Below are 70,492 nucleotides of genomic sequence, written 5' to 3' on the forward strand. Positions count from 1 at the left end.
TCCAACCATTCTGCCGGCCTTTCTGGTTGTGTCTTGGTATGTGTGTGTAGTGTGTGTGTGTGTGTGTGTGTGTGCGCGCGCGCGTGCGAGCGTGTGTGTACAGATGTGCAGAGAGGCCAAAGGAAACCACTGGGGGTCCTCTGCTATTCTTTGTTGTTTTCTTGAGAGGGAATCTCTCACAGAACCTGAAACTTCCATTTTTCCACTAACCTGGCTGAACAGCGAGCCCCAGTGATTTTCCTGTCGCCCCATCCAGTGCTCACACACAGGCTGGCATCTAGGTTGCATGGATACTCTCAACTTTATGTGTGTATGTGTGTGTGTGGAGAGAGAGAGAGAGAGAGAGAGAGAGAGAGAGAGAGAGAGAGAGAGAGATACATATACATCTTTATTTGAGAGAGAGACACAATATAAGCATACCTGGATCTGTTGCCACTGCAAACAAATTCCAGACACTGTGTGCATCCGGCTTTATGTGGGTACTAGGGAATCGAACCCAGGCCAGTAAGCTATGCAAACAGGCACCTTTAACCACTAAATTATCTGCCTGCCCACTCCCAGCTTCGTATGTGGGTCCTGGGCTAGAACTTGGATTCTCTCAGACCCTCTCAGGCCCTCATGGTTGTGTGTCAAATGCTCTAGCCTGCTGAGCCATCTCCCAGCTTCCCCTTCTGTTTCTTGAATCTGCCAAGGCGCTTCCTGCTCCAGGTCTTTGCAAGAACTCCCTTCAGAGACTGCAGTACTGCCTCCTGCCATCCTTCAGGCGAAGCACTAATGTCAAAGTGTCTCCTCAAAGCACATCAAAAACTGTGTTTTAGCCGGGCATGGTGGCACACAACACCTTTAATCCCAGCACTTGGGAGGCAGAGGTAGGAGGATCGCTGTGAGTTCAAGGCCACCCTGAGACTACATAGTGAATTCCAGGTCAGCCTGGGCTAAAGTGAAACCCTGCCTCGAAAAACCAAAAGAAAAAGAAAAAAAACAAGCACTATGATCTTCTTTATTGATCTATTTTGTTTACTGTCTGTCTCCCCACTGAGATGCAAGCTTATAGAAGACAGAGGCCAAACCCAGGCAAAACCTAATGTAGTTTTCAAGTCTCGGTTCAAGTATTGTTCTTTTATCCTCAGGCTTGACAAGTATCTATAGCTGAAGACTGAGTGGATAAACAAATGAATACAAAAAGAGTGAGACAAAATGCTCTTAAAACAGAAGCACAGGGGCTGGAGAGATGGCTTAGCGGTTAAGGCGCTTGCCTGTGATGCCAAGAAGGACCTCGGTTTGATTCCCCGGTACCCACGTAGACCAGATGCACAAGGTGCACGTACATCTGGAGTTCGTTTGCAGTGGCTGGAGGCTCTGGCATACCCATTCTCTTCCTCTCTCTCACTCACTCCGTCTTTATCTGTCTTTCTCAAATAAAGATAAAATTAGAAAATAGAAACATAAATCAGACTATGAATGTAAGAAAATATAAGATTTCTGAAAACACAAAATCTATGGTGTTAACAATATAATACCATATATAAACCTCATAGTTATTTGCTCTCACATAAAGAAGTAGAGCATCAATTGCTTCAGATTTTACAATGGATTGCTAACCCTAAAACTTGTTCAATATTAAGTGTGGTAGTATTTTTTTGTTTAAATATTTTTTATTTTATTTTATTTTTTATAGAAAGACAGAGAGAGGAAGAAAGAGACAGAGAGAGAGAGAGAATGGGCACTCCACAGTCTTTTAGCCACTGTGGACAAACTCCAGACACGTGTGTCTCTGTGCGCATGTGCGACACTGCATGCTTGCGTCACTTTTGTGTCTGGCTATACGTGGTAACTGGAGATTCAAAGTGTTCTTAGTCTTCTCAGGCAAGCACCCTAACCTCTAAGCCCTCTCTCCAGCCCATGGTAGTGTTTTATAATCTGAAAATTGGGCAGCATCGACCCATCTACCAGCACCCTCTATCCCAGAGCTCATGATGCAAACAAATGCTTATAAAGTTCTTTCAACCTCAACACATGCCACTAAATCTTGTCTCCAAAAAAATAAAAAAATAAAAGGTAGCCCATTAGCAGGATGACGTGGCACATGCCTAGAACCCCAGCACTATGAAGGTGGAGTCAGGAGAATCAGTTCAAGGTCAGCCTCAGCTACATACCAAGTTCAAGACTGGCCTGGGCTGCATGAGATCCTGACCTCTCTAAAAAAAGAATGGCATATGAAGCAAAATGTGATGGCTTATGCCTGTGACACAAACTCTAAAGAAACAGATGGAGTTATAAGCCACCCTGGCCTATAGAAACTGCCCAATCAAATAAAAAAAGAGAGATGCTTGGTTATCATTCACCATAAGGGATCAAGTTCTGTCGAAGCATATCTCTTACAACGTGTACCTTGTCATATATATTAAATGATAAATATATTTTGAATAACTGGCACATATAACTTGTTTGGATTATCTAATATGAACCTTAATAGGTCAGTTACCGAAATGTCATTAATGAAGGCAACATTTTAATAGTTCTTATTTTAAGAGTTGTTATCATTCAGGGTAAAAGCCTTGTTCCTTCCCCTCCCCTCCACTTCAAACACAGAATGCTACTCTGACAAGGACTTTTGTTATTAGAAAGGACAATGTCCAGAGATACTTAAAATATTTACATTATTTGGTGGCTAGAATTCTTAATCTATCTTCTAACAAGTTTTTATTCCAAGCAACCTGCCAAATGACCTTCATAGTAATAATTTATATTTAAGTAGCACTTTCATTTTTTTCCTTTTACTCAATTGTCTAAATCTTAGGAATAAAATAGAGTGAAGCTTGGCTAGGAATTTCATGGTGAATGTCAAAGATTACTCTAGGGTTAGGGAGTTTGTTTGTTTGTTTTTTCTCCACAAATTGAAAACAATTCTCTGAGATATCAAGAAAAAAATTAAGAAAAGTTAGAAAAAACTCAGAAGCTAAGAACTAGGGCTAGAGAGATGGCTAAGTGGTTGAGGCATTTGTCCTCAGACCCTAATGACCTAAGTTTGATTCCCCAGTACCCATGTAAAGCCAGATGCACAAAGTGGTGTGTACATCTGTAGTTTGTTTGCAGTGGCTAGAGGCCCTGGTGCACCCGTTCTCTCTGTCTCTCTCTGCTCTCTATCTCTTTCTACTTGCAAATAAATAAATAAATAAATAAATTTTTTTTTAAGTAAGAACTAAAGGCCAAGAGTGTGAGTATTGTCTCAAATGAGTAAAGCACAATCATTTAATCATTCATGCCTGAGCTGAGACCAGAGATCATAGGAAACTGTCAAGAGCTCTTGCTAGTTTGTTATTGTAGGGCATCTCCTAAGAGCTACAGCTATAGGAAAGGCCTGGTTCCCATTGGGTGCTATAAATAAAGATTGAGTCATTATATCATGTCTTGAAAGGGTTTTATAGAAATACCAGGCATAGCTTCAAGTATAGCAATTTATACAAGTAGCTCTCTAAATATATGTCTTGGAAGCGTTGCTAAGCCACGTAACAAGGGGCATTACCACTTCTGCTAAGGCATATTTGTGTGACAGATTAGACCCTGTTTAGGCACCTATTTACAGGTCAAAGCCTGCAGGCTTTGCAAGGAGAAAGCAGGGAGCTCACCCCGCCTGGCCTCCACCTCTCAGGCAGCTGTGTAATCCCACTGAACCTGCCCGGCAGCTCGGGTAGTAACTGCTGCCACTTGTAGATAAGACCCTCTTGGAAAGCCTGATAGCCCTTGTCAATAAGGAAACTGCAGAGTGCCACTGGAATTTTCCAAGCCATTAAAAAAATAAATAATAATAAATCTTCGATTTGATAATGTGCCCAGATCTGATAGGAGAGCTGCTGAATACTGTTTTTACTAAGATAGATGGGGCAACTCTTCCTCGAGATAAGTCCTGTGCAAATCCCAACCCTGATGCAGAACCGAAGCTCCGCTGTCCACTTAACCTGTTGTCTCCCCGAAGTAAAATAAGACACAATAGTCCCAGCAGCGAGATGAAGAGAGCAACAACGATCTCCCCAGCTCTCGCCGAAGCCCATGGAAAATGCTATCAAAACATGGCTAGTGTTTCACAATTTCCCTGTCAGAGAGGCACTGCAGATACCAGTTTTGAATCAGCATGACTTTTCTTGCCTTTAGAAGGCAGAATTGGCTTAGCACAGGGAGCAAGTGAATGCCCAGCCCACAAGCCAGGATAAGGTGAGGCTTCCAGCCAGAGGACAGCGAGCTGCTTGGTCAGATCCCCCACCAGATTTCACAGGTCCATACTAACCAGTTGTCCCTCAGGGGGCCCGGCAGGGGGAGGGCGCCCCCCCCCCCAAGGGCTGAAGAGTTTCAATTTCTTGCTTTTCAAAAACCCTGTTGCCTGAAGTATAAAAACTAGTTTAAAAACAGGGAGGGGGCTGCTTGAAATCTAATACCCAGAAGGAGCAGGAAGGTGTCTGAGAGTCGGGAAGAGAAGACTGTGTGGGTGGACAGAGGTGAGAGGGCTGGAATGCAAAGCCCAGGGGAGTCTGGAACAGACATGGGGTGGGTCCACTTAGCTGGGCTGCTGGAACAGGGTCCTATCTGTGTGCAATCAGTCACGGTCTATTTTGATCCAGCCTTCACATGCCCGTCCTTTCCTGGAAACACCTCTTCAGTGTCAGGGGAGAGATCCTTCCAGGGTTATGACAGCGTTGCGTTGATAAACAGCTCTGTGGTGGAAAGAAGTGGCCTGAGTGGACTCACGAGAAAAATCACTGAGCATTCTACAGAGAGGCCTCAGAGAGGAACTGAGCTGTAGTAAATTTCTTGGAGGAAGAGGATCGCCATGGAGCTTAATCAACTGGGCCTGGCATGGCGCACGCCTTTAATCCCAGCACTCCGGAGGCAGAGGTAGGAGGATCTCTGAGAATTCGAGGCCACCCTGAGAGGACATAGTGAATTCCAGGACAGCCTGGGCTAGAGTGAAAACCTACCTCAAAAAAAAAAAAAAAAAAAAAAAAAAACAAGAAGAAGAAAGGGGCCTGGGGATATGCCTCAGGGGTTAAAGGAGCTTGCTTAGGAAGTCTGCCAACCTGGGTTCAATTCCCCAGCAGCCATGTAAAGCCAGATGTACAAAGTGACACATGCATCTGGAAACCCTGGCAGACTGATTCTCATTCATAGTCTCTCTATTTTTTGCTCTCTTGCAAATAATTTTTTTAAAGAGTTATTTGCTTTTATTTATTTATTAGAGACACAGAGAGAGGGAGAGACAGAGAGAGAGAGAGAGAGAGAGAGAGAGGGAGGGAGATAGAAAGAATGAGAATGGGTACGCCAGGGCTTTCAGCCACTGCAAATGAACTCCAGACGCATACTCCTCCTTGTGCATCTGGCTAACGTGGGTCCTGGGAAATTGAGCCTTGAACCAGGGTCCTTAGGCTTCACAGGCAAGCGCTTAACCGCTAAGCCATCTCTCCAGCCCCCAAATACATTTTTTTGTGTTTTTTTTTTAAAATTATTTATTTATTTATGAGACAGAAAGAGACAGAGAGAAAGGGCACGCCAGGGCCTCTAGCCACTGCATATGAACTCCAGACACATGTGCCCCCTGTGCATCTGGCTTACGTGGGTCCTGGGGATTCGAACTCAGGTCCTTAGGCTTCACAGGCAAATGCCATAACCGCTAAGCCATTTCCCCAGCCGCCTTGTGTGTGTTTTTGAGGTAGGGTCTCACTCGAGCTCAGGCTGACCTTAACCACTAAACCATCTCTCCAGCCCTCTTCCCTCTTTTCTGAGGTAGGGTCTGGCTCTGGCCCAGGCTGACTTTGAGTTCACTATGTAGTCTCAGGCTGGTCTCAAACCCATAGTGATCCTCCTACCTCTCCCGAGGGCTGGGATTAAAGGCATGTGCCACCACCCCAGGCAGGTTTTTAATGATTGTATAACTTTTCCATTGGTCCACAGGATAAGGCATAATTTACTTTATTTATTTAAGAGAGAGAGAAAAAGACCCAGAGAGAGAATGGACATGTCAGGGCCTTCAGCACCTTGTGTATCTAGCTTACATGGGTCCTGGGGAATCGAACCTGGGTCCTTTGGCTTTGCAGGCAAGAGCCTTAACTGCTAAGCCATCTCCCCAGCCCCTTGTACCCCTTTTTAAATCTTTGTCAATCAGATATCTGTGAAGAGATATCTTGTTTGGTTCTTTAATTTGAATCCCTTGACACCTCATGAGTTTAGTCATTTTGAGCATATTTTCTGTTTTGTGGCCATCTTGGATTGGTTCTTATATGAATTATTTATTTACATTATCATCCTTTCTGCAGGGTGGGAAGAATGTTGGGGATCAAACCCAGGACCTCACACATGTTAACCTTATTCTACTGTACTACATTCTACAGCTCCTATGCAACAACCTTCTTCCCATTTTCATTCAGATTCCCTTTTTCTTGCCTGGTTTTACAGTAAAACTCGTAACTCACTGTTTTTCACATGTGCTGGTTATTTTTCCTAATCTGCCACTTATCTGTTGAACTTGCTGGTGATATTTTTTCCACACTGTGATACATTTTATAGTTGAGTCGTTATTATCATAGCTCTGGATTTCCTGCTTAACAGTGCCTCCATCTAGGGCTAAAATCCTTTTTACTTTTTTAATTTAAATTTTTTCGAGGTAGGGTTTTGTTCTAGACCAAGCTGGCCTGAAATTCACTATGAAGTCTCAGGGTGGCCTCGAACTCTCAGCGATTCTCCTACCTCTGCCTCCCGAGTGCTGGGATTAAAGGTGTAAAGCCATCATACCCAGCTTTTTTTTTTTTTTTTTTTTTTTGGTTAATTGGCAAAATTAAAATTGTATACGTTTTTCTTGTATAACATGATGTTTTGACATACGTATGCATTGTAGAATGGGTCAGTTGAGCTAACATAAGCATTTCCTCATGGACTTACTTTTGTGGTAAGCACACGTGGAATTTACTCTCAGTGGTTTTCGGGGATACAGTGCATTGTCTCTATGGTCCGTGTTCACAATACAACACACTCTCTTTCTGTCTCGCTCACTCGCTCCCTCCCTCTCTCCTCTTGAGACAGGGCCTCATGGATCTCAGGCCAATTTTACATGGAGAGTATATGCAGCTAAGGGTAACTTTGACCTTCTGCTCTTCTGTCCTCATCTCCCAAGTGCTGGAATTATGTAGCCTTTCACCACCACACCCGTTCATCACGTGCTGTGGAGCAAACCCAGGGCTAGGGCAAGCTACCCAAGCACTCTACCAACTGAACTATGACCCCAGTCCCACACAGGAGACTTCTTGAACTTATTTTTCTATCCAAAAATTTTTGTAGGGCTAAATTTACATTCATTTATCTTTTACGCTTGTATCTCAAATCCGATTTGTTTACTTTTCTCATTGTTGTGATCAAATACCTGACAAGGAGCAACTGAAGGGAGGAGATTTATTTTGGCTCCTGGCATGTGAGGGGCAATCCACCTGCCAGGGGGGATGGGCGGGGGGGTGACTAGGAGGCAAAGAAAGGGGCGAGCCAGGCCTCCGCAGGCTTTCCTGCTCCAGCTGTCCTTTTCATTTGCTCTGGGCGCTCATCCCAACCGAGGGTGGGTCCTCCTTCCTCACCGACACACCTCCAGGTGAATCGAAATTCATTCAACTTGACAATGAAGATTAGCTATCTCATCTAGTAGAAGAGGATTGTTTTACTTTTTAAAAAAATTTTCTTTATTTATTTGAGAGCAACAGAGAGAGAGAGAGAGAGAGAGAGAGAGAGAGAGAGAGAGAGAATGGGCATGCCAGGGCCTCCAGCAACTGCAAATGAATTCCAGACGTGTGCGCCCCCTTGTGCATCTGGCTGACGTGGGTCCTGGGGAATGGAGCCTCGAACCGGGGTCCTTAGGCTTCACAGGCAAGCGCTTAACCGCTAAGCCATCTCTCCAGTCCTTACATTTTTTTAAAGAAATATATTTTTTAATTTATTTGAGAGAGAGAGAATGGGTACGCCAAGGCCTCCAGCCACTGAAAAAGAGCTCCAGACACATGTGCCACATTGTGCATCTGGCTTATGTGGGTCCTGGGAAATTGAACCTCCGTTCTTTGGTTTCGCAGGCAATTGCCTTAACCACTAAGCCATCTCCCCAGCCCTGTCTTACTTTTTAAACCCCATATAGGGTGAGCTTCTTAGTGATATATGAAGAATAAGTCATGTTTAAGTGCTGAGTTAAAGTTCAACACTTTGCATAGACTGTTACCACATATCCTAGGATCAGGTATCTTCAAACTCTGAGGTCCCATGACTGGAGAGATGGCTCAGTGGGTAAGAGCACTTACAGTACTAGCATGAGGTCCTGAGTTCAATTCCCAGCACCCATGTAAAAATCTGGCATGCTCACACATGCCTGAGGGACTCATTCCTGAGAGACTCTCTCTCGGGGAGACAAGGTGGGCAAGTGACAGAGAAGGACGAAGGACATGCATCACCTTTCTTTAGTCCCTGACACATGTGTACTGGGCACACACATCTGCACACACACCACACACACACACCAAAGCGAAAGCAGGTAATAAAAACAGCCTGGCGGGGCTGGTGATGTGGGTCAGTTTATGAGATGCTTCCCGCAGAGCCAAGCTCTGAATTCAATCCCCAGCACCTCATAAAAGCAGCCATGGCAGGGCAGGTCTGTAAACCCAGTACTTGGCAGGTAGAAGCTTAGAGGATCTGAAGTTCAAGTGTTCTTGGCTGTCTTTGACCACGTAGCAAGTTCCAGGCAAGTCTGGGATATGTGACACACTGTCTCAACAAAATAAAACGAGAGAGAGAGGGGAAAAAAAAAAAAAAAAAAGGAAAGAAAGAAAAATAATTGCAAAATCCCAGAGCAGTCAGAACAGCCACTGCCTGTCAACCTCTGGTACCGGGGTATTGTACAGACAGAGTGGACAACAGCCCTGCCTGGAGGCTATTTCTGGACTCCATTCTGTTTCGCTGGTTTGTCTGATCCTGCGCTGGGAGCATCTTGTTCTGATTTCACAGGCCTTTGGAGTATTTTAGTATCTGAGCAAGCAACATTAAAAGGCGTTTTTGTATTGTTAAAAAAAAAAAAATAGCCTCTTAGGGACTAGAGAGATGGCTCAGTGGTTAAGGCGCTTTCCTGTAAAGCGTAACAACCATGGCTTATTCCCCAGCACCCAAGTAAAGCCAGATGCACAAAGTGGTGCATGAGTCTGGAGTTTGTTTGTAGCAGCTTGAGGCCCTGGTGCGCCTGTTCTATCTGCTTCTCTTCTCCTTACCTTTCTCTTTTTGCTAATTAAAAAAAATATATTTTAAGAGCTGAGCGTGGTGACGCACATGCCTTTAATCCCAGCACTCCGGATGCAGAGGTAGGAGGATCGCCATGAGTTCAAGGCCACCCTGAGACTCCATAGTGAATTCCAGGTAAGCCTGGGCTAGAGTGAGACCCCACCTCGAAAAACAAAACAAAACAAACAAATAAATAAATAAATAATAAAAATAATAATAAAAATAAATAAATAATAAAATAAATAAATAAATAGCCTTGTCGGCTATTCTCTTTATTTTGTTTAGCTTCATTCAAGGTAGGTAGGGTCTCCCAGATACTTAAGGCTTCAGGTCACTGAGCAATCAAGCTGGAAGCTGTCAGCTTGTTGAGGGAGAAAAGTCATCGACAGTCTTTTTTATTTTTATTTTTTTACTTATTTGAAAGCTTCTTTTTTTAAATATTTTTTTTACTTATTTGAAAGCTTCTTTTTTTTTTTTTTTTTACTTATTTGAAAGCTTCTTTTTTTTTTTTTCTAAATTATTTATTTATTTGAGAGAGACAGACACACAGAGAGAAAGACAGATAGAGGGAGAGAGAGAGAATGGGTGCGCCAGGGCTTCCAGCCTCTGCAAACGAACTCCAGACGCGTGCACCCCCTTGTGCATCTGGCTAACGTGGGACCTGGGGAACCGAGCCTCGAACCGGGGTCCTTAGGCTTCACAGGCAAGCACTTAACTGCTAAGCCATCTCTCCAGCCCGTTTTTTTTTTTTTTTTTTTTTTTTAATCATCGACAGTCTTAATCAGCAGTGGACCCTGCAAGCTTTATGGCTGACCAGACAGGCTAAATGTACCAACGGCTGAAGTGTCTGTTATAGAGGTATGTCTGTTATAGTAGAAAGCAAAAGCTCTCTGTGATTGGACTTGAGACCCTCTCCATAGGAGAGAACTCCTGTCTGGTACTGAAAACTCTATGGCTTGGGAGGCCATAAATCCTAAAAGCTACTATTGATGTCTGGCTAAATGGATATAATATACCTACCAAACTATCCTTTAAATACTTATGTTTATGCCCATGTATTAATGCTACTCTCACTTTTAGTTAGAGGAGCATCTCTTTTCAGATAGTGATGACCACTGGGGAGACTCAGAGCTCCTCAGTGCTGAGAAGTGGCAGTGGGGTGGGTCATTAAGTGAGACATCCTACCCACCAAGGCTCAGGGATCATTGCAGAAGAGGTGTTGGAAAGAGGGTAGAGCTAAAGGAAAAGGAAGAGTGCTTACAATGCTGTCTTCCAGACACAAAGTGGCCTTGATATTCACGACCTCCCAGAGGCTGAAGCCACCTACATAAGACCCGCATAATAAGAGGAAAAAAAAGGGCTGGCAAGATGGCTTAGAGGTTAAGCGCTTGCCTGTGAAGCCTAAGGACCCCGGTTCGAGTCTCGGTTCCCCAGGACCCACGTTAGCCAGATGCACAAGGGGGCTCATGTGTCTGGAGTTTGTTTGCAGGGGCTGGAAGCCCTGGCGCGCACATTCTCTCTCTCTCTTTGTCTGTCACTCCCAAATAAATAAATAAAAATAAAAACAAAAAGAATTAAATAAGAGAAAAAAATGACGGCATCAAAATGGAAGCGAGACTGGTTGGAAAGAAGAAGGGACTCGGTGGAGCGGCACTTGGGGGGTGGGAAGCGATTCTGATCATGTCATAGTGTTTATATTTATGGAAGTTGGCAACGAAAAAGTTACAAAAGCTAGGTGTGGTGGCGCACGCGTTTAATCCCAGCACTCAGGAGGCTGAGGTAGGAGGATCTCTGTGAGTATGAGGACAGCCTGAGACTACATAGTGAATTCCAGGTCAGCCTGGACTAGATGGAGACCCTACCTCAAAAAACAAACAAACAAAAAAGTTAAAAAAAGAAAAGGGCTAGGCAATGGTGGCAGGTAGAGTTGGGAGGATCAACTGTGAGTTTAACGCCAGCTTGGCACAAATGAGTGAGTTCCAGGTCAGCCTGAGCTAGAGTGAGACACTACCTCAAAACAAACAAACAAAAAGATAGGCAGGATTTCACTCTAGCCCAGAAGCTGACCTGAAACTCACTCTGTAGCCCCAGACTGGCCTCAAACTCATGGCTATCTTCCTACCTCAGCCTCCCAAGTGCTGGGACTAAAGGTTTGAGCCACCATGCCTGGTTATATGATTTACACGGGTGGCTGGATAATTGAACCCTGGGCCAGCAACCTTTGCAAGCAAGTGCTTTGTGCCATTGACCATCCCCCCAACCTCTCTTTGGCTATTGAATATTTGCACTTTAAGTTCTGTTTATCCATCTCTAAAACTTTTTTGTTGTTGCTCTTTTGTCTTTTTTTTTTTTTTTTTGCGGTAGGCTCTCACTGTAGCCCAAGCTGACCTGGAATTCACTATGTAGTTTTAGGGCAGCCTCGAACTCATGGAGATCCTCCTGCCTCTGTCTCCTGAGTGCTGGGATTAAAGGCATGCGCCACTATAGCTAGCTCTCTAAAACATTTTATTTGTGTGTGTGTGTAGCATATGTGTGCAGATGTGTGAATGCAGAGGCCAAAGGAGGACACGGGTGTCCTTCTCTTACTGCTTATCTGTGTATTACTTGTGATGGGGTCAAGTGCACCTGGGAGCTGTTGTCTGTCAGTAAACCGCAGCAAGTCTCTAGTCTCCTGCCTCCTCTCCATGATAAATGTGTGTGGCCACGCACAGCTCCCATGCATGCATTCATGACATTCAAACTTTGCAGGTTCCCTGCTCAAGAGGCCCTCATGTTTAAGTGTCAAGAACTCTTTTTCTTATTTTCTTTTTAATTTTTAAATATTTGCATTTACTTATTTGCAAGCAGAGAGAGTAAGAGAATGGGTGCATCAGGGCCTCTATCCACTGCAAATGAACTCCAGACACATCCGCCACCTTTTGCATCTGAATCACGTGGGTCCTGGGGAATCGAACCTGAATCCTTTGGCTTTGCAGGCAAATGCCTCAACTGCTAAGCCATCTCTCCAGTCCCTAAGTTGCAAGAACTCTTAACAGCTTGAGCTATCTCCCCATCCCTAAAACATTATTTTTGTGTAAATAAGTTTTGAAGCTATATCACTCTTGAAAGATGTCACAAAAACTACTTCTTTTTGGTGGAGTGGGGGTGGTTTAGAGATGGGGTCTCACTGTAGCCCAGGCTGACCTGAAACTCACTATCGAGTCTCAGGGTGGCCTGGAACTCACGGCAATCCTCCTCCTTCTGCCTCCTGAGTGCTGGGATTAAAGGTGTGTGCCACCATGCCTGGCTACTGCCTTTTTTAATATTAATACTCTTGTTATTCCTTTGCAATAAAAACTTTAATTAGGCACACAGCTCTTCCAAATAAAGCCTTTATTCCCCAGCCTGTTTTTCAGGTACCATTGGCCCTGTGACTAAGTTCCAGCCAGTGAGCTCTTAGTAGAAGTCAGATACTTGCCTTCCAGCTCCTGCCTTTAGGGATGTTATAGACCACTGCCCAGGTGGACGCATGCTGTGTGAGGTTGAACATGACGTGTCCCCCATAGCGTCATTTTTTTACTAAGTACAAACTTTGTATGGACACATCATGTGTTGGTACCATCATTTCCCTCCTCCCTGTCCCAGTTCTGCTCGGGCCCCCCTTGGTGGGATTGCCGGTGTTCCCCATGGGGATGTGGCTTATGAGTTGTGAGAGCAGCAGTCAGCCATTGTGGGTGCGGGGGGCAATGCCTCTGGATGTGCCCTTCCAACCTGTGGCTCTTACAATCTTTCTGCCCCCCTTCCGCAAAGTTCCCAGAGCTGTGGAGGGTGTGTTTTAAGTCTACTTCAGGGCTGAGCTCTCAGGGGCTCCGGGATGTCTGTTGTGGTAGGTGTTGAGTGTCCTCAGCATCTGCCTGCCGCTGCTTGTCAGGCTCACCATGGAAGCAGCATGTCTCCCCACTTCCCACGTGGTTTCACCTTGGCCTTGACTGGGATGCAAGGGGTGGTTTAGCTCCTCGGTTCTCGCTACCCTCTGAAAAAGGAAAACAGATTATCCAACAGAGAATGATGTCAGCGTAGGTTCAGTGGGATAAGTGCTGTTAATTTAGAGAGATTCTGATGGATGTAACCCTTCTCTTGGCCAAAGACTAGCAGGAGCTTGTCCTTGGGAACATGACCTTGGTCTCCAAAGGATTCTGACCTGGCTCCCAGTTCCAGCTATGGGTTCCCTCCCACTGAGTGAATCTCTTAGCCCATCAGAAAGCCAATGGTTATCCACCAACCCTGGGTGTGCCATTTTGCACTGCTGTGCATGTCATTGAATAGCAGTGTCCCCTGCTCCTTACAGTGCTGTTGGCCACTTTCCCCAAGCAGCTCATGTAGCACTTCCCATCACAAATGGGCTAGCCATCTGGGAACTGGCTCCATGCCGGATTCCAGCCGGAACTCTCGGTGTCCTGTGTTGGCTGCATATGGTGTCTTCAGGGATAGCATTGTGTGTGTGTGTGTGTGTGTGTGTGTGTGTGTGTGGTGAACCCTCATACTCAGCCCCCAGCTTGTGGCACCTTAGGAGGTGGAGCCAAGCTGGGGAGGTGTATGGCTGGGGGTGGATCTTGAGGTTTATTAATTCAGCCCTACTGGGTGCTCACTGGTTGGCTCATTCTTGTGGCAACCTCCCTCCCAGCTGATGGGACAAGATATGACGTCCAGCCTCTGCTTTGTCAGGCTTTCTTCATCATGATAAGACTTTCCCTGGGGACTGCAAGCCAAAGTAAACCTTTTCCTTCCATCCAGTTGGTTTGGTGTTTGGTCCCCACGATGAGAAAGTACCTGTTACACGCGCTCCCAGCTCTTGGCTGAATCCTGCTCCAGGCACCGTCCTCAGCTGCAGAGAGCCAGGTCAACCTAGAGTAGCCATCGCATCACAGCTGGAACAGTGACATGCTCTATAAACAAAAGCTAACATTCAAATCCTCCGTCTGTAGCCCTTTATCTTCACATAATGGTGGTTAGAGTCGCATGCCAGGACTAGAAAGCTTCTTAGAGATACTACTGCAATCCCTTCTGCATTCTTGAACAGAATCATGTGTGTCAGGACACAGTGAAGTCATACAGTGACTTAGAGAAGTTTCTTTTTCTTCCATATCCCAGTCTCAGTGTGAATGGCCCATTTCTACAGGACAGTGACCCATAGTCACTCGGGGACCTAGGCTCCTCTCAGAGCAGTTCTGAACCCCTTCTAAGGCTGGTCATCCAAGCGAGGCTACCATATCCCAGTTCCAGCCAGCAAGAAAGGAGGTGATAGAGGCTGTGGAGGTGGTTCAGTGGGTAAGAACGCTTAGCTATGAGGACTTGAGTCGCTCCCTGTGTATGTGGGACCAAAGTGCTGAGGGCATGGGGACAAGAACACTGGGCTCTTTGGTTAAACAGTGTAGCCAACAAGCAGAGCGCTCCAGGTTCAGTAGGAGACCATCCCACCAGGAAGTAAGGCAGAAGAGCAACAGAAGAGGATACCAAACATCCTTCTTGCTTCTGTATGTGTGTGCGCATGTTCTGACAGGTGCATATGCCACACACCCCACATACACATCAAGACAAGAAAAAAAGAAAGAAAAAATAAGAGAAAGAAGGAAGGAAAGGGAAAGACAGTGTACAGGATGTGTGTGTCCAGGCTCTGGCTTCCAAAAGCTGAAATGAAGAACGGGAAAAGGGAGAAAAGAGAGAATGGCATTGCTTTTCTAGCAGATGGAGAGATGCTGGACTAAAAGTTGGCGTTAGCAATTTCCTCTATTTTGAACCATTTCCTCTTGGAGGGAGGCGCCGTATGAAGTTCCACATTAAAACAGAGGCTCTTTAAGGCTCAGAAGGTAAGCATCTCCATCTCAAGGGCCCTCCCCAAGGTCATAGATGGAGTAAGAACTGTTTCAGAGAAGCAAAGCTGTCTACAAGTCACGCTTGGGCTGGGCTTTGCTCAATCTTGGCTACCTGCGAGTTACCCACACTCCTGGAAGTAACCCCTCGCTCATTTTAAGTGAACTCAATGAACTCATTGGCTCACTAAGTTGGATTTGGGTGGAATCATTACTTTGGTCTGTGGTCTGTATCCCAGGGTGATTAGACATCTGTTCATGTCTCCAAGCAAAAGTTTAGTGCAACAGTAGGGAATCCTCCACAGGTAAAATAAAAATCAAAATAAACATCTGTGTTAGTTATCTGCTGCTGTGACAAAACTAAAGGTATTTTGGCTCCTGGCATCAGAAGTTCAGTCTGTTGTTGCTTGACCCTGGGCCAAGCAGAGTATTGCGGAGGCAAGTTCGGGTTGGATCCAAGCTGCCACACTCACTGTGGCTGGCAAGCAAAACAGAAGAGAAAGAATTCAGCCAGGCGTGGTGGCGCATGCCTTTAATCCCAGCCCTCGGGAGGCAGAGGTAGGAGGATCACCGTGAGTTCGAGGCCACCCTGAGACTCCATAGTGAATTCCAGGTCAGCCTGGGCTAGAGTGAGATCCTACCTCAAAAAAACAAAAAAAAAAAAAAAAAAGAATTCAGGACCCCAGTAGCCCCTTCAAGGGCACACTCCAGTAACCTAACATCCTTCCACAAAGCCACACCCCCTAATGGGACCACCACCTTCTCCAATAGTGCCACACGCTGATGACGGAGACTTCTAAGACAGGCCTTTGAGAGACACGTAAGGTCCACACCACAAGCACACCAGAGGAAAGACTGCTGTTTGGCTTTCCCTCTGGACCTCCTTGCTTTACAAGTATTTACGAGGAACTCTGGAAACTGCAGAGGGTATCTCGAGACTCTGGACAATGATGCTAAGGAGTGGAGCATGTTCCTGTGTTGAAGAAGTTCAAAGGGATGTTGGGACTGAGGGTCTCTGGTGAGTGGAATTTTTGATTTAGCCATAATTAATCAGAAAAGTTTTTTTTTTCTAATCCAAGTGCAGTGGCATACCCCGATAACCCCAGCACTTGATGAGCTGAGGCAGAAGAACTGCAGGTTCAAGTACAGCCTGAGCCACATAGGAACTTTGCCACCACGGTGAGCTATATAGTGAGACCCTGTCTTAACCAAACAAAAATTTATCTGTTTTGTATTTTTTAAATTATTTATTTATTTGTCAGAGAAAGAGGGAGAGAGAGAGAGAGAGAGAGAGAAAGAGAGCGAGCGCCAGGGCCTCCAGCCACTGCAAATGAACTCCAGACGCGGGCGCCCCCTTGTGCATCTGGCTAACGTGGATGCTGGGGAATCGAACCTGCATCCTTTGGCTTTGCAGGCAAAAGCCTTAACTGCTAAGCCATCCCTTCAGCCCTGTTTCCTACTTTTTTAGTAAATGTAGTACTGGTGTGTGATGGCCCACATGTTACCTGTGGTGTGGGGCGCCAAGCATCAAGGTTCCTGCTCCGTCCCTCTTCTGCCCTCACCCTAATTCTACTGATGACTCCTCAAAGCCTTTCAAACTTTAGTAGTTGACTCAGGAGAAAGGTATCCTCTCTCAGGCAGTTTCGGTTAGGGACAGAAGCCCAAAGAGGGAACCCAAAGATGGCATCCCGCCTTGGTAGGAATGGAACTCGCGTCTGATCCAGATTCATCCACAACAGCTGCAGAGTGGCCCCTGCGGCCCGCAGCCCGGCGCACTACCTAGATGGGCTGGCCTTCCAGATCTGCCCTTTAAATCTACAAACTAACTGGGTCTTCCCGAGGTAAAATATCAAATACCTGAATCCGATGTAAGAATCCAGTTTCAATCAACTAGAAAGACGTCCCTACGCTCTGCCTCTCCTTGCTCTGCCCTGTGATCTCTGCTTGGATGCTCGAAATCCTGGCTCCCCACAGCCCGGCTGGGCGGGAGGAGTGGGACAGAGCGCAGTATCTCGGCATGGGTAATTTTCTGCTTGTTTCTGTTTTGTGCTTTGGGGTGACTTCTCACATGCATGATTTTCCTCCGATCTCTGAACCTACCACCCTAGATCTAGTACGTGGGTGTCTTCTCTGCACCCTAGGCCAGTTACTAATGTAACTTCTCTAAAATCAGGACAACCACGGGTACAACTGTCTTTATGACCCATTTCTCACTGGTACGCTCTCCTATTCTCAAACCATCACCACTTACTTTTAACTTTCTTCTTTGGGGAAGCTCAAGATAGAAGCCTTGCACACGAGTGCATGTTTCTCCTAATTCTCTCCACGCAGACTCTTAGGTGGTACCTTCCTTATGCTTGTGGCTCCACACCAGTCTTTCCCCGACAAGACCCCAATTTCTCTTAAATGAACAAGTGTGTTTCTTATCTTCCATGGGCTTGCGACTCTGTTCTACACTTTTTCCTAGATGCCAGTTGCCCTTAAATAAACCCCACACTTTGCGATCTCTCCCTAAATAAACTCAATAATTCATAGTTCATCCTTCTTGGGTCCATTTTTATCAATTCTTTGTGAACAGTAGGATAGGAAGCTGGGTAAGGTGGCTCACACGCCTTTTGTCCCAGCACTCGGGAGGCAAAGGGAGGCAGATCGCCTTGGGTTTGAGGCCACGCTGAGAATACACAGTGAATTTCAGGTCAGCCCTGGACTAGAGTGAGACCCCAACCTTGAAAAAAATAGACTAGGACCCCAAATTGTGGTTCATAAACATGGGAAACCCCTCCTGAGCCCCCGAATCCTGCATCACTGTTATTTCTATTATGAAGACGAATTCTAGACTATGTCAATAGACTCCTCTTTTCAGAGCACTTACAGGCGGCTTCCTTGGAACCCATCTTGAGAAATATTAATGAAGTAGTGTGTTAGGAGGTTGGGTAGTGTTTATACTTAGTCAATAACCAATCCTGAAAAGTGATTTTGTTAAAAAAAATAGCATACTGAAAAATATAATCTTCAATGAGGGCGTGGAGGACGATTTGGTAAGATGGGCCCTGGAGGAAGTGGGATGAAGCCTAACCCTAAAATATTTGGCACTGGCTGGTAAATCCCAGTACCAGAAATGGGTTACAATCCACATTGAGCTGTTGGTTGGACAGAACTATGAGGGCCCTAAAACAAACAGACTTCCATCAAAGCACTTGATTGCTCACCTGAGGGGAAAGGTAAGCCCCTATGGCTGAAGAGAACACGTGCTGCCAATGCAGAATATTGGGAGATCTGGCTGAATCTGGAAGGAAGACTTCTCCTAGAAAATTAGCCCGCGTAGTGCTGAAAACCACAACATGAGATGCTGGGCGAAAACAGCCAACGATGCTGTGAGCAAGAGGGGCCCCTGCTTTATGCAACCAGCCAGCCTGACAAGATGCACACACCTGTGCAGCCATGGCATCCACCCTAGGTAGGAAAGCAATGGCTGGCTGATTAGTTAAGAGATCTGCTCAGTGGGAAGGAACCGTTATCTGAAATGGGAAACCAAGTCAGAATCCTATGGAGACCAAGGTTATGGGCTCCAGTGAGAAGCTCCCACTAGTCTTTGCCAAAAGTGAGGCAACACCCATCAAAATGCCTCTAAATTAACAAACAATGTTTATACCCTTAACCTATCTTGATCTCCCTCTCCACTGGAGAATCTGTTTTTCTTTTTAAGAAAGCAGCGAGAACTGAAGACAACCAAAATCTGTCAACAGGGCAGGCAGGCTGACTCCCTGTCAACAGGTGAACCACCCCTCACCCAGCAGCCAGGGACCAGGTGAAACCACAGAGAGGAGCTGGCGAGATGAGCAGGAGCGCTGCTTCCCCCGTGAGGCTGACAACCAGCACCAGGGCGATGGAGACAGACACTGAGGAGACTCAAGACTCACCACAGCAGCAATCAAGAAGCTGCTAAGAGCTCAACGCTAAAGTAGTCTTAAAGCACATCCACCAGGGTTCAGGGAATTTTGTGAAAGAGGGATGGAAAGAATGCAAGAGATACAGGGTGGGAGGGAATAGCCAGAGGCATTGCCCCTCCACCCCAGTGGCTAGCCGCTGCTCTCACCACATAACCCACAACTCCATGGTGAATACCAGCGATCCCACCATGGGGGGCCCTCAGTGGAGCGGCGGCAGGGAGGAGGGCAATGATGCTACCAACACTTGATGTATCCATACATAGTTTCCACTTAATAATAATAAAAAAATCCAGCTGGGCGTGGTGGCGCACACCTTTAATCCCAGCACTAGGGAAACAGAAGTAGGAGGATTGCTGTGAGTTTGAGGCCACCCTGAGACTCCATAGTGAATTCCAGGTCAGCCTGGGCTAGAGTGAGACCCTACCTCAAAAAACAAAACAAAAAAATCCCTATTAGAGCTGCGTGTGTAATCCCAGCACACAAGAGGCCAAGGCAGGGGGATCACCATGGATTTCAGACTGGCATAGGCGACAGCGTGAGTTACAGACTAGCCTGGGCTACAGCGTGAGACCCTATTTGAAAAAAAGAAAGAGCTATCTTTTTTAAATTTTTTTTTGTTTATTTTTATTTATTTATTTGAGAGCAACAGACACAGAGAGAAAGAGGTACAGAGAGAGAAGAGAGTGGGCGCGCCAGGGCTTCTAGCCACTGCAAACGAACTCCAGATGCATGCGCCCCCTTGTGCATCTGGCTAACGTGGGTCCTGGGGAGTCGAGCCTCGAACCAGGGTCCTTAGGCTTCATAGGCAAGCGCTTAGCTGCTAAGCCATCTCTCCAGCCCCGAAAGATCTATCTTAAATTCGTGTACGTGTACTGTGTGGGCACGTGCATCCTACATTGTGCACACAGCAGTCAGGAGACAGAGTGTTAATCCTCTTTTTTTACTTGTTTTTGAGACAGGATCTCTCTCCTCTTTCTCGCTATTATAAAGGCTAAAATAGCTGGCCTACTAGCTTTGGGATTCTCCCGACACCTCCCCAAACTGCTAGTGCATCATAATCACAAATCCTTGTGCCCCTTTTGCATCCGGCTCTACCAGGTTGCTGGAAATACAAGCTGTACTCAACAGGCTGGCCGAGCAAGTGCTGAACCATCTTCCCAGCAGTCTGGTTGTATATTTTGGGTCAGGGTCTCATGTAGCCCAGGCTGGCCTTGAACTCACTATGGGATGGAAGATTATCTTGAGCTTTTGATTCTCCTGCCTCCATCTCCCCTCAAAATCCCTACTGTTTCCTGATTTTTCCCTAATAATAGAGGAAGAGGGGAGAAGCTTTCAGTTCACCGAAGGTTGTTATTAGTTGGATTAACTGAGGTCTAGCACTCAAAACCCAGACTTGGTCGGCTGTGCTCAGGGCCAGACTAGGGAAACCAGGTCACTGGGGAATGCTCTTTCCCAGGCTCTTCTCCCCTGGGCTGACTGGCTCCATCTTTCCTTGTGAACAGTCCAGCAGAAAAAAAGACCTGAAGCTCATTTGCGGCCAGATATTCCAACTGTGTTGCTTTGTGCTGCTCCCCCTTGATGATCAAGGCTCCACTGGACTCCCCAGCAGCCCTAAGCTGCTTAGGAAGAGAAGATGCAGCCAGCTTCAAGGTAGCAGTGTGGATGTGATTACCCGACAGGACAGGAGAGCCAGGGTAACATTACTCCTGCACGCCTCGGCTTTTTAACCCTCTGGTAGTGTTTGATTAGGAACTCGGTATGGAATTTCCCCAACTGCACAAGCCACAATTAGCAGCCATTTTCTTTCTTTTATGGAGAGGAGAAGTGCCCTGATACTCCCCTTCTCCCGGAGCCAGCTCTGGGTCCTCTTGCAGAGAGGCAAGCCCGTGACAAGGGGACTGCTTGGCTCTGGAGACTGTCCAGAGGTGGGTGTTTGCTCAATAGCCTCTGGCTCCACCTAAGGCTTATCTCACTAATTACAGCACTGTTGCCAATAATGCAGGAGCGGTGATGGGAGGGGGAAGAGTCTTTTTTTTTTTTTCCTAGCCCACTTTCATCTCTAAATCTGCCTTTGGTTCACCAGTGGCCAGCAATTCCTACTGCTGAAGGGAAAATAACCAGGTTCTCAACTTGAGCACCTGACAAGTGCCTTTTTGGACAGTCTAAAAAGAAATGTGGCTTTTGAGAGCCACTAAAAAAAGGACAGTATTAGAAATGCCACCTTGTTGTTATGAAGAGTTGGCTTCTGGCAAGAAGCTTAACAGAACTTGAAGGTGTTGTTATGTAAGCGCAGGCCGAGAAGTTAGGAGCAGCAGACTGGCCTGCCAGCTCATGGGGGGCGAGACAGGAGGATGGGGAGTTCAAGATCATCTACCCTCAGCTATATAACAACTCTGAGGCCAGCCTCAGCTATAAGAGCCTGTCTCAAAAACAACAAAAACAGGGCTGGAGAGATGGCTTAGCGGTTAAGCTCTTGTCTGTGAAGCCTGAAGATCCTGGTTCGAGGCTCAATTCCCCAGAACCCACGTTAGCCAGATGCACAAGGGGGCGCATGCATCTGGAGTTCGTTTGCAGTGGCTGGAGGTCCTGGCATGCCCATTCTCTCTCTCTCTATCTGCCTCTTTCTCTCTCTGTCTGTCGCTCTCAAATAAATAAATAAAAATGAACAAAAAAATAAAAAATAAAGTTAAAATACAACAAAAACAACAGCAGCAAAACCAACCAAAAAAACAAGATGATGGGATCAGAAATTTAAGATTGATTTTTATTTTCATATATTTTATGTTGAAAACTTACAAAAGCAATCTTATAATCAAACACTGCAAATACCTCCTTGCAATGATATAAATTCACTATAGTGTTATTGATAGTAGCAAAAAACTTTGGAAACAATTTAATGCCTAATATCTAAATATTTAATTAAATAATAATACAGTAAAATTGAACAAGCATAAAAACTGGGTCTTTGAAGAATTCTTATGGCATCAATCAAGCTAATAAATATTAAGTCAAATAAGAAATATCTATATTGTCTAGAATATGCACATAGCACACATAGAAAAATAACAAATTTCTAACAATTTCCATCTTATTCATTGTTTCTAACTTTTACAGTGAGAATGTGACATTTTTGTAATCAGAAACTTTTAAGTAAATATTACTATTGTAAAAATTTTATATCTAACATTTAATATAATGAGAATTGAAGCAATGTGACTCAAACATAATAAATTTGTATTTTTGGTATAAATATTACTCTGATCCTGAATATATTTGTAGCCAAAAAAAAATTGGTCTTTGGTGTGTGGACTTCTGTGATATATGGATTTGGATGGATTATGTTCCTAACATGACATGCCTGGGAGGCAGTTGGTATTTGCCATCAATGTTTTCCAAATGTCTAGAATTCCTGTTGGAAAAATTATCTGTAAACTTTGCCCTCTGTCTATTACACTCCTGAGCTAAAAAAAAAAAAGTCAGGGAGTGAGGAGATAGCTCAGTGGTTAAGGAGCTTGCTTACGAAGTCGGCTGGCCCAGTTTCAATTCCCCAGTACTCATAAGTCAGATGCACAGAGAAATGGATGCATCTGGAGTTTGTTTGCAATGGCAAGAGGCCCTGATACAACCATAATCTCTTTCCCTCTGAAATAAATATTTTTAAAAAATGTAGTACAGGGTGTGTGATCTAAAATAAACCTTCAGAGCAAAAGATTAAATAAGAAGCCTGTGCCCAGCAACACGGCCAGGGTGACACAGGATCACCTTCCTAGGGTTACAGTGGAAAGAAAAGTGGAAAGAGAATTGAAAAGCCAGGTAGCTCCCAACCAGCTGGAGACATGGGGGCGGGGGGAGAGAGCTCAGCAACTCCCACAGCAGCTGAGGAGACAGAGCACTGGTCAATTTGTCTAGAAAAGGCCATTTGCTATCTGGATTTCAGGTCAGCATTCGTGCTGGAGGCTACCACCTGCCAGTACTGTATTAGGGCGGCAAGACTAGGGGATCCTTGGCCTGTAGTAGTGAATTCCAGCGCTTTCTTTCAGAAGCGAACCAATCACCTCCAGGGTTCCAGACAGTCTGGGAGTGCGGGGTGAGCCGCCTCTCCTGGGCAGCAGCTGGTACAGAACGTCTGAAAACTCCAAAGCACACGACAAATATCAGGGTGATTATCTTTCCTCCCCAGCTATGGAGCAGTGAAGAAAAATTAACCTTCTCATTTGTTAACCTCAATCACAGGCCTTAACTGATCTGTAGCTACGGAGGGTGCAGATAATTGCACCAATTAGTTTGGTACAGAGGGAAGGAGCGGGCAGGGAGCATTTGGAGCTCAAGTAATTAAGCCTATATTGAAGAAGGGGGGATGGGGAGGAGAGGAGGGGAGAAAAGCAGAGCCTAGAAAGAGGTAGGGGAAAGAATCTGGCATACTGCTTTCAGATGTTATGGCAGAAATTCTACTGCCAAGGCTCTTGGGTCACTGTTTCTAAAAGCAGGGCTGGAGAAGACCTCAGGATGGAACATGGTGAAAACAGAAACGTTCCCACTGACTGCTCAAGAGAGCTGCAGGCCATAGGGATGGATCTATCCAAAGCAAGAACCAGCAAAAACAGCAAGAGTCTTAAAGTCCCCCTAGCACGAGCCTCTGCAGTTATTTCTGAGTTGGCCTGCTCATACTTTGCTGGCAGACAAGTTGCCTCTTTAGTTGGAAGTGCTTGTTTTGTTATTTCATTGCAGTCTCCCTCTGGACTTCTAAATTTAAAACGTGAGTGCAAACTCCCTGTCATGTCAGGGGTGGTTGCTAGGATTTGGGTCCCATTTAGAAGTGAAGACAGATAATTACACCTGGAAAACAGCTACTATACTCTTACTTCAATGATATGCATCGAATCCTGTTTCTTTTCCATTTTCAGGAAACGGTAAACACGGAGAAAGAAAGAAAAGTACCAGACCCAGGGTGGGTACCAAAATATTACAGACATACAGGAAGTGACCTTTTAAGTCTAGTTTGTGAGCCTGTCATTTCGTGGGCTTGTCTGTGAGCCTAGAAAAGCCAGGCAAAGATCACAATGGAGACATTTCTAGCTGTGGTAAGGCTGTCCCCATCTAGTCCCCGGATGTTTGTCCCTAGGTGCTATGATTTTAAATTCAAGCCATAATTAGAAATGCCAGAGAAAAGTCAGTGAAAGTTAAGAGGAATGTTTGTGGCTGTCTCACTCTGTACAAGGCCTTTGGTTTGATTCCCAACACTGCAGAAACGAACAGAAACCATGTGAAATACTGCAAGTATGTGTATTCATCAGCACACAAATGCTGAGCATGAGCCAAAGGCCTTATGCATGCCATGTAAGCACTCGGTATGTTCCCTGACCCTTGACAAGTATTTCTGGAGGGAGGATATATATTCTTAGCCTCACTAATATATCTACATATATTTTTAATTTTTTTAATAATTAACAACTTCCATGATTGTAAACAATATCCCATAGTAACTCCCTCCCTTCCCCCCACTTTCCCCTTTGAACCTCCATTCTCCATCATATCCCCTCCCCTCTCACTCAGTCTTTTATTTTGATGTCATCTTCTTTTCCTCCTATTATGATGGTCCTGTGTAGGTAGTGTCAGGTGCTATGAAGCCATGGATATCCAGGCCATTTTGTGACTGGAGGAGCACCTTATAAGGAGTCCTACCCTTCCTTTGGCTCTTACATTTTTTCTGCCACCTCTTCCTCAATGGACCCTAAGCTTTGGAAGGTGTGATAGAGATATTACAGTGCTGAGCACTCCTGTCACTTCATGCCTTCTGAGTCATCCCAAGGACAACTGCCATCTGAAAAGAGAAAAGTTCTCTAACAAAAAAGTGAGAGTAGAAAGTAGGGGCGGGGGGAATTACCATGGTATATATTTTTTTATAATGGAAAATGCTAATAAAAATTAAAAAAAATAAAGGTGAGAGTAGCATTAATATATGGTATGAACATTAACAGGAGTGCTTACTGGGCAGTTTGATGAGCATAGTATACACATTTAGCCAGACAGCAGCAGACGTTACACCCCTTGGGCTCATGACTAACCCTGTTGTAGGTTTTCACTATCAGGGATGTGTTCCCTCCCATGGAATGGACCTCCAGTCATATTAGAGGTGTTGGTCTATTTGGCCTGGTTGGCCAAATGTAAGGCTTGCAGTGTCCACTGTGGAGTATCTTCACTGGTGATTTCTCTCCCATTGAGCTGCATGCAGTGTGGCTTTTTGCAGCTTTCTGTCAGCCGGTCTGCATGGAGGAGGTTTTCAGCTCAGCTCCAGCAGGATTTCTGAATGATCTTGTAGTCCAAGTATGTGGAGTCTTTAGCAATAGGGTCTTACCATCTATCCCTGGTGGGAAACCAAGCTTACTGCTACATTTTAAAGCTTTCAATTAAAGATCCTTCAAATAAGTCATAGGCTAAGTCCTTGAAATCTTCCTAAGACATTGACATACTGGCTTTACATTGATAAGATCCATCTGAAGGAGGTACTAAACTGATACTGCTGTTCTGGTCAGTGATGTGTTTGGGGCTTAATTGTCCAAATATCTGTGTTCTGAGCAGCTGCTGGGGTGAGACATTCTTTGGAGTAAACCCATTATGGGTTAGCTCTGGCTTTCAACTCTAATATAGTGAGTGCATTGGCTCTCTGTACCTCAGTCTTCTCTCCTGAGTTAAATGGGTTCATATATCATGTCAAGTTTTATCTCCTGGGCCCTAGTAAGTATTCAGTAAAGTTTGGATGCTTAGTACCAAGCATGGAGAAAAGCAATGAGGAGGGGGGGGGAGAGAGAGAGAGGGAGGGAGAGATGGAGGGAGGGAGGGGGGGGGAAAGAGAGAAAGAGAGAGAGGGAGGGGCAGGAATGAAACCAAGGGCATAAAGGAGGGAACAAGCACTTGAACTGCAGAAGGGTCAGGCCAAGCAAACACCATAAGCAAAGACACAGAGCTGTGCAACTAAGCCTGTCTGAGGATTGTGATTCACTAGAGCTGGACTAGGAGGTGCGTGAGAACGAGAGGCAGAAACCACGGGGTGTTCTGAACAAACCTATGTGGTGCTGAGGCAGACGGTGACCTTCTAGGTTGATGGTGATGCTGTACGTGGAAATGAAATATGGGAGATGGTGCAGCTTTGGCACAGGATGTTTGGTTTAGAATATATGGTAGGTGAAGGGCCTGTGAGAGACAATGGGGATGTACAATGAGACACACAAATCTGAGAGCACCCTGGCAAGCCATAGCATAAGGAGCCAGTAGAGTTACAGTGGCAGCCACGAACTTGTCTGGGATTGCCAAGTGTCAGGGGAGAACAGTGTGGGTTATGCTGACATTAAGGAAATCTGGAGAAGGGGCTGAGAATAGGTTCAGGTTACGACGGGGCCCAGGAAGACAGCAGAGTAAAAGAAGTTTGCTGCCCTGGATTCTCCAAAACTATGATTACTAACTTAGAGGGTACTAGGGAAATAGCTCAGCGTGAAAAGTGCTTCTCTGCAAAGCCTGCTGGTCTGGGTTCGATTCCCCACCTAAAGCCAAAAACAAGAAATAGTGCGTGCATGTGGAGATCCCCACTAACTACAACAGAGAAGTACATGGAAAAGATGACAATTAATGCAGTTCTTAAAGATGACCAGGGTTTTATTAGTATCTAGATGCTTCAATAAGATTTTGGAGTTAGTGTCCTGAGTTAAATTCCTTATTTTCACTACTAGCCATGCAGCTTTGGACAAGTTACTCAAAACTCTCTTCAGTATAAAAATGAGAATACTAACACTACCTTCCAGAGATGCTTGAGGAAGAGAGATAATATTTATACCAAGTCCCTGGAATACAGGAGGCACTCTCTAAATGATTCTTAATCACTACTACAACAAAATGCCACAAGACAAAAGAGAGTGCTTGTCACAAATACTCATGTGAACATTATACAGTAACAGCAATACTGAATACGTCATTTTATTTCCATGATCATCTATTTACACTGTACAAACACAGATGAAAAGCACCCACACGTTCACAGTATAATATATTTACTTTAAAAATATATTCCTTTATAAAAGGTTCATAGAACATTGGCTTGTCAATATGTGACAAAACTCCCAAAGCCTGTCACCAATTCTGTGATAGCAAGAATGATTCTAAGTACTGTCGATTTCACAATCACAGGTCACCAGGTGAGCTATAAATACATACAGGTTTTAAATAAAAAAAAAGGGTCTTCTGGTGGAAAGTTCGTGGGCATGAATACTCATTCGCTCATTAGCACACTTCCACGGAGACGCTCCGCCACGGCAGTCACACGGAGTCAGTCCGCGGCGGCGCAGGCTTGCTGTCCTGGTCTCTACTTCTTCCTCTTGGCTGGCTCTCCTGGGTCTACTTTGCGCTTTTTGGATGTATGCTCATCTTTTTCATCATCTTAGGAAAGGAGGAGTTTCAATCAGACATTTTTAAAAAGCCATCATGGAAAAAACACGAGGATTACATTCGCTTTATGCCAAAACACTCTCATCAACAGTGTCTTTCAAATTTCCAAATTAAAGCAAAGATGAATTTTTAGAGCCCTCATATTAAGCTGTATAGAAAAACAAGCATTTTGTTCAATTTGAGCAATACAAAATTTGCAAGCTGATTCTAGCAACATGTTGAGTGATTTCACTTTCATAATAGTCTGCTATAGTCATTTCTGTAATTGTCCTCAAACAGCTGCTCCCACACTACAGCATACAATTTTATGTACTTAAATAATCTACACTGCACAATAAATTACATGTACTTAATACAATTTATTCTGCGTAATACAGCATATTGTTTTCTTGTATATAACCATATCTACCTATCTATAGTGCTGAAGAGCAATCAGCCACACTTCCCCATTCTCTTCCGAGTCCAGCTTTACTCTCCCAATTTCACTCTCAAGCTCTGCAGTTCCTCATATTTTTAGGTTAAAAGCAACTCAAAAGTAAGAGGTCTGTTGACCCTCTATTACATGATATATTTGTCCTCATTCTTTCCTAGAAGAGTCAGAACATTATAATGGCAACAGAAAACAATTGTTCCCCTACTTCATATTGTGGAAAATTTGGTTGAAGGAATGCCACAGAAAAATCCTTTATCCTTTACAGACATTTCCAAAATGTTGTGTCTGCAGCTATAAAAAATTTCTAGTTAATAGAAATGTCAAGCCTGGAAAGTAGACTTATTGAATATCTTTTTTAAAGTCCAATTATGTGGTTCTAACCCTAAGCCAATGTCTGATACTAAGAATTCCACACAGGTGTGGTGGTGCAGGCCGGTTGCAATAGGAGGGCTGCTGTGAGTTCCGGGCGAATGAGCTCTATATAGTGAGTGTGAACAAGCCAGGGCTACATGGCAAAACCCTCTCAAAAGAACAAAACACCAACACAACACATTTATACAGAAAGAATAAATAACATGTAGAAGAGGCTGTGATTTTTATAACGCAAATTTGTTTTGAGTACACTGAATTACATTGCCTTCCCTCTGTGGTGGTGGGAACTATGAGTGTTGACAAGCAGTCTATTATTAAACAGTATCTCCAGCCTTGACTTTACTCCTCTTCCCAGCCCTTTTCCCTCCCCCCATGTAACCCAGACTGGCCTGAACTTACAAACCTCCTGCCTCAACCTCCCAGGTGCTAAGATTACAGACATGAGCCACCAAGCATGGCTCTGCTTTATTTTCTTTTTTTTTTAAAATTATTTATTTGTTTAGACAGACACAGAGAGAAAGACAGACAGAGGGAGAGAGAGAGAATGAGCGCGCCAGGGCTTCCAGCCTCTGCAAAAGAACTCCAGACGCGTGCACCCCCTTGTGCATCTGGCTAACGTGGGACCTGGGGAACCGAGCCTCGAACCGGGGTCCTTAGGCTTCACAGGCAAGCGCTTAACCGCTAAGCCATCTCTCCAGCCCTGCTTTATTTTCTTGATCAGTAACGTACCTAAGGTCCAATAGGTATCATATAGTGGCATATACAGTATTTTTATGTTGAAAGGTGCTTCTAGGGTTCAGTGGAAGCGGGGGGGGGGGACGACAAAAGAAAGTAATGGGAGGGGACTGTGATAAAAACAAGTTAAGTACATGTAAACTAGAAGAGAGACTAGTTGGAAAGAAGGGGTTCAGCAGAAAGGGGATGAAGAAGGGAGTATGAACAAAATACATTATGTACATGTATTAAAAAATTGCAGAAACTCATGAGATCAAATCATATTCTTTGAAGGAAATATGATTACACTGTTAAGACTTTCTGCTATCAGAAAACGTCATGTGTTGGTGTGGACAGTAATTATTATCGAGTGAATCATTTTCATCCATGTGCATAGGAACTTGACCAACACAAGAATGGAAAGTGCTTTCTGTCTCCCCAAAATCTCTGGAACACACGTGAAGACTACTGCCACTGGTTACAACCCACTCTCTGGTAACACTAAAACCACCAACTGAGGTTGAAGGACAACTTCCAGTCAGTGATTTGAGGAGAAAAGCTACTGCCACCTAGTGTCATGATAAGCTACTGCCTTAAAAACTCGCCCAAGCATATATCCAAAGGACTCATCTCATTTCCTTAGAAGTACGTGCTCAATCATGTTTATTGCTGCTCAATTTATCATAGCTGGGAAATGGAACCAGCCTAAATGTCCCTCAACCGATGAGCGGATAATGAAGATGTGGCACATTTATACAATGGAGTTCTACTCAGCGGTAAAGAAAAATGAAGTTATGAAATTTGCAGAAAAATGGATGGACCTGGAAAGTATTATATACTAAGTGAGGTAACCCAGGCCCAGAAAGCCAAGCGCCACATGTTCTCTCTCATATGTGGATCCTAGCTACAGATGACTGGGCTTCTGCGTGAGAATGAAAATACTTAGTAGCAGAGGCCAGTAAGTTCAAAAGGAGACATAAAGGGAAGAGAAAGGAAGGGAGGAGGATACTTAATAGGTTGATATTGTACATATGTAATTACAATGATTGTAATGGGACATAATATGATGGAGAATGGAATCTCAAATGGGAAAGTGTGGGGGTGGGGAGGGAGGGAATTACCATGGGATATATTTTATAATCATGGAAAATGTTAATAAAAATTAAAAAAAAAAAAAAAAACTCGCCCAGGAAAAAACCCTGAAAATGGTCATCAGCTTTGAGGGACTTTCACTGTGTACAGAGTGTGTGGGAACAATGGTTCTAGTATGGAAGTCCAATCACCAAGGAAAACAAGCTTATCACCTGTGCTTTCCAAATGGAAAGTAAACTAAAATAAAAACCATTAGTTGCATTATCTAGGCTTGTTAATAAAGCTACAAGGACTATCTTAAGTTTTACTCGTCCACAAGCTGGTTACTGAACAAGAAGCACTGGTTAGCAGAGTTGCAAGAGAAAAGAATGCTTCCATCTTTTCCGATTCCTCCACCTCTGAGGAAGGTAACTGGCAAAAAAGGACAAAAGAAAATGGGAAGGCAAAAGAAAAACAAGGCTGACTTGGTAATTAATTTAATGAGAATTTTGAATACATGATTCTTTTTTTAAAAATTTTTTTTTGTTCATTTTTTATTAATTTATTTGAGAGTGACAGAGAGAAAGAGACAGAGAGAGAGAGATTGAGAAAGGGCGTGCCAGGGCTTCCAGCCACTGCAAACGAACTCCAGACGCATGCGCCCCCTTGTGCATCTGGCTAACATGGGTCCTGGGGAACCGAGCCTCGAACCGGGGTCCTTAGGCTTCACAGGCAAGCGCTTAACAGCTAAGCCATCTCTCCAGCCCATGATTCTTTTTATTTAATATTGTTAAGTCTATATATTGGCTTATGTCATGGAGGTTAAATTTTTTTTTACTATAGCAAGCTCAAATTGTGTCAGGTACTTTTTGATCATCTGCCACAGTGCTGCTTGCAACAATATATGGTTCTTTATGAAGTAAAACAACGGAAGTTAAAATGTCAGGAAAATTAGTATTTCTCTGTGATGGCAAAATTCATTTCTCAAAGCCAGTCCGCAGACGCTTAGCCTGTCTAGTGCTGGAAAGCACTACATGAGCTACTGGGGGGAAGTGGTCAACAATGGTCTGAGCAACCACAGGTCTAAGCTACTCAGAAGCAAATACAGTGACATGATGTACACGCCAGTGCAATAGTGGCACATGGCCTTGGTGGTAACCAACAGCTTTCTGACTGGCTAAGAGTTCCCTCAGTGTAAAGGAACCCATACCTGGAATTGGGAACCAGATCAGAATCCTATGGAGACAAAAATTATGTTCTCCAGTGTCAAGCTCTCATTAGTCTTTGGCTAAAAGAGGGGTTATATAAATCAAATTCTCCTTAAATTAATAATGCTTGTCCCTGAACTATGCTGCCTTCACTCTCCGTTGGAGAATCTGTTCTTCTTTTTCAGAAGGTTCTGAGACCTGAGGAGATAAACCACCCCTCACACTTCAGCCAAGCCACAGCTGAAACCGCAGAGGAATTGGGGAGAGAAGCAAGAGTGCTGTTTCCATGCTGAACCTGATAATCAGTGTCAGGGTGAAGGAGTCAGACCCTGAGGACACTCAATCTCTACCAAGCAGAGATCCAGAGGTTCCTAAGAGCTTGTCACTGACGTAGACTTCAAACTCACCCACCGCGGCTCAGAGGATTTTACAGAAGAGGGGGTGGAAAGACTGCAAGAGCCACAGGTTGAGACTTCATGCCCACAGGCATTCCTTCCCCCCAAATAACTGACTGTTGTTCCCACAACACATAACCCACAACTCCATGGGGAATACCTGCAACCCCACTGAGGGTCTCCAGCAGAATGGGGGAAGGACAAGGGAAAAGAGGGTACCAACACATGATGTATCCATACAAAATGTTAATAATAATAAAAAAAAAATTCTCAGCTGGGTGTGGTGCCACACGCCTTTAATCCCAGCACACGGGAAGCAGAAGTAGGAGGATCGCCATAAGTTCGAGGGCAGCCTGAGACTACATAGTGAGTTCCAGGTCAGCCTGAGCTAGAGTGAAACTCTACTTCCAAAAACCAAAAAATAAAAAAAATAAAAAATCATTTCTCAAATAGCAGCCATTTTTATTAAAAAAAGAAGTAACATCCAGCAGCCAATACTAGAGTCAAAATGAGCTGAGCATCAAAAGGCACCATAGTGGGCTGAAGAGATGGCTTAGTGGTTAAGCGCTTGCCTGCAAAGCCCAAGGACCCCAGTTAAAGGCTCAAATCCCCAGAACCCATATTAGCCAAATGTACAAGGGGGCACACACGTCTGGAGTTTGTTTGCAGTGGGTGGAGGTCCTGGCGTGACCATTTTTTCTCTCTATCTGCCTATTTCTCTCTCTGTCTGTAACTCTCAAATAAATAAACGAACAAACATAAAAATTTTTTTAAAAAGGCACCATAGTGCTGAGAAGAAGTGACAGAGGAACAATCAGCATTGAAATATCTCTATCACACCTTCCAAGGCTCAGGGTCCATTGCAGAAGAGGTGGAGGAAAGAATTTAAGAACCAAAGGAAGTTTAGGGTTACTTACAACACATTACTCCAGACACAAAATGGCCTAGATATCCATGACCTCACAGTGCCTGACACTACCTATACAAGACCATCATAATAAGAGGAAAAGATGACATCAAAATAAAAGACCGATTGAGGGGGGAAGAGGTATGATGGAGAGTGGACTTGCAAAGAGGAAAGTTGGTGGGAATTATCATGGCTTATTGTCTATAATTATGGAAGTTGTCAATAAAAGTTCAAGCCTGGGCTAGAATAAGCCCCTATCTCAAAAAAATTAAACAAAAAAGTCCCTAACAATTTTAGAATGATTATTTTTCCCTCTGGAGTTGGGGTCTCACTCTGAACCCAGGCTGACCTGGAATTCACTATGTAGTCTCAGGCTGGCCTCCAACTCACAGCCACCCTCCTACCTCTGCCTCCTGAGTGCGCCATCACACCTGGATCTTTTTTTACATTTTTACTTATTTGATAGTGAAGAGGGGGAGAGAGGAAGACAGAGAGAAGAGGTGTGCCAGGACCTCCAGCCACCGCAAATAAACTCCAGACACATGCTCCATCTTCAGCATCTGACTTATGTACTGGATATTGGGGAACTGAACTGAGGTCCTTTGGTTTTGCAGGCAAGCACCTTAACTGCTAAGCCATCACTCCAGGTCTCAGAATGATCTCTTAATAATATGACTTAGCTTTACATCAGATAAGTTGGGGCTGGACAGATGGCTTAGTGGTTAAGGTATTTGCCTGCAAAGCCAAAGAACCCTGGTTTGATTCTCCAGATCCCATGTAAGCCAGATGCTCAAGGAGGGGCATGTGTCTGGAGTTCCATTTGCAGTGGCTGGAGGCTCTGCCACACTGGTTCTCTCTCAGTCTCTTTCACTCTCTCAAATAAAATAGTATTTTTAAATCAGATAAATCTCGTGCCTCTTCTGCTATTGCTACATTTATTTTCTGAGAGGATAAACTATTTATGGTACCATCGGTTATGTGCCAAACTTGCAGTATCTTGTAAATGCAAAGGTTGGAAAGACAGGTGCATGCGACCCCTTTTCTTCTCCCTCCCTCTCTCTGGTGCATGTACCCTCTTTTGTTTTTTTCAAGATAGGGTCTCACTCTAGCCCAGGCTGGTCTGGAACTCACAGTGATTCTCTCCTCTGTCTCCCCATGTGCCAGGACACCTGGAGTGTTTTTTTTTTTGGGGGGGGGGGCAGTGTTATTTTCCAGGTAGGCTCTCACTCTAACTGGAACTGACTCTGTAGTCTCAGGCTGGCCTTGAACTCACGAGAATCCTCCAACCTCTGTCTCCCAACTGCTGGGATTTAAAGGCAGGGGCCAACACGCTATGCTTAACTACATTTTTTAATTACCACTTATTTGTCAGCAGAGAGAGGAGAGAGGAAGAGAAAAGGAGGGGAACAGATAGAGAATGGGCGTGCCAGGGCTTCCAGCTGCTGCAAACGAACTCCAGATGCATGTGTCACTTTGTACATCTGGCTTTACATGAGTACTGGGGAATTGAACTCTGGTCATTAGGCTTTGCAGGCAAGTGCCTTAACTGCTGAGCCATCACTCCAGCCCTTAACTAGATTTTTAATGTGTTCATCAATTATCTTTTTTTTGAAAGGGTATTTCACTGTTAGCCTTAACTCATGGCGGACCTGGAGCTCCTCTGTAGCCCCCACCTTGCCCTTTACTCAAAAGGACCCTCTTACCTCAGCCTCTGCAGTGCTGGGATTAAGGGTGTGAGTCATCACACCAGACTTTAAACAACAGCACATGATACCTTAGCCCTGCTTACCAGATTCCACTGTCTCCTCCCCTTCGGGCAGAAGCCTGGCTTTCTTAGCATTCTGGGGGGCATCGTCACCATTGTCCTCATATATGTTCGACCATTTTATTGCCATATCCAACTCCGGGGGCGGGGCTTTCTTCTCACTGGCGTAGCTCTCAGGAGGTGGCACATAGTTGGACTTCCAGATTTTGAATTCCTTTGGAGGCTGTGAAGTAAGCACAGGAAGAGACCTGTGACGAACCCGGTTCCTAGGATGGAAACGTGCGCATGCACATCCCTACTGCCATTTGCTTATTTTTCTGGCTCACTTTTTCACTTTTAGGCTTTTAAAGATACAATATTTTCCACCAAAAGAAAAAAAAAAATCACAACAGTGTTCAGTGACAAGTCAAAATGGTTCCTTGGATAAGTAAAAAGCTCAATTAACTTTTAGTTACCAAAGAAGAATCCATGGTCAGATACTACGGCAAGGCAAGGCCGACCCCTTCAGGAGGCTGCGGCGGACTCTTGGAGGCAGCAGCGCAGGCACTTCGGCGTCAAGGGAAAGGGGTCTCAGGGAGAAGCTGCAGCGGGGGTGGGGGGCGGGGAGTCACCACCGTTAGTTGTCACCCCTGCGGGTTGGGGGAACCCCGAGCGCCGCGGAGGTGGGGTGTGCTCATGAGGGGCGGGGCCCGGGCTCCCCGGGGGCCGGGTGGAGGGTGAAGGGGTGCGGCATCCCAAGGGGGGGACAGTGACTGCGAGTGGGGGGCGGGATGACACAGGTAGGGACGGAGGAAGGGGGATGGGCGCGGGGAGGGACGGAGGAAGGGGGATGGATGAGGGAGGGACGGAGGGAGGGGGAGGGGCGAGGGAGGGACAGAGGAAGGGGGATGGGCGCGGGGAGGGTTGGAGGAAGGGGGGATGGACGAGGGAGGGATGGAGGAAGGGGGATGGACGAGGGAGGGATGGAGGAAGGGGGGATGGGCGCAGGGAGGGACGGAGGGAGGGGGATGGGCGCGGGGAGGGATGGAGGAAGGGGGGATGGACGAGGGAGGGATGGAGGAAGGGGGATGGGTGGGGGCCCGGAGGATGGCGGAGACCGCGCGGGGGAGGGGGGGCGCCCTGGGTCCGGGGACCTCACCTCCTCGGGCGCCTTCACGACGTGCCGGTCCCAGTCGATCTGCTTGTTGAGCGGGTTGTAGAGGAAGGCCGGGCGGGTCACGCTCCGGAACAGCTCGTCGGGTCCGGGCAGCCGCTTCTCCGCCCGCTCCCCACCGCCGCCCGCCGCCGCCTTCGCCGCATCCGGGGCCTTTCTGCGACTCGGCTCTTCTGGCTCGCTATGGTCCTCCTCGCTCGAGGAGTCGGAGCTGCTGCTCCCGTAGGCCGCGAAGTAGCTCAACGGGTCCTTCTCGTCAGCTGCCATGACGGCTGCGGGCGACCGCCGGGCTCCACCGGAAGCCGGAAGCCGGCGCAGGCCCCGCCCCGCCCCGCGCTCGGCCCCGCCCCGCCCCGGTCGCTCGCCTGCGCCCTCCAGCGGCCGCGCCGCGCTCCTACGTCTGGCGGAGGGAAGGAGGCTGGGGCCGGAGGGAGGGCGCATTCCTAAGCAGGGCTGTCTGTTGCTCCTTCGTGGGCAGTCCCGGAGGAGAGGAAAGGCCCTGAGCCTGCGGGCACAGCCAAACTCTCAGTATTGAAGGCTTAGAAAAGCCAGGTACAGCGGTGCATTCCTGTCATCCCATCACTTAACTTGGGAGTCTGAGGCAGGAGGATGTCCATAAATTCAAGGTCAGTCTACGTATGAGGGGTACCAAGCTATCCAGGGCTATGTAGGGGGCTCTTTATCTCAAATAACAAAAATAAATAATAAAAGCCGGCTGGGTGTGGTGGCTCACACCTGTAATCTCAGCACTTGGGAGGCTGAGGCTGGAGGATTACCACAAATGCGAGACCAACGTGGTCAACATAGCATGTTCCAGGTCAGCTATGGTTGCATGGAGAAGTCTTGTTTCTTAAATGAAACGAATAAAATGAAATCTATAATAGCATAGAAGTTCTTCTTTTCCTGTCTGTCCAGAGGCAAGGATTTCTTCCTAGTTCCAGTGCATCTCTCTTTCCAACAAAGTTTAGTTTTTAATGCACTTCCCTTGTTTGTCGTGGAAGACTTCTGGGGGATCAGGGACACTCCCTTCCCCCCACTCCAAGTAAAACCCCCGAATCCTTTTCTGCTTCACCTCATTCAAGCGCACTCTGAAAGGCTTCTCCGATGAAACTCCTTCACTCGCCCCTCACCTCTCCAGGGCTCTTACAAACCCTCTTGATTTCTCATCACCAATCTGTCACGCCTGCTTTGCTCTTAATGGGCCTTAGATGTTGGCATTTCCCGACACACTATGCTGTCTTTTAGCAATGCTCGTGTTTTGCAGGGCGTTTCACAAGGATGCCTGTCACTCCAGCCCACACCTTGGCCTTAACGTATGTCTCCAAACCCAGTCTCTCCCCATGCATCCCAATACATCCAGCTTCCACTGGTTTTTAAACTACCCATATGGGCAGACTGCTGGGTCTTAATGCTCCATTTAATGGAACTGTATATTGTCTTTCCACAAAACTTAGTCTGTGTTTGTGTTCCCTCTTTCTAGATGACATAATCACATGTCTGATCACCAAGGAAACCACACACCTTTGACTGGCGAGCTAAGCCCGCACTTAATGCCTGTGGTGACACACTTGTTTATAACTTGTTGTTCTGTCTTGTTCACTCCTGAGTTCTAGAGAACCGTGTCTATACGAGTCCTATAAAAAAAAAAAAAAAGGCCCTAGAAGGTTCATACTTTTGTTTCTTGAGGTACTGTCTCAATCTAACCAGGCTGACCTGGAATTCACTACAGGGTGGCCTCGAACTCATGGTGATCCACCTACCTCTTCCTCCCGAGAGCTGGGATTAAAGGCGTGTGCCATCACACCCAGCTCATGTTTCTATTCCTAGTACTTATTTTGGTGCCTGTCCTCAGAGATAATATTGTTGGATTATGATTTATGATAAAATGGATCTAGATGTTTTTCAAAACTTTTTTACCCAAGTACTTATATTGACAGTCTCCCCCTCAAGCCATCCTTACTTTATTTATTGAGAAAGGCAGATAGAGAATGGGTATGCCAGGGTCCTTAGCCACCACATACAAACTCTAGACACATATGCTATTTTGTGCACCTGGCTTTATATGGGGACTGGGGAATCAACCCCTGGTCCTTAGACTTTGCAGACAAGTGCCTTGACCACTGAGACCTCTCTACATCCCCAAGATGACACTCTAAAAAGCAAACTGCACTTACCCTGTGGATTTTATGATTCATCCACTGTTGTGTGCCACTGTGACCCAGGCACCTGTTTTTGGCAACGTGAGTCATTGTCAATAAAGCCACTGGCAGCCCTTGTGTGACCGTTTGACTGCTTTCACTATACCAGGGTTTCTCAAACCCTTTCTACTTGTGACCCTTTTTTTTTTGCTTGTGAAATTTTTACAGAACCCTGGGTATATAAAATAGGTAAATCAAATGTTGACTGATATAGTAATTTATTTTTAAAGAATTCATACACACACATACACACACACAAATTTAGTATTTTTAAACACTAAGGCAAAATGAAATTGATATATTTAATTTTATATAAAGATTTAAACTTTGAGGAAAGGGCTGGAGAGATGGCTTAGTGGTTAAGGCACTTGACTGCGAAGCCTAAGGACCCAGGTTCAATTCTTCAGGTCTCAAGTAAGCCAGATGCACAAGGTGGTGCATGCGTTTGGAGTTCATCTGCAGTGGCTAGAGGTCCTGGTGTGCCCATTCTGTTTCTCTCTCCCCCGTCTCAAATAAAAATTAAAATATTTAGCTGGGCATGGTGGTGCACACCTTTAATCCCAGAATTCGGGAGGCAGAGGTAGAAGGATTGCCATGAGTTTGAGGCCACCTTGAGACTACATAGTGAATTCCAGGCCAGCCTGGATTAGAGTGAAGCCCTACCACAAAAATAAATAAATAAATAAATAAATAAATAAATAAATAACTTTGGGGAGATATCTCAGTGGTTAAAGGCACTCGCTTGCAAACTCTGCTGGCTCAGGTTCAGTTCCCCAATACCCACGAAAAGCTTGCTTGTGGGCAAGAAGAGGCCCTGTCTCAAAGAGGATGGCACACAGACCCCTCCTCTGACCTCCACACATGCTAAAGAGCACGCGTTAGATGGTCCTGGTACTTGCAGCCCCAGTACTCAGGAAGCTGAAGCAGGAGGGGCTAGAGTTCCAGGCTGGCCTGGGCTACCTAACATGCCCAAGGTTAACCTAGACTTGATTTGTACCTTCAACCGTGAATTTTAAAGAACATCAGAGAAAGGCTGGTGATATAGCTAAGTTGGGAGTCTGCCTGCCTAGCATGCCAAGCCCTGCCCAGCACCACGTAAACTGGGCACAGCGATGCAGATCTGCTATCCCCACAGGGGGCAGGAGGGTCAGAAGACTGCGGTCATCCTCAACAGCTACATTAAACTTGAGGCCAACCCAGGATACATGAGGCCCTGTCTCAAGAAAAAGAAAACTTAAATAATAAAAAAGGAACATCATTTAAACAAGGGCTAGACATTTGAAGATTACACATTTTGCTTTTTTACTCTAAAACACAGCACATAATTAAAAAAAACACTTTTATTGTTAATGACAACATTTTCAATTTTTGGTATTTTTAAATAATAGAAATATGTAGGAGATGAATGTCAGGAAACAGAACTATAACTTAAATGATAATAATCAGATCATAAAATTTATAAGTTCATTGTTAGTCATACTTTGTTACACAACAAAAAGACAGATGTGTTTAATGGTCTGTTTGTTCAAATTAGAAACAGGATTGTCATACACATATTCCAAAATCAATTGTTCTAGTTATTTCAACAATGCAGTAGTATTCGTTATAAGAAAAGTTAAGTTAAAGAACTTTTCAAATCACATCACGTTACTTGTACTGGAGCTCAGGTTCATATCAAGGTATTTTTAATAAAAATAATAGACTGAAAATCCAAAGGTGCATCAATTAATGTGATTAGCAGAGAGTGGATTCTGACAGACTGCAGTCACAGGGGCTCAAACTCCATCTGCTAGCTCCTCAGCACGTGACCCTGTAGGACCGAGTGAGTGGCAGAGTCTTCTCAGAATGGCAACTGGCTTTATAGGAACAGCTTACTGCTGAAGATTAACTGAGTAACTGGAGACTACTAGACTGAAAATTGCCAGTACAAATGCACTGAGACATTCTCAGCCTAAGAGGTGATTTCCAAATTGAGAAATGTTTTCTATTAAAATAAGTCATACAACATAAAAAAACTGAAATCACTAAAATGCCTAAAATGAAAAAAAGAAAAACTGAAAAGCATATGACCACCATGATATACATCTAGCTCTCCCTAAAAGTGTGCTTCATTTATTGTGAAAAATTGTATTTACAAAGTATGTTTACAATGTATTTTAAAAGACCTGTATCAAATGTAAGAAAATCATTATACTGGTTTTATAAAGATTGTATCCTTTAAAACATTTTTAAAATCTTAATTAAGAAAAGGCAGTAAAGTGTCACTGCCGTGAAAGAGCACGCGATCTCAGGGGAAGAAACATCTCACTTGAGTTCCCACAAGTTCCACCTTCTAGCTGCAGCTCTGGAGGCAAAGGAGGGCCCCCAGGGTCCCCAGGTCTAGGGAGGGAAGAAGAGAAGCTGGTGTTTTCAGTTCTGCCTACTTCCAGCACAGGCAAGTTCAGGTAGGAATCAGTAGAAAAGAAGGGAGCTGTGCTGGACTCTCCTTCTGGATGGTACGTGACTGTGGACGCTCTTCGCTTTTCTGAGAAGCTACTCTTACCAGAATCCGACCTTGACAGGTTGTTTGTGGCTCCACCGGGAAAAGGCTCACAGCCGCTGCACTTCAGTCCTGTGATCAAATTATCAAGATGCAAATGAAAACGCTGGAATCCACTTAAGGATTATAAGCTAATTACCACACAACCAGAATTCTGTTGTCTGTTTTTATGAGACAGGGTATCATGTACTCCAGGCTGGCCTTGGCCTCCTCTTGATCTTCCTACCTCCACTTCTTAATTGCTGGCATTACAGGCTTATTTATGCCAACCATGCCTGGCACTAGAAATTTAAAGTTCTGTCATTTGCTTTTCCCAACAAACACACTATTATTTACACTTTCTAGATCAAGAAATAGTCTCAAAGAAGCTAAATACCATACTATTAACTCATGCTTAATGTATACTTGCATACTTAAATACTGAGGGCCTAGAAAAAATTAAGAAGTCCCTAAAATTTCTCATAAAATAAGAAAGTGGGCTGGTGAGATGGCTTAGCAGTTAAAGGTACTTGATTGTAAAGCCTGCAGCCTTGGTTCAGCTCCCCAGCACCTACATAAGCCAGATGCACAAAGTGGGGCTTGTGTCAAGTTCATTTGCAGCGGCAAGAGGCCATAGAACACTCAGTGTTTGTCCCTTTCTCTCTGCTTACAAACAAAAATTTTTAAAAAAGGTTTCATAGCTAATAAATATTCTTTTTTAAAAAAGTATTTGAAAAAGAGAGAGAGAGAGAGAGAGAGAGAGAGAGAGAGAGAGAGAATGGGTACGCCAGGGCCTTTAATCACTGCAAACGAACTCCAGAAGCATGAACTACCTTGTGCATCTGGCTTACATGGGTCCTGGGAATCAAGCCTAGGTCCTTTGGCTTTGCAGGCAATTGCCAGCACTAAGCCATTTCTTCAGCTCTCTCTCTCTCTCTCTCTCTTTTTAGGTGGGTTCTTGCCATGTAGTCTAGGTTAACCTTGGGCATGTTAGTAGCCCAGGCTGGCCCAGAACTCTGGATACTTCAGCTTCCGAGCACTGGGATTACAAGTACCAGGACCATCTAATAAATACTCTTTAGCATACTGGAAAAAAAAATCAGTTGATTAAAAACAAAATTTAGGGCTGGAGAAATGGCTTAGCACTTGGTAAAGCCACAGGACCCAGGTTTGATTCCCCAGTACCCATACAAGGCCAGATGCACAAGGTGACACATGCGTCTAGAGCTCATTTGCAGTGACTAGATGCCCGGGTGTGCCCATTCTCTCTGTCTCACTCTCTCTTTACACACACCTGTGTATCTCTTTCTTAAATAAATAAATCAGATAAAAAAAATTTAATGGGGCATATCTGACCACTATGTCAACTAATAGCAATTAATGATTCATTTTTCTTAAAAAAAAGTTTCATTTATTTTCAAGCAGAGAGAGAAAGAGCAAGTGAATATGGGTGCTGACAGCTCTTGCCACTGCAAACGAATTCAAGATGCATGTTCCACTTTGTGCATCTGGCTTTATGTGGATGCTGGGGAATCAAACCCTGGGTCAATCATGCTTTGTGAGCAGGTGCCTTTAACCACTGGGCCATCTCTTCAGCCTGCAATTTGAGGTTCTTAGAATGCCAAGGGACTTTAGAGACCATTAATATGAGAGATGAGAATACAGACACTGAACGCCAGTCGTGCCTAACACTCCAGGACAACTCTGTGGGAATCGAGAATTACAATCAGACATTAATTCACTCCAACAGTCACTTAGATGACAGTGACAGTGACCAAGCCCACAGGGAAAGGTGGACACTGGCCTCAGGACTGACATGATGAACAGCACATTCACCTTTCCATTATGCTCAGCAACTACGTGACCTGGCTGTGTACGCGCACTCCTGAGCTGACGAATTGCAGGAGAACGACAGTCTTAAGGTGCATTTACACGCCGCCTTTCTGCTAACTTTTCATCACCTTCAACACATCCAGTTTCCCAACTGTATCCGCATGCACGTGTGGGTATGCGGAGGTCAGCGGTCAACCTCAGGTGCATTCCTCACTTTCCACCTTGGTTTTTGTTTTTGTGGGGGTGGGGACAGGGGTGGGCAGTCTCACCCTCACCCAGGCTGACTTGGAAGTCTCTCTCTCACTGTGTAGCATGGGCTGACCTCAAACTCATGGCAGTCCTCTTGCTTCAGCTTCCTGAGTGCAGGGTGTGCCACCACACCCAGCTTTCCCCTTAGTTTTCTGAGACAGAATCTCTCACCTGAACTCAAAACTCACTGATTTGCTCGACTAGCTGACCAGCAAGTCCCAAGGGTCCGCTGTCTGCTCCCCCAGCGCTGGGCTCACAGTACATACTGCATGGCAGCTCTCTTGGGGTAATGGGGCTCCAAACTCAAGCCCTCCTGTTTGCATGGCAAGCACGTTGCTCACGGGGCCACCTCTCTAGTCCCAAAGGTTATTTCCGAATAGCTTAATTTTAATTCTACTTTAGAAATAAACGTTTTATGTACCCCCAGGAGTTCAACATATTAAGGTATCTCTAAATGCCCTTGTTAAATGAATTCAAATACAGGAAATTGAGAGATACACTTCTATCGCTTTCACAATGTGGTATCATATCAAAGTGCAAACTGAGTTCTGAAACTTAGGCTTTCGAAGGGCTTGTTTGCCCTGCGGTTTGTGGCTGTGTTCAAGAACGAGCTGGGATGCCCAACGTAACTCACCCCTGAGATGCTCCAGCTTCAGGTTTCTGAGCTTTAGCACTTCATCTGTGATCTTCTGGATCAGGAAGTTCTGGGTCTTTTCTCGCCGGATAGACTCAATGAGGGTGTCTAGTCCTTTGGGGTTTTCTTGTAAGTAGTCTAACAATTTTCCAGCCCTTTTTCTACTTGAAGTTCGGCAAGAAATTTCTTCAGTGTCTTCTCTACTGAGAATTTTTTTGGCACGGAGATGATCAAAATGTCTCTCAGCTATGATTTTCTCACACAGGTACACACGCAGATTTTCTAAAGCCTAGAAGACATAATACATGCTTTAGTTTGTTTTGTTACGTCAACACTGACCATCAGCTAGGGATCTTGCATGGTGCCAGGCACTGTTCTGAAGCTAGGCCCAGGCACTCCGGCTTCTGCCCACCCAGAAGGTGGAGAGCCTGGAGAGCCTGCCGCACTCCTGTCAGTGCTCAAGATGAGAGTCGGCACTACTGCGCATGCCTCTTACCATGTAGTAACCACTCAACTTAGGATAGAAGAAGAAAACTGTGATAGTTTACACTGAGTGTTAGCCTGACAGGATCTAGAATCACCTGTGAGGGATTTCGTAGATTAGGCTCGCCTGTGTGCAGGCCTGGGAGGGAGCATCCTGGAAGGGTAACTGAAGTGGAAAGACCATCTTAACAGTGGGTGCCATCACTTTATGAGCCGGGGTCCTGGACTGCAGAAAGGAGAGTGCTGGCTGGGCACGGGCGAGCCCCACTCCGGCCCGCTTCCTCTGTGGGCTGAATGTGACCAGCTTCTGCTGCCACGTGGACTGTGAGCCTGGAACTAACTGTGAGCAGGACTAAGTGCTTCCTCCCTCAAAGCTAGCTTTTGTCAGGTACTTTGTCTAAGAAACAAAAAGTTGACTAATACACTAACTTAAGGTGAGATGCTTTAACTTATAACTTTCTCATGCTTGTTATGAACTATTCCATCACACTAGAGGAAAACCAATGAACTAAACACAACAAACGAGGGGCTCAGGGAGACAAGTAAAGTTCATGAATCAGGACATAAGTTTTGTTTCTTTATAATTATTTTTTGTTTTTTCGAGGTAGGGTCTCACTCTAGCCCAGGCTGACCTGGCCCTCACTCTGTAGCCCAGGCTGACCTGGAACTCACAGTGCTCCTCCTAACTGTCTCCCAAGAGCCAGGATTAAAGGCGTGTGCAACCACACCCAGGGACCTACACTTGAATCCCAGTACCATATAAAAATCCGAGTATGGTGGCCTCCACCTGTCATCCCACTGCTGGGAAGGCAGACAGGAGGATCCTTGGGGTTTCCTGGGCAGACAGTACTGCTAAATCAGTGAGTTCCAGATTCAGTGAGAGGCCCTGTTTCAAAAATAAGGTGGAGCCTGGCATGGTGGCACAGGTCTGTAAGCCCAGTAGCTGGGAGGTGGAGGCAAAAGAAAAAAGAATTCAAGGCCATCCTTGGCAACATGGTGAGTCTGAAGTCAACCTGGACTACATAAGATGCTGTCTCAAAAAAAGGAGGGGGGTGGGCTGGAGGGATGGCTTAATGGTTAAGGCACTTGCCTGCAAAGCCAAAGGATCCAGGTTTGATTCCCCAGAACCCCCGTAAGCCAGATGCACAAGGTGCATGCATCTGGAGTTCACTTGTGGTGGCTCAAGGCCGTGTCAAGCTAATTTTTTTCTCTCTCTCAAATAAATAAAATAAAATATTTTTTTTAAAGGAGGTGTTTAGAGAGTGACCCAATGTCAACCTCTGGCTTCTACAGATACATGCTAGCATGTGCATATACACCTGCACGTGTGCACGCGCGCACACACACACAGAGAGCGAGAGCGAGAGCGAGAGCGCGAGAGGGGGAGAAATAAATGCCCTATATCTTTTAAAAGGGCCATAATGCATCTGCCTTTGAGGCCAGTTAAAGATTGTACAACAACTCAATGAGTCAACCTTAATCAAAGGAAGAAAGGAGGATGTGAGGAGAGAAACAGCACTGGAAAAAATAAATTAAGAAAGAAGAGATCACAGAAAACTAGCCTAGATCAAGAAGGATTTAGGGTGCTTAATCAGCAAAAAATCATGTTAATGTTAGTCTGTGTCTTTTTCCTTTATTTGATATATAAAAACATAAAACTTGTGATATTGGGCTGAAGAGATGTGGTTAAGATGCTTGCCTGCAAAGCCTACAGACCCAGGTTCGATTCCCCAGTATCCATGTAAACCAGATGCACATGGTGGCACATGCACCTGGAGTTTGTCTGCAGTGGCTACAGGCCCTGGTGCACCAATTCTTTCTCTCTCTTATAAATAAATGAAGTACTTTTTTTAAAAAAAAAATTTATTTGAGAGCAACAGAGTGAGGAAGAGGCAGAGAGAGAGACACAGAAGAATGGGCATGCCAGGGCCTCCAGCCACTTCAAATGAACTCCAGATGTGTGCGCCCCCTTGTGCATCTGGCTAACGTGGGTCCTGGGGAGTTGAGCCTATAACCAGGGTCCTTAGGCTTCACAGGCAAGCACTTAACCGCTAAGCCATCTCTCCAACCCTAAATGAAGTACTTTTTAAAAATTGTGACATTGGTAAGTGATGTCCCGGCCCATGGTGGCACAGAGTGAGGAGGCCCAGCCTGCACTGCGATGTGAACAGACGAGGCCTCCTTCCTGTCCTGATGTGGTGGGGGCTCGGGGAGCCGAGCGGAGGCTCAGGCAGCGGCCGGGCAGCAGACGGCGGGGCTGCTCGCAGGCGCAGGTGGATGTGGCGCGCTTCGCGCTGTCTTCTCTTCTGCAGAATGTGATGCTGTGATTGGGTGTTTGGAGGACGTCTTCATGGATGATGAGCTCCAGTTACTGCAGAGAAACCTCATGGACAAGTACTATCAGTAGGAGTCTGAAGACACTGAAGAAAATCAACTCACGTACACACCCATCTTTAATGAATGCATTTCCCTGGTAGAGAAGTACACGAGGAACAGCTGCTGAGCAGAGCCCTGGGTAGACGAGGTGGCCCTCGCGAGGTCACTGCACACCGTCCAGATGAAGGACTGGGCCGAATTTCACGTGCTGGAGCAGGACAGGCCGGCCACGGGCTGGCTGTCAGCAGTGGCTTGTGCAAGTCACTTTGCGGACCCAGGTCTCTCCTCCAGACAACAGGGGGGTCATTCTGATGTCAGCAGCTCCGCAGGCTCAGAGACGGGCTCATGACAGCAGACGTAACTCGGAAAGACCAACTGTGCCACCGTGCTTCCTTCTCATGAAGTACTGATGGGTCACCAACACCATGACCGACACTCCTCACCCTTTTCTCCTGAAACACCTCGTATCCAGTCACCTTAGCTACTGTGCGGCCCCTGTCCCAAGGCTTCTGAGTGAGACTCCTCTGGAGCAGGCCTGGAGGCCCTTCCTCCGCAAAGATGGTGACGTGTCAACATGGATAACCTCCTGTCACGACCCCTTTGTCACAGCAAGCTTTTCACGAGTCTGTGTGCACCACAGCTCTTTTGTTCATGGGTCGGCTTCAGGCCTCAGCCTCAGTAGGTTTTTTGTTGGGGAGTATTTGTCCAGGGTGTCCTGAACCTCCTATGATCACAGCTTGGCTTGGCTGTAGGAATGAAGTTAGAGACAACTTCTACCTAAAAGCTGCTTATGGAAATGAAGTACCAGCATTTCATCTGCAGGCCTTACAACCCTGTGTTCTGCCAGTCCTCAAGGATCCCACTGCTTCTAGAAGTTTCTTTTAGGCATTATCTTCAAAAACTATTTTTATAGGTGAAAACTCAAGGCTAACCTAGTGGATATGATCTTGGAACATCCATGGTTACCCACATGAAGATCAAAGGATTATATGCTGTGTGCTTATTAGTTGCTAGAATGTGAACGCAAAAATGCTTTTCTACACTGGTGTGCCTGTCTTCCCAGGAACCAGTGAAAACTGGCTGTAATGCTGGAAATAAGACCAAAAGCTGTCTTGGTATTATAGCATGTTAAGTAGGTCTCTGCATGTGTGCTTAAAATCCTTCCTGTGTAAGCCAGTGTGGTAGGTCCTCTGCGGTCAGCGGGGCTCTCCAAGTTCTTCATCCTGCCAGACTCCCATCAGACAGTGCTCCACTGACGGGCTCAGCTCCGGCAGGCAGTGCACAGTGCACAGTTTTGCTGTCACCTGTCAGCTCTGGTAGATGGTTAACAAGGGAAAAACTTGTGTCACATCTCAACAAAGAAAACAAGGGTTCAAGTCCTAATGTACACCTTTGGTTTGTCTAAATCAGGTCCATGATGGTCTTAGTAAATGGCCCTGATTTTATTTTAGCTGCTCTATTTACTAGATAGGTGATCTGAGATGAGTTACTTAATGTCTCTGTGCCTGTTTCCTCATTTGATTGTTAGGAGGAACATCCTAACATATGCAAAGTGCGTATGAGAAAAGTACATGGTACACAGGCGATCAATCCTACTATGATGATGATGATTAGTTTGACTCACATTGATAATGATGAGTTACAGGCAGTGGAAGATTTTACCAGAACCCTAATAAGTACATAATGGCAAACACATCATCTGTGTGAAGGCTTCCTGCAGTTCTCTACCTACTGAATTCCCACATCCAACTTTTTATATGTCTAAATTCATAGGAGGCCAGATGTTGAGCTTAAGTACACAAATACGAATAAAATTTGAATCCTGTCATGCAGGTCTCTTGGTCTAACTGGGAATATACATCACACACAAGCCAGTTAACACCATGTTATGTGGCCCATATGGAAAAAGAAGAAGACTATAGGCCAAGTCCTAGGGAAGCAGAGAGCAAACAATCCTCTCTCCAGAACCTGGGGAATTTACAGAGGCTACATTTGAATAAAAGCATGAAGGTGTACAGTCAGGAGACATGGAGAGGTCTGGGGTAGCTGGAACACACGGTTATCTGAGAGTTGGTAAGGTTAGCTCATGGGAGAATTTTTACAACACATTAAGGACTATTTCCCTAATAATCAAAAGGAAGTGTCATCAAAGGTCTAAATAAGGGCAGAAAGGGACCTTTTCTAGAGGACAAGGAGGAGGGTCAGCGAAGACAATTAGAAGAGTGCTATGACTATGTAAACTATGTCGAATGTATGCATGGAAGCTGTGGGCACGGGAAGAAAGACTATTTAAAAGATGAACTCTTAAAAACTTCATCTATGGTTGTAGGGAGCCAATGCAAACGCCATTACAAGATGGCGCTGGCTTCCTGCCAGTCTTGAGGTAAACAATTCCTTATTTAGGCAGCGCCTTGGCGCCAACCTCGCTTGAGGTTGCGCATGCGCTTGACGCACCTTGTCTTAAGCCTATCCCGTGGCTCCTGGTGGCGGGTGAGCTTTGGCAGCCAATCAGTAGACGCCCCGTAGTGCTCGGCCCTATAAAAGCAGCTGTAATCCTACCCTCCTTGCCCCTCGCCATCAGCTTTCCTGTTAACCAAGAGGCTCTCCAATAAAGTGTGATCAAGAAGGATCTTCGTTTGCTGGTCGTTCTTCTCCTGCTGGTCAGGGGGTTCGCTGCATATGGTCATTTTTTTCCATATATACTGACTCCCAAATTTATGTCTATAGTCAAGACATTTTCTACCTAAGACATTTCAAGGTACTTAAAATTCAACATGTCCAAAACTAAGCTTATCTTCTCTATTCATTTCCTCTCATTCTTAATTTACTTGGGATTACTACCAGCATTCAGCCATGCTACAAACCTACAACTCATTCTTGAGTCTATGCTTTCAATCTTGCCCATCACAATCACCTCAGCTCTACTTTTTTAAAAAATATTTTTTTATTTATTTGACAGAGAAAGAGGGGGAAGGAGGGAGGGAGGGCGGGCGAGAGAATGGGCGTGCCAGGGCCTCCAGCCACTGCAGATGAACTCCAGGTGTGTGTGCCCTCTTGTGCATCTAGCTAACATGGGTCCTGGGGAATCAAACCTGGGTCATCTGGTTTTATAGGCAAGCACCTTAATCGCTAAGCCATCTCTCCAGCCCTCAGCTGTACTTTGGCATGGTCCTAGGTCAGTTCTACGTCCTGCAAGAACTATTAACAGAAGACTAACTACATTTCCCCTTCCTTCCTCTTTTTCAAACTTAAAATTTTTTTTTTGTTTATTTTTATTTATTTGAGAGTGACAGAGAGAGGGGGGGGAGGGAGAGGGAGGGGGGGGAGAGGGGGAGGGAAAGGGTGCACCAGGGCCTCCAGCCACTGCAAATGAACTCCAGATGCATGTGCCACCTTGTGCATCTGGCTTATGTGGGTCCTGGGGAATCGAGCCTCGGGATCAGGGTCCTTAGGCTTCACAGGCAAGTGCTTAACTGCTAAGCCATCTCTCCAACCCTCAAACTTCTCTTTTATACAACTCTTAGATCTTCTAACTTTTCAAGAAAAAACAGAAATGTGAAGTCTTAGTTAAATTCTATTAACACTATTTTCCCCATGACCAAAACCATGCTAGAATGGTAAGCAAACTAAGACCAATGATCTCTTTATTGCTAAATGGGGCACGTTTTATCTTCATCCTACTTGAGTTTTCAGTAGCAAGAATACAAGTTGGCCACTCCTTACTTGAGACCGTCTTTTCTCATTATATAAAATACAATACCATGTGACTATAAGTGCTTAAACCTAATTCTCTCTGGAATCAAATGAACTTGTACTCAATCTTGATTTGACTTCATACTCCTAGAGAGTTGGGGCAAATTACGTAGGCAATGTTACCTTTAGGACTCTTATTGCTAAAATGATGAACTGAACTCACAGGGTTGCTAGGGATAGTGTAGGTAAAGACTTGATACATGGCAAATGCACAGTAACCATTTAGCTATTGCTGGCAAGAATCTTTTTGTTTGTTTCAAGGTAGGGTCTCACTCTAACCCAGGCTGGCCTTGTACTTACAGTGATCCTCCTACCTCTGCTTCCTGAGACCTAGGATTAAAGGTAAGCATCACATGCCCAGCAGCCGGCAAGAAATCTTAATATGGTTCTTGCCTCCCTTTCAAGCTTAGTTTATCATGACTCCTAGAACTGCATGCTCCACCTAAAACTGCGGGCTGGCGTTCTACCTTACGCCATGACCTGTCTGATTTTCTCTTCTCATGCCCTCAGCTGCCACTCATCCTTTAGGGTCTGGGTCAGTGGTCATCTCCTTTGAAAAGCCCTCCCTCACCTCCCAGGATGAACTAGACACCCTCTGCCCTGTTTGTAGTCCTTTGTAAACACCTTTCATCATCATCATCTTCTTCTTATTTTTTTTTAATTAAGGTAGGGTCCTCACTCTAGCCCAGGCTGACCTGGAATTCACTATGTAGTTTCAGGATGGCTCCAAACTCATGGCGTTCCTCCTACCTCTGCCTCTGAGGGCTGGGATTAAAGGTGTGTGCCACCACGCCCAGGTTCATCTTTTTTTTTTTTTTTTTAATCACAATTTATTTTATTTTACTTTTTGAGAAAGAAAGAGTGAAAGAGAGTTGGCATGGCGGGGCCTCTGGCCACTGAAACTAACTCCAGACATGTATGCCACCTAGTGCATCTGGCTTATGTGGGTTCTGGGGAGTTGAAGCTGGGTCCTTAGGCTTCTCTGGCAAGTACCTTAACTGTTAAGCCATCTCTCTAGCCCTTTTTAAAAAAATTATTTATTTATTTGGAGGGGCGGAGAAAGAGTGAATGGGCACGCCAGGGCCTCTAGCCACTGCAAACAAACTGCAGACACATGTACCTCCACGTGTATGTGTCCAGCCCTTTTATGCAAATCACGTTTTTTTAAACAACAGATAAAAGACTTTTCATCTTTTCTAAGTGCCAGGCCTCTCTACTCTTTTCACCTCATCCCCCACTCATCCAGACACTTCCACTCTGCCCAGAGTCCTCAGTGACCTCCTCACTCCCTTTATCTCACTTGATGTTTCAGCAGCACAGACACAGCTGACTCCTGTCTCATAAATCCAAAAGGTTTTATCTCTGTGAAAATAACTGCTTATGTGTCAAAACTCCCTCTCGGCCTCTTTCTCTGTTATAGCCCTGACTAGCCTCAAACTCATCATCTGCTTCCCCCAGGCATCTCAAGGCTGTGCACAACAAGAGAGTGTGACACCATGCGCAGCTTCAGGCTCTTACAAACCTTATCTTCTGGTTCTCACTCCCTAACTTCCTCAGTCTCTGCTTCTGTATCTGGCTCAGATCTCTCTTCTGGTTTCAGACCTGGGAGGTCTTCTTGTTCTACTCTTCTTCGGCTTTTATATCAATTCACCACTAAGACTGCTTTTCTATAACTTGAAAACAATGTATCTGGAATTTTCCTGCTTCTTCCATCTCCACTGCCTTTACCCTGGTACAAATCGCCATCTCCTTTCATTACAGAAATTCAAGTCTCTTCACTCTTTTTACATTCTCACTCTTCTCCTCTATCCACATGAAAGCCAGAGGGATCTTTGAAAGAAAAATGTAATTCCTCAATATATCTCTAACCACTGTCCTTCAGGTACTGAGTTCAGCCTAGCTTTCTAATTTCACCTCACATTACCTTCTTCCAGTATTCTGAACTCACAAATTATCACTTCAGGTCATGGGTTCCTGGCCAGTTCTGTTCTGCCTCAAATCTTCTCCTCTGTCAGTTTTCAGGAATAAGCTTACAGGTAACCACACCCGACCATCCTGTCCCAAGTACATTTTATTTTCCCTGTTATTGTCTCAGTATGTCTGCCTCTTCATAGCACTTACTGAATTACTGAAACATGTATTCGTTTCAATTCTAATGACCTTTGTTTTTGAAGTAGGTAAGAACCAGGACTATTCTGTTCAATGCTGCATACTTTGCACTTACCAGAGTACCAAGTAAGTAGTGTTATGATGAATGCAAACTTTCTTGTATTCATCTTGTGATTCAAAATTATCATTTTATATCTCTCCCTCCAAGAAATTGGACTCTCTTAAACAGGTAAGGACAGACACTACACATATGCCAAGAAGTGACTGAGCACTTTTAATAGTAGAATGTCTTAGTTCTTAATTTCTGAACGAACTACATTACCAGCCTCACAGTGCCAAGTAATCCACACTTATTAAAATGAACAAAATTTGACAGGAAAAAAAAAAAAAAGATGTGGCAAAGGACTTGATGTCTACAAAGAAGAGGAAGAGGAAGTAGTGAAGACGTGGGTGTTCTTAGGAGGACTGGTGGTAATGCTCCCATACTTACACAAGGACAACAGATATTGAGACTCAATGGATGCCTGAAACCGTAGTACAAACCCCCATCACGCTAGTCCTGTGCTAAGAACTGACCTAGTAATGCAGACAGCTACTAAGTGACCAGCGGGCACATAAAATACACAGCTAGACAGAGGTATGATTCACACCCAGGTGGACTGGGATGGTACGCAATTTTAGAACAGTGCACAACTTAAAAGATTATAATTTATGGAATTTTCCATTAGATATTTTTGGACCACAGGCAACTGAAGCCACAGAAAGCAAAACCTGAAATGGATACAAAGTTGTCCTCACAGGGACAACTGCCTATCACTCATCAAGACAGATAGAAGGAACACCAAGCAGCTTGGGGTGATAAGGATGGCAATGCAAAGTCCAGCTTCTGTTAACATAACATGAGCAACCTGAAGGATATAAAAACCTGATTTCCAGTGGGTACTTGGACTTGGCTTGAAGTTGAAGGAGGGGAAAGTTTACATATGTGGAGGGATTTTGAAACTTACTATAAGCCATTTTGAAAATATGACAAATATCTAAGAAAAATGAACAATTTTTTTCATAAATAGCCTGAAATTAATCAAAGTTATAAATGTCTTCCTTCTGGGGTGTGTATGTGTGTATACACATCATGGCATGAGTGGATGGATAGTCAGAGAACTTTTAGGTTTTGGTTCTTGCTTTTCACCTTGGCCTGACGCAGGGTCTCTCTCTTCTCGTTGTCCATCTCTGCTAGGCCTGTTGGACCCACAAGCTCGTCCTCCTTCCTGCCTTTGCCTCCCTCCTTGCGGGTCAGCATGCTGGAGTTACAAAAGGTTGCAGCTTCCAGCTTTTATGTGGGACCCAGGGATCCTAATTCACACTTGCATGGAGAGCATTTTATCCACTGGGCCGTCTCCCTAGCCTAAGGTTACACATCTGTAATACAGGTGTAAACTGGAAATGTGGGACTGGATAGCATCCTGGAATCAACAAGAGAATAGAAAGGTCTGGAAGCTACTCCTTGCATCTGTATTTGTACACAGGTCCTAGGTTTCTCTAGCTTATCATCTCAGGTCCTATTGTGTGTTACAGCTATGCGCTCCTGTGTGTGTTTGTATATGCAAGTGTGCACACCTGTGCATGGGGAGGCCAGAAGTGGATGGGGGAATGTCTTCTGCAATTGTTCTCCATGAGACAGGGTGTCACAGGAGTTGCAGCTCATTTATTTGGCTACATTAGCTAGCCAGCAGGTCCCAGGGATTCTCCTGGGTCTACCTCTCCAGTGCTGAGGTCACAGGTGCGCACTTGCTGCTACAGAAGCCTTTTACATCAGGGCTGGGGAATCCACACTCCGATCTACACGTGTGGGCAAACACTTCACTGGGGAGCCATCTCCCCAGCTTCTCTTTTATTAGCTATAAAATGAAAAATTCTCTTCCTTACAGGTTGTGTGGAAAACTAAGAACGAAAACAGAGTCTGCAGCACAGTGGTCATCTCTTTTGACATTCATGGCCTTACTGGAATCCTAAGACAACAGTTATGTATTCATCCTACAGGTAACTCATGAGTGTAATTTTCTATATTCTTCCAGGCCAAAGGGTACTCTACTCTCCATTCAGTAAGTGCTCTTTAAACTGCTGGATGAGGAAATTAAGGCACAAGTGTATTTGCCTTCCAATACTGAGTCATACCAATGGCAATTACAGTAAACAGTGTAATAACTCAAAAGGGTGAGGGAACCAAAACCCACAGACATCACCAAAGATTTGCTGTCAAGTTCACAAAGATGCTTCTGTAAAAGCACTGCTAAGAACACCCCTTCATGGTGAATTTATCTTTTGGATTTGAATTCATGTATGTAATCATGAATTGAAATCGTGTGTGGAAATGGTGCTCATCTGCGTTTTACCTGGCAAAACAAAGTAAATAAATACAAAATAAGCTATACTCTCAACAAAGCCATTCTTCACAAATATTCAAGTGCACGCATAATTCCGGCAGAAAAGCATAATCCGGTGGCCACAATTTTCAACGTTTCATCTATATTCTCTGCACTCACTCCCCCCCCCCCCATTCAACTATGTGGGCGTCGCTTACTAGGGGAATTCCAGACTGCTGCACTTCAGCTGGTGAGCCCTCCCCAGTCCCCAAAGCAAGGTTTCACCTATCGGCCGTCCTGCCTGGGGTCCTCCACCCGGTTCGGGTTTTGCTGTAGATTGCTTATGCAGGACCGACGGGGTCTCGCACGGGTGGACCTCAACAAATGGCTACCGCCAGGCGCGGCTCCCAGGACGCCGCCGGGGTTCGAGCGGACACGGGAGGTCCGGGGCGGGAGCACCCCGCCAGGGAACCCCGAGCCCAGCGCTGGGTGATTGACAGATGACCGGGAGGGGGGGGCGCTTCCCCCAGGATCCCCGGATGTGGACTCGCCCGGTCCTGCAGAGCCAGGACCTTCGGATCGCACTGTTCCCGGTGGTGCTCGGACTCCCGGTTTCCGCTTCCCCCGTCGGCCCCGCGGCGCCAAGGCAGACAGTGCTACTCACGTCCTTCTTCACTTCCGTCAGGTCCTCCTCTGTGAGGGACAGCGCGGGGGACTCCATGGCCGCGGAGGGCGCCTCTTCCGGGTCCCGGCTGAGGACCGAGGGAGGAGATGGGTTCCGGACCCGGGGGAAGACCGCCGGCTACGGGGAACACCGCACGGGGGTCCCACCGCGCCGCTTCCGGCTCCGCCTCGGAGGCCCCGCGAGCCACAGGTGCCGCCGTCGGGAGTCGGCGCTCCGCAACTTCCCTTTCCCACGGGCTCGGGCGCACGCGCCGCGCCTCGGAGAGGGCGGGCCTACCCTCAGGCCCCGCCCCACCTCTGAGCCAGCCAATCAGCGATAGACAGTGCAGCTCTGTCTCCGCCCACCTTCCCGGATCGACTCCTCCCACGGCGCTCGTCCCTCAGGCCACGCCCCCGCGGTTCATTTGCATAAGGCTGCAGGTGGGCCTCCCTAGAAGGAATCATTTCCGTGGGAGGGGCGGGACGCTGCTCAGCCTAGAGGGCAACTTCCCTGCCTGGACTTGGGTGGAGTGTGGTCCGGGCTTGACACGGCCTTCCGGTTCCTCCCTTTCCCAGGCTTTGTCTTTAATTTCCTATTGCAGTCTTGAGCCAGGTGTGTAAATTAGATGGTCACACACAAACAAATACACGTGTGCAAACATGCGCATGGACTTACCACAATATTCAAGAAATCGCTTTGTCAGCTAAGCCCTAGGGAGATAGATGCGCAGAAGGATCCAGACTTCAGAAAATAAATTCTGAAAAAAAAAATGAATAGGCTCTCTTAAGTCCCTAAAAGAACATTGCTCTTGGTTGCCTACCAGAATTACCTAGCCCAGACCCTACTGCCCAAGATAACACGTACGGAGAATCGAACCCATGTCCTTAGGCTTCTCAGGCAAGCACCTTGACTGCTAAACCATCTTTCCAACCCCACCAACTGCTTTCTAATTGAACGTGAGACCTGTTCCATAGGAGGAAATTCACATCTGGTGCTGTAAACCTGGTCAAAAGCCAGGACCTGAGTGGCATCCACTACTGCTGTTTTGCTAGATGGACATGTTGTGCTGATCAGACCCCCTCTAAATATTTATATTTATGTCCATAGATTAGTGCTAAATGCTAAATGGACATGATGTGCCTGTCAAATTGCCTTCTAAATAGTTATTGTTTTTCTTTTTTTAAATATTTTTTTTGTTCATTTTTTATTTATTTGAGAGCGACAGACACAGGGAGAAAGACAGATAGAGGGAGAGATATAGAATGGGCGCCCCAGGGCTTCCAGCCTCTGCAAACAAACTCCAGATGCATGCTGCACCTTTTGTATCTGGCTTACATAGGTCCTGGGGAATCAAACCTGGGTCCTTAGGTTTCGCAGGCACGTGACTTAACCGCTAAGCCATCTCTCCAGCCCAATTTTTCGCCCCCTTTTATCTATAGATTTGTGCTGGTTTGAGTTTTGGTTAGAGACGCTTCTTTTGTACAGTGCTGGTGGTTACTGCAGACTTATAAGTCATCACAGTGCTGAGTATAAGCCACCATTGAATGCTGGGCCCTGGGAACATCTATGTCACCATTCCACCAGTGCTCAGGGAACATAGAGGAAGAGGGAGGGATGGAAAGCAGGTAAGATGAAGGAAGGGGTGGGAGCATTGTGAAATGCTGTCTCCCCATCATGACCTGGCTGTTGAACTCTTGAACTCTTAGCTCCTATGAGACCTGCACAAGACTACCGGAAGATTGGGTCCATCAACATTTCGTAAACTGGAGAGGATCTTGAGGCCCCTCCCCTCCCTGAGGACATACAGGATTTTCTTCAATGGTATTGTCATTGGTAACTTGCCCATGCTCCTGTAAATAATTCCTTACCTACACTCCTGTAAGCATCCCTAATTAAATTCAATTGCTCACCCCCCCCAAAAAAAAAAACTAAAAAAGACAAAAAGGCGGGTGCGGTGGCACACACCTTTACATCCTGCACTTGGGAGGCAGAGGTGGGAGGATTACCTTGAGTTCGAGGTCACCCTGAAACTATGTGAATTACAGGTCAGCCTGAGCTAGAGCAAGACCCTACCTCGAAAAAAACAGAAAGAAAAAAAAAAAACTTGAAAGAAGTAAAAGTAGAAGTGGAGACTAGTTAGAAAGGGGATGAGTGGGAGTAAAGGGAGATAAGGGAGAGTCATGAGCAGCGAATATTAGCAAAATACATTCCATATGTGTACGAAAATACAATGAAACCCATATGTATAGTTATTTTGCTATTAGAAAATTAAAAACCGAAAAAAGGAAAAAGAAGAATGTGTGTGAAAAATCACCTACAATCCCACCTCTTCAGTACCTAATATGTTTGCATAATCTTTAAAAATATTTTTATTTATTTTCAATCAGAGAGAGAAGGGGGAGGGAAAAGAGGGCCCTCAGCTGCTGCAAACAAACTCTAAATGCATGTGCCACTTTGTGCATATGACTTTATGTTGGCACTTGAGAATCAAACCTGGCTTTTTAGGCTTTGCAGGCAAGTGTCTTGACTGCTAAGCCATCTCTCCAGCCTCCAATGTTTGCATACCTTTTGGCCATTGCCTATTATGAACACATTTTCTCCACATCTATTCAATGGAGACAATCTTAGCTCACAGGCTGCTGGGAGTATATGTGAGTTATGAGGTACTTGGCACACAGTGGTACTCTATTACCTATTGATGTTTATTATTCCTTACTATGTGCGGTAGGAATCTTGTGCAGTGGGAGCTCTCTGCTTTATTGGAGGATACTGATGGCTATCCCGGGAATGGTATTCTAACCAATGGCAGTGTGTACAGAACACAGGAGAGAGTGGAAGAGAAGCTCCATGTAGAGCCATGGCTCCCAAATTGCTGCATGGACAATATGGCAAATAGGCTAGATGACATTCAATGCTACAAGTGGGGCTGGAGAGATGGCTCCAAGTTAAGGTGCTTGCCTGCAATGGCTAACGACCCAGGTTCAAATCCCCAGTACCCACATAAAGCCAGATGCACAATGGTGCATGCATCTGGAGTCTGTCTGCAGTGACCAGAGGCTCTGGCAGACCCATTCTCTCCCACTGCCTTACTTTCTCTATCCTTGAAAATAAGTAAATATTTTAAAACAAAACCAAACAAAAGCTACAAGTATAGATTGTACTGACAAGAGGACCAAGGGCAAACTGGAAACTTGGGAACCCCAATGTTTATGTGAAAAGGTTTTTTTGATCACAACACAGGAATCTTGTTTTCTTACATTGTCGTTTATATTATGTCATATGTCTTTTTTTGTAAGTATCTTTTTCTGATTGCTTAATCTTCTATTATCTTGGTATAACCTGAGTTACGTAGTCACATATCCTTTCATTTAACAAGTATCTGTTGAATGCCAGCTATGTGCCAGACACTGTAGTAGGTGCTGAGGACACAGTGATGAGCTACAGAGATAAAAAGCCCTTTCCTAGAGCCAGGCATGGTGGCACAATCCTGTAGTTCCAGTGTTTGGGATTGCCGCAGCCAGTCCGGGCTACATAGCGAGTTACCAGCCAGCCAGGGTTACATAGCAGGTCTCTGACTCATCAAACAGAGAAACAAAAATATAATCATTGTCCCTCAAAAAATAAATATGTTATAGCATATGCATATCTTGGACAGGACAGGTAGACATTTGAATCGCTTTATGTGTAAGTTACTTAATATGGTAGAAGCTGATTAGTAAGAGAGAAAATGAAGCAGGGATGCAGGAAGAGGCTGCCTGAAGTAAAATTTAAAATAGGGTGATGGAAGGCGGACACGGTGGCGCAGGCCTTTTTTAATCCCAGCACTGGAGAGGCAGAGGTAGGCGGATGGAGGCCACCCTGAGACTACATGGTGAATTCCAGGTCAGCCTGAGCTACAGTGAGACCCTACCTTGAGAGACGGCTTAGCGGTTAAGGTTTGATTCCCCAGGACCCACGTAAGCCAGGTGCACAAGGTGGTGCATGTGTCTGGCGTTTGCGGTGGCCAGAGACACTGGCACTCCCGTTCTCTGTCTCCACCTCCCCCACTCTCTTAAATAAATAAATATCTTTGAAAATAAAGTGATGATGAAGACCTCGCTGGGTCCCACTGGCAGGAAGTGAGGGAGGAGCACCGGGAGGGGAGGACTCAGCCAACGCAGGCTGCGCGGCTGGAGGGGTGACCTCGGCGCCACGACCTGCCTTGACTCGGGCCTTGCTGTGACTCATGCGGGTTTGTCTGAGTCACGCGGGAAGCTGCCGAGGCTGATGCTGAACACTTTCACGGTCGTGCTTTATCCACTCGGCCATCTCCCCAACCCCACAGTTTGCCTTTGAGGTTCCGTTCTCAACCTTCCCGAGACCCATTGCCCAATTCAGAGAAACACCGCCATTTGCCTGCGCAGGGCCTGCGCTTCTCAATTCTTGCTTTCTAGTGCATTCTAGTTCCTCCAGGAGCAGACACATGCTCCCTTCGCTGCTAAATCACAAGGATGAGAGATTTGGGCGTATTCTCAAGGAATCACTCCTGGCCTTTCTGCACCATGCACTGATTCCGCCTGTTTTCCATCCACTAACACAGCCTCCACCTCCACCTCAACTTACAGGTGCATGTATGAAACACGAGGTACTGGATATATGTACCATGAAGTATAAAGTGTAGGTGCTACAAACACAAGCCAGCATATGAATTTAGCATCTGACACCCCCAGGCTGGCTTACTCCTTCCTAAGGGCTGCTGAGGCACGCAAGCATAGGGAATAGCTTAGAAACCCAGGAGCCACTTGGCTTGGGCAATAAATATATCCCTTTGCAAACAATGCATCTAGCAACCTGTTTGAGGCCTGGGCTCTCACCACCATCAAATCAGGCATAGAAACCTGATTTCAACAATGGGAATGAATTATTTCTCTTACACCCCTTTGAATATTATATTTCTATTTGAATACACTTCAGGATATATCTGGGATTGGGGCACTGGGGAGGGGGGCAGTCCAGCCTAGACTGGTTTTGGGTGTGGGCCTACAGTAAACAGTGTCCACTGAATGAACTTTTAGGGGGAATTTCCTATTTATCATCTTATGTCTAGTTATGATTGGGTGTACATATGCTTAAAATCAGATGCATCATGGGAAAGGACATACACAGTAGGGGAAAAACATGCATAACCCAAGCCTGTCAATCAACATAGAGAACCACCCAAGTTATGCCTCCTAGTAACCAGCCCTGCCTTCTACTAGACCCCATAAAAAGAAGCCCCCTGGGCTGAAGAGATAGCTTAGTGGTTAAGGCGCCTGCCTGTGAAGCCTAAGGACCCTGGTTCAATTCTCTAGGACCCACATAAGCCAGATGCACATGGTGACGCATGCATCTGGAGTTCGTTTGTAGTGGCTAGAGGTCCTGATGCATCCATTCTCACACACACACTCTCTCTGTCATAAATAAATACATAAGTGAATAAATAAATAAAGCCCCCCAAAGTAACCTGCTACTCATGAACCATCTAGTTCAAGGAGCCCACTGTTTCTCGCACAGTAAATTCCTCTCCTTTTTTTGTTTTTGCTTTTGTTTTTACTTCTAATAATTCTTTTTTAATATTTTATTTTTATTTATTTATTTATTTGACAGAGAAAGAGGGAGAGAGAGAGAGAACGGGCACACCAGGGCCTCCAGCCATTGCACGAACTCCAGGTTCATGTGCCTCCTTGTGCATCTAGCTAACATGGGTCCTGGGGAGTCAAACCTGGGTCCTTTGGCTTTGCAGGCAAGTGCCTTAAAGGCTAAGCCATCTCTCTAGCCCTATTTTTCTCTTCCTTCCTTCCTTCCTTCCTTCCTTTCTCTCTTTCTTTCTTTCTTTCGTTCTTTCTTTCTTTCTTTCTGTGTATTTTGTAATTTTGCATGTAAGTGTTCATATGTGTGTTGACTGTGTGTGTAAGGGACATGTATAGAGGCCAGAATTGACTTCAAGTGTCTTTATTGGTGGCTTTCCACCTTATTAATTAATTAATTAATAAGCAGAGAGAGAGAAGAGAGGGTGGGCGCCCCAGGGCCTCCAGCTACTGCAAATGAACTCCCGATCCATGTGCCACTTTGTGCATCTGGATTTACATGGGTACTGGGGAATCAAACCCAAGTCATTAGGCTTTGAAGGCATGTACATTAACCACTGGGCAATCTCCCGAGCCCCACCTTATTTTTTAAGACAAGATCTCACATGGAATTTAGAACTCACCAATTTGGCTAGACTAGGTAGCTAGCTAGCAAGAAAGCCCTGGGGAGTCATCCTGCCTCAACCTCTTCAGTGCTGGAATTACATGTGTACACCCCTACACCTGGCCTGACCTTTACATGGACACTGGGGTTCTGAACTCAGCTCCTCATGCTTTCGTGGGAAGCGCTTTACTTACCTAGCCATCTCCTCAGCCCCTAGAAAAGCATTCCCAGTTCCCTTACACCAGTGTTGCTTTCCTCATCCTTGTCCTTGCCCAGTTCCTCTCAGCTGCCTCTATCACTTCTGTGACACACCAGGAAGAAGGTGTGGAGAACTGACTGTTCTGTGGCTCTTCTGGCCCAAGTTCTAACCTGATTGTACCAACCTATCCCTTCCCCATCCTCCATCCTCTATCCTGAGCATTGTCTCTCTCTCTCTTTCTGTGGTTTCTGACTCACCCTCTGGTTTCCAGCTTCTCTTCACTTGGGTTTGAGTCATTCCTTTACTACCTACTGTTCGAGCTCAGGCAAGTTTCCTGACGACTGTGCCCCAAGTTCCTCATCCACCCCTGCAAACAAGTTTCAAGTAAGTGAGGGCGAGTAACAGTGGGACAATGGGAAACATTTTGAAGAACAGAAACATCAAACTATATCTCATAGACGGAGGCAAAGGCGTTCGTGTCTTGCATGGACTGCACAGGCAGTAGATGGCAGCTGCTGTCACAACTTCACTGCTCTTGGGGCTGACCATCATTATAACTGTCATTATCTCCACCATTACTACCACCATTATCACCACCATTACTACCATCATTATCTCCACCATTACTACCATCATTATCTCCACCATTACTACCACCATTATTACCATCATTATCACCACCATTACTACCATCATTATCTCCACCATTACTACCATCATTATCTCCACCATTACTACCACCATTATTACCATCATTATCACCACCATTACTACCATCATTATCTCCACCATTACTACCACCATTACTACCACCATTATCACCACCATTACTACCATCATTATCTCCACCATTACTACCACCATTACTACCATCATTATTACCACCACCATTATCACCACCATTATTACCATCATTATTACCACCACCATTGCTATCATTGTCACCATCATTAGAACTATCACTCTTGCCATCATTATTACTACCACCATCACCATCACCACCACCGCAATGAGTCTCCTCGTTACCACCATCACCGTTATTACTATCATTACTACCATCACCATTACTACCATTATTGCTATCATTATCACCATCATTATTGCCACTATTATTACTGTCGTTATTACCACCATTATTACTATCGTTATTACCATAATCATTATCGTCATTATTGCTATAATTATTGCCATCATTATTATTATTATCATCACCATTATCATCACTATTATCACTATCATTACCACCATTATCACCACCATTATTACCATCACTATCACCATCATTGTTACTATTATTATCACCATCATTATCACTATCATTATTACCATTGTTATTACTATCATTAGTGCCACCATTATTAACACACCTGGAGCTGCTAAGCCCCATCTTCGTTTTCTTTTTTAAAAACTCTGTGTGTGTGCTCACATGTGTACATGTATGTTCATGTGTGGGAGTGCAGGCACATGTGAATCATGGTGTGACAGGAGATCAGAGGACAACCCCAGGTGTAGGCCCTTGCCTTGCACCTTGTTTGAGACAGGGTCACTTGCTTTTTGCTGGTACATAGGCCAGGCTCGTTGTCCTTTGAGCTTCTAGGCGTTTCTTCGGTCTCCACCTCCTGTTTCATCTGGGATCACAGACGTGTGTTCTTGCATCTGGCTTTACATGAATTACAGGGATCTGAACTCAGGTCATCACACTTTCACAGCAAGAGTGTTACTCATTGAACCATCTCCTCAGCCCTCAGTCCACCTTCTTAATTAATTAATTAATTATTTATTTATTTGAGAGCGACAGACACAGAGAGAAAGACAGATAGAGGGAGAGAGAGAGAATGGGCGCGCCAGGGCTTCCAGCCTCTGCAAACGAACTCCAGACGCGTGCGCCCCCTTGTGCATCTGGCTAACGTGGGACCTGGGGAACCGAGCCTCGAACCGGGGTCCGTAGGCTTCACAGGCAAGCGCTTAACCGCTAAGCCATCTCTCCAGCCCAACCTTCTTAATTTTTTAAAATTTACTTTTATTTATTTATTTCTCAGGAACAGACAGAGAAAGAGGCAGATAGAGAGACAGAGAGAATGGGCACGCCAGGGCCTCCAGCCACTGCAAACGAACTCCAGACACATGCGCCCCCTTGTGCATCTGGCTAACGTGGGTCCTGGGGAAACGAGCCTCGAACCGGGGTCCTTAGGCTTCACAGGCAATCCCTTAACCGCTAAGTCATCTCTCCAGCCCTCAGTCCACCTTTTTCATGCTGACCTTAATTCATAGCCATCTCTTCCCTCTACTATGCTGCCTTGGGGAAACCCAGCCTCCACACTGTCCCTTCCCTAAGTGTGGGTTTCCCCTCGGCAGTGCTCACCCCACTGACTGGCCTTCAGAGCAGAATCAAAACTTGCTGTTAGGGCTGGAGGGATGGCTTAGTGGTTAAGGCATTTGTCTGTGAAGCCAAAAGACCCAGGTTTAATTCCCCAGGACTCATGTAAGCCAGATGCACAAGGGGCACATGCGTCTGGAGTTCATTTGCAGTGGTTACCAGCCCAGGTGCACCCATTCTTTCTCTGTCTCTCTTCTCTCTCTCTCTGCTTACAAGCAAAACAAAACAAAAACAAAACCAAAAACAACTTGCTGTTAGAAGCTGGGCGCACACCTTTAGCTCCAGCATTTGGGAGGCAGAGGTAGGAGGATCGCTGTGAGTTTGAGGCCACCCTGAGAATCCAGAGTGAATTACAGGTCAGCCTCGGCTAGAGTGAGAACTAGAAAAACAACAAACAAACAAACAAAAAACCCACAGAAAACAAAAGCTTTGCTGTTGCTGTGGCATCATCATGGCTCCTGTGGGTCTGACTGAGCGGTGGGCTCTCTTGTTCGCTTTGGGCCATGTTGAGCTGGTGAATGTGAGGCTCCTTCTCAGCCTCACGTCACGAGATTTAAATGACTTGGTACCAACTCTGAGAGTCCCAGACCTGTGTTGTTGTCAAAATTAGTTTCAGTCTATCAATGACTGGTTGTTTCCTGGGATCTGGTGTTCTTTCCCACCACAGGTAGTTCCTAAGAGGACGACAACTGTGTCACCCCTCTTTTCATATGATAGCATTTTGTTCTTGTGTCCGGAGAAAAACTAGCCTCAGGTGCTCTTCTGGGTGCTCTTTCACGGACTGCTGGGCCCTGCCTCTCGCCTCTCACTGTTTCTTATCAGGAGATCCTTAGAAAACCCAGTGCTGATTTATAATTAAATTTTATTATTGGTTTATTATCGTGTGTGTGTGTGTGTGTGTGTGTGTGTGTGCATGCACATGCATGTACCTGTGCACCAGGGTCTCTTGTTGCTGCAAATGAATATGCCCATCTGGCTTTATGTGGGTGGTTGGGAATTAAACTTGGGCTAGCAGGCTTTGTAAGCAAGTGTCTTGAACTCCTGCTCCGTCTCCTCAGCCCCCATATTGCGAATTTAGAATGTGGGCTTTTGAAAAGTGGTAGTGACGGATTGGACCTGTGTTGTAGAGGATGAATCCCCAGACAGCAATATGGGAGACAAGATACTGGGGAGGAAGACAGGAGCTCTGTAGAGAGCATGAGGTAGATATTTAGCCAGAACCCACCACAGGGAGGCAGTTGAGAGAGGAAGGTGATGATCTGATGGAGGGAATTTGCCAGAACTGTCCCCCCCCACAGAAAAAAACCCAACACTTTAACTCTGTTGTCCATAAGAAATGCATTCACCATTAAGATTTTGAGGTGTCTTAGGAATTTACAGGGCTGGGGGATAGCGGGGTAGGTAAAGCACTTGCCACTCTAGAAAGAGAGCCCTGAGCTGGAGAAACGGCTCAGCAGTTAAGGCGTTTGCTTGCAAAGCCTAAGGGACCCATGTTTGGCTCCTTAGAACCCACATAAGCCAGATGCACAAGGTCATGCATGCGTGCCAGGTGGCACACATGTCTGGAGTTTGATTACAGTGGCTAGAAACCCTGGCTTGCCAATTCTCCCTCTATCTCTCTGTCATAAAAAATAAAATAACCAACCAAACAAACAAACAAAAAAAAAAACCCACAAAATAAAGAGGACCTGACGTTGAATCCCCACAAGCCATTTAAAATATGGGGCATGGTGGCGCATGCCTGTGATCGTAACACTGGGGAGGCCAAGACAGGGAGTCTCTGGAGTTCCCTGGCTAGTGAATCAGACATTGTGAGCTCTCAGTTCAGTGAGATACCTTGTCTCGAAGAAAAAGATGAAGAGTGATTGAGGAAGACCCCTAGCATTGACCTTCCGTTACCACAAGGGCACATGTGCATGCAGGCGTAACACACGTGCACACGCGCGCACACACACACACACACACACACACACACACACACACTTGGAATAAAAAGAATTTATAAGATTGTTTGGGGGTTTATGCTCACTTGGAATAAAAAAGAATTTACAAGACCATCTGGGGGGATATGTTGGAAGAAAATCTCACATTGCCCTCTGAGCCTCTGATATGTGCGCTCCTGCCTCCAAAGCGCAAAGCCTTGGGGCAGTTGGAATATAGTCTGCTACATACTTGCATTTATGGTGTCTTCCCTTGTATCATGTAAACACCATAAGGGCAGAGGTCTTGGTTGACTGCTGTATTCAAGATGTTTACAGCAGAGCTTGGTTTATAATAACCTTCTAAGTAAATATTTGTCCAAATGGAATGAGCAAGGCAAAAGATTGTTCAATATGTTGGATGCTGTAAAAAATTCCAGTAGAAAGGGAACTGAAACCCTTGCTTTTAAGATAACGGGTCTTGGGCCGGAGAGATGGCTTAGTGGTTAAGCGCTTGCCTGTGAAGCCTAAGGACCCCGGTTCGAGGCTCGATTCCCCAGGACCCACGTTAGCCAGATGTGCGTCTGGAGTTCGTTTGCAGTGGCTAGAAACCTTGGCGTGCCCACTCTCCTCTCTCTCTGCCTCTTTCTCTCTCTGTCACTTTCAAATAAATAAATAAAAATAAAATAAAATAAAAGATAACAGGTCTTTGGTGGCCTATTTTAACTTCACCATTTGAAAGGGTGATGAGGGATGATTTGGGGAGCTTAGACTACTTGTTTCTTTTTGTTGTTGTTGTTTAATTGTCTTGTAGTTTCTTCCCACTGGCCTAAGGAAGTCCTGTGGCTGCTGGAGACTATTATCGCATGGTCTCACTCATGTGTGGTTCCTAACCCGGATCAGCTCAAGTTGCTGGCCTACTTAATAGACATCTCAGGCCTGGACAACAGGGAGGGTAGGGACTGAGGGGAGGGGAAAAATAGGGAGGGGGACACAAAACCGAACCCAAATGGAACTGGTACCATGATAGACCTGAATTGATTTTTTAAAAATCATTTATTTCTGGCTCATGAACATTGAACTATATTAACTTTATTTGGTAAAATGATGGACTGAGAAAAAAATATGTGCCTGGAAGTGTTCAGCTAGGTTCTCAAGAGTTTGATTTTGCACAAGAGTATTAGAGGCAGCATGTAAATAAGAAGGACTAAAATTTCCATTTCATTAGATAAATAAATAATGAAAGGTTTTATTAATCTCTGTAGACATTTTGAGGTCAGGCTTCTTCCAGGGATATTTCAGTGTTCACTGACATGAAACTGCTTCTCATCTTTGCTACGTGCCTCCTTAGAGCCGTGCTGTGTGGTTGACATCACTGTGAATCGTGCGCTCAGAAAGGAATTTATAAACAGGTCCAACGACAATATGCATCTCAATTGGCTATTGCTTTTATTTTTATTTATTTTATTTATTTGAGAGAGAGAGAGAGAGAGAGAGAGAGAGAGAGGGGCAGACTGAGAGAGAATGGGCATATCAGGGCCTTTAGCTACTACAAATGAACTCCAGAAGCATGTACCACTATGTGCATCTGGCTTAAGTGGGTCCTGAGGAATCAAACCTGGGTCTTTTGGCTTTGCAGACAAGCCCCTTAGTTGCTAAATCATCTTTCCAGCTCTGTTTTTGGTTTTTCAAGGTATGGTCTCACTCTAGCCCAGGCTGACCTGGAATTCACTACGTAGTTTCAGGGTAGCCTCAAACTCACAGCAGTCCTCCTACCTCTGCCTCCCAAGTGCCGGGATTAAAGGTGTGCGCCACCACGCCTGGCTCTGCTTTTATTTTTTAAATATTTATTTATTTGATAAACAGTCGGGGTGGCGCACGCCTTTAATCCCAGCACTCAAGAAACTGTGAGTTCTAGGCCACCTAGCGAAGATGAGAACGTATAGTGAATTCCAGGTCAGCCTGGGTTAGAGTTAGACCCTACCTCAAAAAAACAAAAAAAATAAAGAAGATATTTATTTATTTGAAAAAGAGAGGGAGAGAGAAAGAAAGAAAGAAACAGAAAGACACAGAGAGAGGTGTGCCAGAAGGCCACTGCAAACAAACTCCAGATGTATGTGCCACTTTTTGCATCTGGCTTTCCGTGGGTACTGGAGAATCTAACCAAAGCCATCAGGCTTTGCAAGCCTTTAACATCTGAGCCATCTTCCCAGTCCTCTTTATCTTTTTTTTTAAATTAATTAATTATTTATTTATTTGAGAGCGACAGACACAGAGAGAAAGACAGATAGAGGGAGAGAGAGAGAATGGGCGCGCCAGGGCTTCCAGCCTCTGCAAACGAACTCCAGACGCGTGCACCCCCTTGTGCATCTGGCTAACGTGGGACCTGGGGAACCGAGCCTCGAACCGGGGTCCTTAGGCTTCACAGGCAAGCGCTTAACCGCTAAGCCATCTCTCCAGCCCCTCTTTATCTTTTTTACGGTAATTATGTTTTCTTGGTTTTTATAATTGTGTGTGTGTGTGTGGGCACGTGTACCTTGGTGCATTTGTGGAGGTCAGAGGACAACTTCGAGGTGTCTGTGCACCCCCTTCTTTGAGACAGGGTCTCTTGCCACTGCACATACACAGGCACACTGCAAATGCATGCCAGGGTAGTTGGCACACGAGCTTGGGACTCTCCTGGCTCTGTCTCCCACTGTCATGGGTGTGTTGGGATCACAGACACATGCCCCACTTTGTACCTGGCTTTACGTGGGAGCTGACAAATTGAACCTGGGCCAGCAGGCTTTGCATGAAAGTGCCTTTAACTGTGGAGGTCTCTCTTCAGCCTCCCATTCATTTGCTTTGTTGTCCTTAGCGGTACATATGGGGACTCTGAAGCCATCCTGCTGGGCCAGTGGGGAGCTAATGCCCATGTGACCCAGGTGTCTGATCTTACCATCTACACCTATAAATGTCTTTTATCTTTTTTTCTCTATTTTAATATTTTATTTATTTATTTGAGAGAGAGAGAGAGAGAAAGAAGGAGAGAATAGGCACGCCAGGGCCTATAGCCAATACAAATGAACTCCAGATGCATGTGCCACTTTGTGCATTGGGCTTACGTGGGTCCTGGGGAAAAGAACCGAGGTCTTTAGCTTCACAGGCTAGCACCTTAACTGCTGAGCCATCTCTCTAGGCTCAAACTTTTGTATTTATTTATTTATTTGAGGTAGGGTTTCACTCTAGCCTAGCTTTTTTTTTTTTTTTTTTTTTTTTGAGGTAGAGTCTCGCTCTAGCCCAAGGTGACCTGGAATTCACTATGTAGTCTCATGTGGGGCTCAAATTCAAGTGCTGGGGTTAAAGGTGTGTGTAGTCATGAGAGAGAGAGAGAGAAAAAGAGAGAGAGAGAGAGAGAGAGAGAGAGAATGGGCACACCAAGGCCTCTAGCCACTGCAAACAAGCTCCAGATGCATGTACCACCTTCTGCAGCTGGCTTTAATGTGGGTACTGGATAATTGAGTTCCTGTCAATAGGTTTTGCAGGCAAGTGCCTTAACCACTGAGCCATCTCTCCAGCCCCCCATCATTTAAGTTTCTTCTTACATATACAATTGTAGTAGCTGGCACTCCCTCCCCTTGCTTTGACGACTGGAAGCTATACCCTGGACTGGTAGAATAGCTTCAGGGCCATCGTGTGTGGCAGCAAGATGAGCCCCGGGTCCTCTTCTTCCATGTTGCTGTGATTGCCACGAAATTATCCCTCTTCCGAACTGAGCCTATCAGAGGCATGGCTGCCCCCACCCCTTTGGCTTCAGGGGAGGGGGCATTCCTCTCCATCGTCGTAAGATGGACAGAGCCTTCTCCTAAGTTGTCACAGCGCAGAATGCAACTTGTTGTACATTTTAGTAAGAATTCATTCCGTGTAAAAATACCAGCAAGAAAGCCAAACATTGAGAATAATAACAAAAGGAGGAGCGGTGATCTTTCTAGCTCACAGGTTGGGAGCCTTCATGTTGCAAGCTTCCACAGGGCTAACTTGGAGACAGGATTCGAGAACAGGTAGTTGATTTGGTACAGGACCTTGGGAAGCACCGGTGGGGGAGAGAAGTCCTTCAGTGAGGGAGGGAGGTCTAAGTAGGGGCGGAACGGTGGGAAGATTACCACCGTGGGCAGCTGGGGCTCGATTCCCACTGGGAAAGACAGAACACTTCGACCAATGTAGTAACCATTAGCCACATGTGACTAGGGAGCATTTGAAACGTAGCTAATCAGAATTGAATCATACTCCAAATGTACACACTGGAGTTCTAGAATAGGACCAGAGAAAAGAAAAGTAGCTCACTGTTAACTTTTATGATGGTTATGTGAACATGATTATATTTCAGATATGTGAGGTTAAATACAATATATTGAAATCAATTTCAACTGTTTCATTTTATTATTTTTATTTTAGTTATTTGCGAGCAAAGAGAAATAAAGAGTGGAGAGACAGAGAGAATGGGCTCACCAGGGTCGCCAGTTGCTGGAAACAAACTCCAGATGTAAGCGCCACTTTGTGTGTCTGCTTTTACCTGAGTACTGGGGAATTGAGCTCAGGTTGTTAGGCTTTTCAGGCAAACCCCTTAACTGCTGAGCCATCTCTCCAGCCCTCATTTTATTTTATTTTTTACATGTAGCTACTAAGGACTAGGGAGCATTTGAAATGTAGCTAATCAGAACTGAATTGCATTGTGCTGCAAATGTATGCCTCCATGTACAGCAGACCTTGGAGTTGTTCACTGGAGTTCATGTCACAGAGTCTGTGTCCCTTAGTAACTCTGCAGCAGGACACCCATCTTTTGTCTCTGTTTGTGTGGAACTAAGCCAAATTGACTCCTTGTGCTGTCTATTTCTACATGTGAGGTGTCCACGTCTGCCCTGTTGGCCCTCAAGAAGCCACATGAGAGCCGGGCGTGGTGGCGCATGCCTTTAATCCCAGCACTCGGGAGGCAGAGGTAGGAGGATCGCCGTGAGTTCAAGGCCACCCTGAGACTCCATAGTGAATTCCAGGTCAGTCTGGGCCAGAGTGAGACCCTACCTCGAAAAACC

The 70,492-nt window shown here is 45.5% G+C and overlaps 2 protein-coding genes across 2 annotated transcripts; both read right to left on the reverse strand.

The window, feature by feature from the left end:
* Positions 1 to 27,036: 27,036 nt before the first annotated feature.
* Positions 27,037 to 35,838, reverse strand: C19H1orf52 (chromosome 19 C1orf52 homolog). The gene is made up of 3 exons (XM_004653655.2): positions 35,524 to 35,838; positions 34,410 to 34,608; positions 27,037 to 27,511 (listed from the first exon to the last, which is right to left on the reverse strand). The coding sequence occupies exons 1-3, from the start codon at positions 35,803 to 35,805 to the stop codon at positions 27,438 to 27,440; spliced, it is 555 nt and encodes a 184-aa protein (XP_004653712.1). The 5' UTR covers positions 35,806 to 35,838; the 3' UTR covers positions 27,037 to 27,437.
* Positions 35,839 to 39,058: 3,220 nt separating this feature from the next.
* Bcl10 (BCL10 immune signaling adaptor) lies at positions 39,059 to 54,933 on the reverse strand. Its single transcript, XM_045138883.1, has 3 exons — positions 54,719 to 54,933; positions 42,971 to 43,259; positions 39,059 to 40,347 (listed from the first exon to the last, which is right to left on the reverse strand). The coding sequence occupies exons 1-3, from the start codon at positions 54,773 to 54,775 to the stop codon at positions 39,998 to 40,000; spliced, it is 696 nt and encodes a 231-aa protein (XP_044994818.1). The 5' UTR covers positions 54,776 to 54,933; the 3' UTR covers positions 39,059 to 39,997.
* Between the last annotated feature and the right edge of the window lie 15,559 nt (positions 54,934 to 70,492).

The sequence above is a fragment of the Jaculus jaculus genome, chromosome 19 (genome assembly GCF_020740685.1).
Source record: "Jaculus jaculus isolate mJacJac1 chromosome 19, mJacJac1.mat.Y.cur, whole genome shotgun sequence".
Classification (NCBI taxonomy): Eukaryota; Metazoa; Chordata; class Mammalia; order Rodentia; family Dipodidae; genus Jaculus; species Jaculus jaculus.

Coding starts and splice junctions, on each gene's coding strand:
- C19H1orf52 (XM_004653655.2), bottom strand. CDS start 35,805: ATGGCAGCTGACGAGAAGGACCCGTTGAGCTACTTCGCGGCCTACGGG. Junction 34,609..35,523: donor TCGTGAAGGCGCCCGAGGAG/GTGAGGTCCCCG, acceptor CTTACTTCACAG/CCTCCAAAGGAATTCAAAAT. Junction 27,512..34,409: donor GGAGGAGACAGTGGAATCTG/GTAAGCAGGGCT, acceptor TCCTTTCCTAAG/ATGATGAAAAAGATGAGCAT.
- Bcl10 (XM_045138883.1), bottom strand. CDS start 54,775: ATGGAGTCCCCCGCGCTGTCCCTCACAGAGGAGGACCTGACGGAAGTG. Junction 43,260..54,718: donor TGACGGAAGTGAAGAAGGAC/GTGAGTAGCACT, acceptor TATGTCTTCTAG/GCTTTAGAAAATCTGCGTGT. Junction 40,348..42,970: donor GAAGCTGGAGCATCTCAGGG/GTGAGTTACGTT, acceptor ATTTGATCACAG/GACTGAAGTGCAGCGGCTGT.